Source organism: Pleuronectes platessa, chromosome 12 (assembly GCF_947347685.1).
Source record: "Pleuronectes platessa chromosome 12, fPlePla1.1, whole genome shotgun sequence".
Lineage (NCBI taxonomy): Eukaryota > Metazoa > Chordata > Actinopteri > Pleuronectiformes > Pleuronectidae > Pleuronectes > Pleuronectes platessa.
The window spans coordinates 19,218,037-19,271,369 of record NC_070637.1 but is presented as its reverse complement, the minus strand read 5'-3'; the positions used below and the strand labels follow the sequence as shown (position 1 = coordinate 19,271,369).

At 42.9% G+C, this 53,333-nt stretch overlaps 4 protein-coding genes across 4 annotated transcripts; 1 reads left to right on the top strand and 3 right to left on the bottom strand.

Moving 5' to 3' along the window:
• Nucleotides 1–10,131: 10,131 nt before the first annotated feature.
• pgbd5 (piggyBac transposable element derived 5) lies at nucleotides 10,132–25,494 on the bottom strand. The gene is made up of 7 exons (XM_053437047.1): nucleotides 25,149–25,494; nucleotides 19,978–20,408; nucleotides 17,501–17,635; nucleotides 15,464–15,644; nucleotides 12,970–13,167; nucleotides 11,743–11,848; nucleotides 10,132–11,569 (listed from the first exon to the last, which is right to left on the bottom strand). The coding sequence occupies exons 1-7, from the start codon at nucleotides 25,492–25,494 to the stop codon at nucleotides 11,374–11,376; spliced, it is 1,593 nt and encodes a 530-aa protein (XP_053293022.1). The 3' UTR covers nucleotides 10,132–11,373.
• A 1,618-nt stretch (nucleotides 25,495–27,112) lies between these two features.
• Nucleotides 27,113–36,255, top strand: cog2 (component of oligomeric golgi complex 2). The gene is made up of 18 exons (XM_053436291.1): nucleotides 27,113–27,282; nucleotides 27,633–27,794; nucleotides 28,027–28,092; nucleotides 28,183–28,263; nucleotides 28,412–28,515; nucleotides 28,781–28,889; nucleotides 29,192–29,371; nucleotides 29,610–29,734; nucleotides 29,959–30,085; nucleotides 30,187–30,326; nucleotides 31,437–31,498; nucleotides 31,575–31,726; nucleotides 31,825–32,010; nucleotides 32,420–32,492; nucleotides 32,882–33,024; nucleotides 33,966–34,105; nucleotides 34,277–34,460; nucleotides 34,626–36,255. The coding sequence occupies exons 1-18, from the start codon at nucleotides 27,226–27,228 to the stop codon at nucleotides 34,722–34,724; spliced, it is 2,190 nt and encodes a 729-aa protein (XP_053292266.1). The 5' UTR covers nucleotides 27,113–27,225; the 3' UTR covers nucleotides 34,725–36,255.
• On the bottom strand, nucleotides 35,801–40,369 carry agt (angiotensinogen). Its single transcript, XM_053436292.1, has 7 exons — nucleotides 40,212–40,369; nucleotides 38,611–39,056; nucleotides 38,075–38,441; nucleotides 37,731–37,855; nucleotides 37,480–37,628; nucleotides 36,427–36,583; nucleotides 35,801–36,338 (listed from the first exon to the last, which is right to left on the bottom strand). Exons 2-7 carry the CDS (start codon nucleotides 39,016–39,018, stop codon nucleotides 36,162–36,164), a joined length of 1,383 nt encoding a protein of 460 aa, XP_053292267.1. The 5' UTR covers nucleotides 39,019–39,056; nucleotides 40,212–40,369; the 3' UTR covers nucleotides 35,801–36,161.
• A 5,800-nt stretch (nucleotides 40,370–46,169) lies between these two features.
• Nucleotides 46,170–50,314, bottom strand: ikzf5 (IKAROS family zinc finger 5). The gene is made up of 4 exons (XM_053436397.1): nucleotides 49,807–50,314; nucleotides 49,535–49,696; nucleotides 49,061–49,234; nucleotides 46,170–48,981 (listed from the first exon to the last, which is right to left on the bottom strand). Exons 2-4 carry the CDS (start codon nucleotides 49,665–49,667, stop codon nucleotides 48,017–48,019), a joined length of 1,272 nt encoding a protein of 423 aa, XP_053292372.1. The 5' UTR covers nucleotides 49,668–49,696; nucleotides 49,807–50,314; the 3' UTR covers nucleotides 46,170–48,016.
• Nucleotides 50,315–53,333: the final 3,019 nt, after the last annotated feature.

Genomic DNA, 53,333 nt, shown 5'->3' with positions numbered 1-53,333 from the left:
CTATCTATCTATCTATCTATCCATCCATCCATCCATCCATCCATCCATCCATCCATCCATCCATCCATCCATCCATCCGTCCATCCGTCTGTCTATCTATCCACCCATTTGTGTACATTTCTATCTATCTTTCTATCATCCATCCATGTGTCCACACACCCATTTATCTACCTGTCCACTCATCCTCCCATTCCCACATGTATGTATGTATGTATATGTATCTATCTCTCTATCTATCTATCTGCAGTATAACAGAGTGACTCAGGCAGAGAGAGAACAGTGAGTCACGGCGGAGCAGCGAGCTTCAGGAAACATGACAGTCGAGTGTTAGATCCCCTCTAACGCATGATTCCACCTGACTGGAAAACGACTACACGAGATCTGCAGAGAGTCTCTCCACACTTCAGTGTCGAGAAGAACTCATCGCTGCCGAGGACTAATTAGCATTTTCTCTCCCTGCAGTGTCAGAGGTCGGGCAGCCAGCAGCTCTTATCTGCAGAAGTTCCTTCTTGGAGAATGAAGGCTGTGTGTGTGCTTAAGCCATATTTCATGTCAAAGTGAGTGGCTGACGTTCACCAAACATTTTTTTTTCCTGGGGCACGTGCAACTGTGTCGCAACAGGGCAGCAGGCGCAGTGTGAAAAGAAACCCACAGGCAGAGGTTAATCATTGTAGATCAACTAGCTTCAACTCCTTTATTTGGTAAATACATATATAACCACCCAAAGAAAAAAAATAAAGGCCCATTGATCAAATTAGATTTCACTATTTGCTAAAAAAAGAAAAGCAAAGTGTAGGAACTGTGCAGGTGACACATCGTGACATGACCCTGACCTCAGACTGCAAGAAAACCATAAATATGATTACTACTCACTTATTCCACTGATTACAACATAATGCATACAGTTCTGGTGTGTGTTTGTGTGTGTGTGTGTGTGTGTGTGTGTGTGCGTGTGTGTGCAGCGTTAAGAGCTTGATTGAAAGAGTGTGGGCTGAGAATGTCATAACCTTGCACACATAGGATGGGTGGAGACTGCAGACATTGTGGAGACAGAGGTTATAAACTTGGGAAAGACTCTGGTAATGTTTTACAGTATCATTGTGCAAAAACATACATCTGAGCGTTGTTTACATTGCAGCCTGAATCGAATGCTGTGCTTATGGGTAAAAATATTTATTCACAGCGTTTATATTGCAAACGTCGGATACGCCAGCGTGACTTTAAATAGACTTTAATAGTTTGTGGTGTTCACATCTAGATTTATTCTTCTTTTTTAAATGTTTTTTGCTGAGTGGCTGATTTAAACTGCCTCTTACTCACTTACTCAGCAAACACATGTTTTTCCTGTGTTCATTCCGAGGTAATGTACGAGCTCGATTAAAGCTGCAAGCTGAAACACGTCGCTCTTGCAATACAATAGTTTGTTCTTCATACAACAATTATTTCTGGAGTCTTGACTAATCAGTTTCACTCTGCAGGAACACAACACACGGTTGCTTCATAATACAACAACAACAGAAAATCCACCCCAGAATAAGTGGGACACGAGCAGATGCTCTGACGAGGACATGCATCTCTTGGTTCTATTACAGTTTTTCTCCATTGCTTTGGCTCATTTCACGAAACAGAAATGACATTCTCAAAACAACACGTGCAAACCTCCAAACCACTGGGCACTGGTTCACAACAGATTGGAATATCTCATTCCTTTAATCAAATTGCAATTGTATTAGCACATCCTTGCAATGACAAGTACAATTTCCAACAGCTTGCACAAATTTCAAATGATTTAGCACACCTTTGCAAACGGTTAGGTACAATTGTCTTCAGTTAGCACAATTACCAATTGAATATATATTGCTGGTGAAAACTGACTGTCGCTTCTCAGTCAAGTGGTTGTTCTCTGCAGAACATGTTGGCATAATTTCATTGTTTACATCATCACCTGCACAATAGTTCACTCTACTGTCAAAACCGTACAGGCACATAATACCATGAAAAACATCATGATATATACTGTAATAAGGATATCTTGGATCATTGGCTTAATTTTCAGGTGCAACTAGAACTTTAGTAATCAAGGTTGAGTTTCACACATCTGATCACCAGTCACACAGTAAGTTTACAGTTTTTCTAAATTGCTTTGGCTCATTTCACGAAACAGAAATGACATTCTCAGAGCTCTAAGTGCAATTGGCAAAATAGCCCATATGGTTCAGCACAACTACATAGATCACCTTCAAAAGGTCATATCTCACTATGCCAAATTTTAGTTTTGATGTGCTTATTGTTTGACAGTATATTGTGCTGTACACATTTTCTGTTACTGTAAGCACGATGTATGGCAATTAGTGTAACAATTTCCATGGCAGTATGAGTTCAATAAACATATTTTGTTTATCTCTGTTTTGGGAGAGATATGACCTTTTGTAGGTGTGCTATGGAGTTTTGCTGAACCATCTATGTTATTTTGAAAGATGAGCCACAGCAATCGAGAAGGAAATTTTCATTTTGGGGGCACTGACTATTTATATGAGAAAATGATTTGCTTTTGAAACTTGAATTAACTGTTTTGGGTGAGATATGACCTTTTGAAGGTGATCTATGTAGTTGTGCTGAACCATAAGGGCTATTTTGCCAATTGCACATAGAGCTCTGAGAATGTCATTTCTGTTTCGTGAAATGAGCCAAAGTAATGGAGAAAAACTGTAAACTCAAGCTGCACTTGTCCCTCAACAGTAAAAATTCTTCCCAGCAAAACAAGGAAAACAAGCTGTTAGTTGGTTTCCATAATTCCTTGTGGTGGTTTCAGCTTCAGGAATTTTCAACAAATTTGTGTCCGCAAACAAGAACAACACAATTTATCATATTTCAGTATAAAATGATGCTTGTTTATCGTAGATACAATAAAGTAAGTACATCTACTCAAGTTCAATTTTGAGGTACTTGTATTATCCCTATGCTTCAATTTAAACTACATTACATTAGACTACTACTCCACAATATTTAAGAGGAAACATTTTACTCATCACTGCACTGCATTTATAATACTTTTCTAAACTAACCTTAATACAGAGCATGGTCATTTAATTTTTGATTAATTCTACTTGACCTCAAACTTTGCACTTCCTCATGGAGAAGGGAAAACTATAGTTACTTTGCAAATTCGAATTATTCTAAATATAATCAACCTATTAACCATGGTGGAATATTACTGATTAATCTACTAACAGTATGTAAAGTCCTGTGGCTCCACCTTTACCAGCAACACAAGAAGTTATTACCTTATAATGAGTCAGATTTAGTGATACGACTTCAGATGAATCATGATGAGTCAGCAATTACTCAACAAAACTTTCTGAAGGGCTTGGTGACTCTGTAAACTCAATTTTTACAAATGCTGTTTAGATTAATATGGATCAGGGAAGTAGCTTTAAACGAGATTTAGTGTTGACTTATTCATCTTTGTCCCATATTAAGGGAGATATGACCATGATGTCAAAATCACATAGTAACCCCCAAAAAATGTAAATCCTATCTCCCTTCATTGTGAACAGAGTATTTGAACTGCATGCACATTTAAATATCTGAGTACTTCTCCCACCAGTGCCTGTATAATGGGAAACATTCACATAACTTTACCCTACTGGCTGTTTCTTTTTTATTTAGATTGTTTTATTGTAAAAATACAAAAAACAAGTGGCTTTTCAATACTAAATAAATAGCACTCACTCCAATCATAATATTTCCAAATAATGATTTACATTGTTATTCAGGATTATTGCTAATGATTTCTTCCCTTGTTTGTGACTGTCAGTTTGTCTCTGCCCTGATGAGGCCTCTGACGTGTTTGGCAGGTCCTTGTTTGAGCCCTGAAGACGAGTCGCAGCTCGCCGCTCAGCTCCACTGATCTTTCCTGAAGTCCAGGTTCTCCGCAGGCTGCTCTGCTGTGTGGAAATCATTACAGACGTTACCTCCAGGCGCAGGAGAGCGTCAGGCCTGCTGCACTCACCATCCTGTCCCCCGTCCCCCTGACTCCTGCTTCTCTCTCTCTCACACACAAACACACACTCCTGCTCCACCACACACAGTCAGAGGCAGAGATAATATTTTCACTGTGAGCTTCTTGAACTCTGCAGATGGGAAAACACAACACTTTTTTTCCTCTGTTTGCCAAATGGCCTCTTCCCGGAGTTTGCTGTTTGAATTACCTCCAGTTTTTGGAAGCTGGCCAGTCAGTATGTTACAGAGCATGTTGTCAACAAGTGAAAAAATAATTCAATTACACAGTCTCACTTTGGTGCCTGGACAAACTATCATGCATTTACCCTCAGAGGATGATAGATGAGCTGATGAGGTCAGAGTGACTGGGAGAGTTGTGATGTGCTGCCCTCTACTGGTTTTGTCTCCCGTTACATCCACATTGTAATAGGCTGCTAAACAGAACATTGTGTAGTTACATCAGTTTTATTGATTCACTAATGCCTGTGATGATTTATCAAACTGATCATATCACCAGGCTGCCCTTTCACATCACGTAGTGTCGAACCCATCTGTCTGTCAGGGCGGAAGAAGCCTTACACCTTATAATGTTTCCCCTTATGACATCATATAAGTTACAAACCAGTTCATCAGGTTGCTGATAAAAATTCAAAACAAGTCATTTAAAACGCAAGGGAGGCTTTTGTTGCTGTGGTTTCAGGATCGTTTTGATTACAAGGCATTTACAAGGGTTTATATCTCTGAGCTGTTTACCCAGCATGCATCTGAGCGCAGCCTGATATCCTCTGGTCCTGATTTCAATCCCATTATCATTATTATAGTTTAATATTATATTATATGTTATAGAGTATATCATATTATAAGATATATTATATATTGCAAAGATAAATAATAAATAAGTTTCATTCACACCTCCCCAACTGGTTGTGCTGAGCCAATCCGATTGTGTCCTCCTCTCTAACTTTAAACATGGAGAGTTAAGTGATGATGGCGCCAGTTTGCCAACCGCCATTAAACACCAGAAGAAGAAGATGGCGCCTACTTGTGGAGAGGACTGTGTCACACAGCATCTGGTACATCTGGCCTGTCACTAAGGCTCTGAACATGAACACCTGAGGTCTGGTGCTGCAGGTGAGTCCATCTCAGATCCTCACTTTACTTCCTCATCTCAGATCCTCACTTTACTTCCTCATCTCAGATCCTCAGATTTCTTCCTCATCTTAGATCCTCACTTTACTTCTGTGTCTTAAATCCTCACTTTACTTCCTGGTCTCACATCCTCACTTTACTTCCTGATCTCAGATCCTCACTTTACTTCCTGGTCTCACATCCTCACTTTACTTCCTGATCTCAGATCCTCACTTTACTTCCTCATCTGAGGTCCTCTATGGACTTGTTTGGAGATAATAGCTGATCAGAAGCAGTTTCTAAGTGACGTCTCTTCCGTCTTCCACACGATTCCCCATCATTTGCAACAGAGTAATGAACTTCTCCAAGGGTTTTAATGGCGACACATTTACACGACAACCTTTTACAATTCATGGCCCCACACATTTTAATAAAATTATTTGGACCAGCACACACCAGTAACTTTTACACATTTGACTCAACCCAATTTTAACATCACATGCACATACAGACACACACACTCACACACACACGCACACACACACACACATCATTCTGAGCCTCCTGGGACACTACACAACAATTCAACATTCCGTAACAACCATTACAAACCACAATCATTTGAAGAGAAAAAAGTTCTACTGCTTGGCCATTACAGTGTGATCTGGGTTTCTGCTATTACTGATATTTCTGACACTTTTTCTAGAAAACTTTAACTTCTTTTGTTTTTATTGGCACGACTTTTCTAATATATGACCCAGGTGTTAACTATTTATTTTCCGAGGCCAACATCTAATTCTACTATTATCTTACATTAGTGTGATAGCACCTGTTATGGTTATTTAAGTTATTTAGTGTAAGGTTTATCATTGAAGTATGTAACTATATTGTTCATCAGTTAGTAATGAAGCCCTGAGGTCAGCCATTTTAGTTCTTTATCACATCTAAATATGATCTTAGTTATCTTTAACTATGACAACTGTGTCACTCATAACGACATGAAGCACTGTACAGAGATGACCCATACATTACACCACATGGACATCATCATCAACACGACTTCATCACCACAGAGCCACTGACAGTGATGTTTTTATGTAATATTATTTTGATGAGCATCTAAAGATTTAAGATCATCAATCGCCCGACAAAACTCGATGAAAGATGAAGCGTCCGTATTTCCTTCCCATCTGTGTTTGTTTACTCCCATTTGTATGTCTGACACAAATGAATGGGCATGAATGGAATGCATCTGTCACCACTGCTAATTGTAGGAAAGACAAGGTATTAAAAAAAGTAAGATCCATCAAAGTAACACAACTTTTTGGGGCAATATTGTAATTTGTTTTAAGGCTAAATTTGCATTTTCAGGGCCCTCACACATCCACAGAGTTCAATCCACAGTCAATGTAAATGAAACCAACACCAGTCAAAGGGATTTTTGTTTACCATTATCATTTGTTAGATAGAATAGAATTACCCAGTATGCACAGTTTTATCTGGATCTGTGTTTTTGAGATGTGTTTTAAAAACTCACAGTCGCACTAGAAATGAGTCACTGCAGCAGAGGAACAAGGGCAAAGGCTTCATAAAACATCCTCAGCATCTTAATCTCTATAGAGGCAGGGATTTATTTCTCTAGCCTCTATAATTCACAGCGTGCACGAAAGGAGTTTACCGTCTCAATTTGGTTATGACCTGTTTCTTAATCTCCTCTCTATTTGCATAAACTCTAAAAACACCGAAAATGGACAAAACAAATATCTCGTTCATCAGAGTAAACTGCACAGAGTAATTATAATAATTCTTCTAAATCACCTCAACTTGTCCTGAAACATAACTCTCCTCTAAATGAACTAAAGCCTCAGAGGGAGGAACCTCTGTCCTCCTGTTAGATGATAGACGATCACACGGAGGCCACGAGAAGCCCCTCGGCTTCCTTTCCAACTGCGGTGAGAACAATTTTACCTTATCACCAGAAAAACTTCAAACCCTTTTTTCCTCTCTCACGCCGAACACTCATATATAATTCGTTGCTAAGTAACCGTGGCCTTGCAGATTCCCTGCTGCATAATTTTTTTTTCTCATTTGTGGTCTGAGCGTTAGAAGCACTACAGAAACTCTGTGGATGAAACTCAAACACACACATGTTAGGTCTCCATCTGAAGGTGTGTGTGTGTGTGTTGTTCATGCATGACAGGACAGATTCACACTTAAATCTGTGTGATAACTGTATGTGCATTCAATACGTTATTTAACCTATTGAAGCATCTATGTCCCTGACTGCAACACGCAGCTACACATGCATGTATTAAGGTCTTTAGTGGAGAAATTGGTTTGTCTGATGGATTTCTCCTTGTGAGAAATGTTAATGTCAGTTGTGGTAACCGGTGAAACCAAATGGAAAATTGACTCATGGACAGTCACAAGCATTTGTTGATATTTTAGTGATCTATTAATTATCACTGAGTCTGCACTGAAAGCCTTCTGATGCCACCTCATAATTTCTGGATTTATCTCAGCCAAGGAATTTGTTTTCACCCCCGTTTGTTTATAAAAAAATGGATTACATAAACCCGACAGGACGGATTACCATGAAACTTAGTGGATGGATGTGGGTCAAGGAAGAACCCATCAAATTTTGGTGTGGATCCGAATCAGGGGGCAGATCCTGGATATTTCATTTTTTCACTTTCTTTAACATTGTCAGATTTATTTGAATAGATTTCCTGATTTCTCGGGGCCTGATGGTGGAGGTATGCGCTCTACTGAGTGCTATTCCAATAAATACACGAGCTTCTAAATCGTCTGTGCAGCAGCTTATAAGCACGATGATTAAATGTTCTTATCTGGCGCCCTCTAGTGGCTGTAGTAATTATGACAGGAGCAAAGGGCGGATGTCAGGTTAAAGAGTCCATGATCACGTGAGGTTGGGATGGTTTGATGGATTAGATTAGTTTTTGTTGCTTTTTGTGTCCATGACCATTCCATGACCATTTTTTCTTTCTGTAAACATGTCAACAAATGAACTCACTTTTAAGAAAGTAGGGGTTTAGCTGGAGGAAGCTACCAAAGTTTGATCATAGTAGTTATCATAACCAGGGTGATGAAGGATTGGTACATTACTGCTAGTTCTCTCTGCGTATTTATTATTGAAACCATGACAGCCAATGCTCTCACGTGTCATATCTGAGGGTGTGACCAATAAGTGTACTCCAGGGTGTGTCACTACGCAGTGACATCACTGGTGGGTGCAGCTACAGGTTCTTCTGACCACACCCACAACCAGATGGCAGTAAAACGCTGCTGTTCAACAAGATATTTAGTTAATATCAGTAATAAGATCTGTCAAGTTTATAGGAAAAAAAATGTAAAGAATTTACGTTAAATTCAAAAAAATATAAAATGTATGTTCGTTCCCATCCACTCATGATTATTAGGAGATGGGCGCATCTAGTTAAACAGCTGGTGGCGCTATTGATCTGGTCAGGTGTCACTGCAGGAAACGAAAGATGACTTGATGAAAAGCGCTCCAGATAAACTTCAATGAATGAATACGATGTAGAAAATGTGATGGAAATATGGATTTTATATTTATTTCAAGCTTAACTTAAGGAAAGTTATTGTCTTTGGCTTTTTGTGAATTTTCAGAATTTACATAGTTTCTTTCTATGCACAAAATTAAAAAAATGACTAAATATATTGGTAATTGTGTCTACTTTAATTACCAATATAATTCTACTTCTATGCAAAGTGCAGGGGGCAGAATGTTTCCACAATGGCCACAGGTGTTTTTCAGTTTCACAATATGACCCAGTCAATTTATTACGAGTGCGTGTAGTTAGTCGGCATCAAATAAGTGTATTAAAATCATCGGTTTACAAATACATGACATAACAGGGAATGTCTTTTAAGACTAACAGTGTTACTTCAAGGTGAACAGTGATTAGACACATACACACACACACACAAACACACACACACGCACTAACATACGCACAAGAGCAACAATGACAACAGCAATGCTTTGGATTAGTGAAAAAGTAAAAAAGAAAAATCACAATCTTGAGTCTCAGTGACAGAGTTGGACATACACTCAGTTTTAACAAAATATACACAGACATACTCGACCATATGCTCTAAATCTACAGTGGAGATCTTTTCTGTTTTGGTTATAGTCATTAATGTTCAGTTTTATTTCATCGGTGTCATTTGATATAATCCATCTCATGTGTCTACGTACATATATATTTTCTTGATTCTTCTGAGAGCAGTGTGTACTATCATCGGATTCAAATCAAAGATTCAAAGGATCATCTAAGAGAGACATGTCGCCAACTTTACTAATCTCCTCAAAAGTGCAAGAATGTGACGTGGGACAGTGTGTGAGTCCTGCCGACACATCACTCAATGACACGGCTCTGCCAGCGTAGAGACCGTCGTCTTACTGCAACACGTGTTCACACGTCTGACCAGCCGACGGAGCAAGCGCACATCGATACCTTGATCCAGCGTGAAGAGAACGTGTCGACCGCATGACAAAGCAAATCGGACTCAAATCCTCTTTAAAGCTACAGACAGCAGTGTGGGCTGAGGACAGGGAGTGGGTTGAGTTTCTCTCTCTCACACTTTTATCGGCCTGACAAGAGGGGGGGAAGATAGACATTTATTTATGTGACAAGAAATGTGTCATTGGAACAAAACAACGTTCACGCTAATAATTGTCCAAAAGGCATTCGTGCTTCAATTTCCCAGGAAGATACACTGGTTGAAACTGATTATTCTTCAAAGTCCATAAGTCCTCTGGTATTACATCTTGCAAATGTGCTGATAAAATAACTGCATGTTTTGAATCATTGAATAATTCGCTTTTTTGATGAGACCAGAGGTGAGGAAGCAAATCACTGCACGACAATATTCCCCCAAAGCCTTTTTTCTTAAGTTATGATTTGTTGCTTTAATGGAACAGCTCATAACCCCCCCCCCCCCCCCCCCCCCCCCAGGGATTCAGTTTTTACTCTTTTTTGGAATGTGAATCTTGCCAAGCGACGTTATTTGTCCAAACCCCGGCCCACTGGCCAAGATATGCACTTGTTGCCTAGCAACGCAGGCTCACTGAGCATCCAATCAAGAGATTGTGAACAAAGCCGAAGCACAGTTAGCTTGCATAGCAATAAGTCCTGAAACCGGCAAATACCACAAGTTCATCTGGCAATACAAGTGTCATTGGTACAAAAGTAGGTTTCAGATTAGATTTTTTTTTAATTCTCTCAACATGAGCGATGGGGATTAAGATTTTGATCATTTTATTAATGAACAAAACCGTTCCCCCTCATTTTAGAGAAATTTCCCCCTAAATGAGCTTTTCAGGGGTTTGATAACATCTGAAACAAAATGTCTTTCTATTTCTATCGAAGGAGAATCTGTGACTTGGCGGCACACTGCTGGATGTGGCTTTACATCACCTGACGAGCACGTTATGCAGCAACACAACACATTTGGGTCACAATAGCCGTACAAATACATCCTCAGGCTCAAAGTCGCACACACAAATGGCAGTTCCAACTTGCTGAAGAAATACACAGGGACCAAAAAACAAAACAAAAAACCCACCTGGAGCAGAAATCATTTTTCACATCGAACAAGAGAACATCACAATCCAGACTCTTTATGCATGCAGCGTGTGAACACACCATAGTCCTGGTTTAATAAGCTTTACAGGGCCGCGTGTGTTATATATCAAGTAGCCTTCTGATGTGTTTAAAGAGTCACACAGGAGATTCGGGCTCACGCCAATAACTTCCCTCTTTGATAAGAGTTTAAACTTGATGCTGACATCATTTAAACAGTGAATTCTTCCCGGTGTCACTGTTCCTGCCTCCGTCTGCTTGTGAAACTGCTCCTGCTGATGGATCCTCAGTAAATGTGTGTGTGTTGGAAAGTTGCAGCTGAGGCGGGTGTCCCATGGCTCATAATTCTCTAATGTGTGAGTGTGTCGCTGTTGTGTTAATGATTACTCGCAGTACAACAAAAAACAACTATAGAGGGAGAGAGACACAGGCTTGGCACTGCTTCAGTATTATCACATAGACACAGACGGCGGAGTCTGTACAACCATAATGAAGGGTGTAAATACATGTGTGGGGATTGTGTTGGTGTGTGTCTGAGTGTGTGTGTGTGTGTGTGTGTGTTTTTGCTTTGCGCTCCTTGTTGTCCTCCTCCTCCTCTTCTTCTTCATCCTCTTCACTGTGTGGGGGAGCAGTCATCAAGATCCAGCAGCTCTCTCACCAGTCTCTCTCCAAACTGTGCTCGGCTGTAGCGCTCGACCGGGTAGGCGTCCGACATCTTGTAGAGGATGTAGGCGTTATTGATGGCGATGCTGATGCTCAACCAGAAGACCTGCTGCCAGGTCTTGTTGGGCTTGTGGAAGATAAAGTACCTGTGGGACAACAACAGCCACTTAAACACTTACATGTCTACACCACTAGATCTTATTCATCCAGTGGGCTCTAGTTTAGATCACCTAGAAACTATAGAAATAGAGGGAATGAAATCTAAAATGTCTAAATACAGGCCATTTCTTGAACATTAGTCATCATAAGTTTCACATACTTGCTGTACTTGTCGTCATATTTGCAGATGTAGCTGAGGTGCGCCGCGAAGGCCTCGACAGCCAGAGGACATGGGATCTCCCCACTTTTCCTCTTGATGATCAAACCTGCCGGGAATCAAACAAACTGAGAGTGAGAGAGAGAGAGAGTGCAGAAGAGAGAGAAGCTCCCGCGGAGGGGATTAATGTCCTCCAGACTCTGGACCAGTCCCAATATCTCTTTATACTTACGGTTTCTTACATGCCCGTGCAGTCATCCTGTACCACTGCACTTTACTCAATAACCTTTCTATACAAGCCACATTTTTTATTTTTTTACTCTATTGCCTTTCTTTATTTTGATTCTGCCTGCTGTTGTAAAAACTACATTTCCCCGTTGTGTGGATCAGCAAAGTTTTATCTTATCATTTTCTTTATTTTGCTCTTTGTTCTTCGGCTCCTCCAAGGTTGCATTGTTTAAAGAGCTTTGTTTACAACACACACTTTCAGACGTACATTGGACTTTAAATTGGTGAGAACACAAATGTCTGAGTCAATTGCTTGGGCGTCTTTTATGCCGGACCTCCGACTGAATCACTAGCTGCAAATCAGTTGCACATTTTGATTTGGCTTTTTTATAGGCTTGGAATTGGAGACTTCCTATTCTCTTATTACTCTCCTTTAACTTCAGTGGTACCACTCTATTTCTGCACACATACACACACATGCACAAACACACACCGAGGGGAAAGAAAATCAATAGTGGGTAAAACCAGTTTAACGGATCTGAGGCTTGACTTCCACTCTCCTCAATCAGAGGAGCTCAGGCACAGGCTGCGGTCCTTCAACTTGGTTTAACACCTAACAAAACCGTCTCATCCAGAGTGGATTAGGCTGTGAGCGGGGGGGGATGCTGTTGCCTCCCTTGAATGGGATTATCATGGATTAGAAGCTCTCAATAATGTTTCCCTGAAAGCCTAATGATGAGCTTATTTCACCTGATGGTTATTTGCATCCATTCATGATAGTTTAATAATCTCTAAAAATAATACGACTCACCTGTGATTTATTTCAAATATATTTGTATTTATGCAATAACTCCATATTAAGTGCACCATATCCTGTGAGCACACAAACTGTTAAAACTTTTATAAATTAGACAAAATAAACCTTTAGAGCTTCAAAGGAAACTTTGATTAAAGATATTTTGGTCATACAGCCTCTTGTTTACTCGCTTCTTCTTTGTTTACCTTGTTTAGTTGGGGAGTAGGCGTTGCTGAGGAACCTGAAGTGTCCCTTGTTGTACCAGCTGATCAGCGACATGCCGCCCTTCATCATGACCCGTGATTGGCCGCGCTGCGCGGGCGTGGAGCCGCAGACCAGCATGCTCTGTGGCAAGCCGGTGCAGTCGCTCTTCCTGGTGCTCAGCAGACCACAGCAGAAGATGTCTGGAGGCAGATTCATGTGAAAACAAAAACAGTGAGTAAAATAACTAACCATGAAGATGTGTGATATTTCTGGAACGGTAATGGCCTCCCCCGGCACTTAATACAGAATAAGTAATACAGCTTAGAATGAAATGATCAGCAGATTAATTGATAATTAGATCAACAGAAAAATGTAAGTCTATGTTATATATACAATATCAAATATTTTTTGTTTTGCACCGACAGACAAAACAATGCATTATAAATCAAACTGGGTAATTAAGAAAATTACAGATAATAAAAAATATAACCTGATATCAGTTTCTATCTAGAGCTGAGAGTTTAGTAAGAAGTGGGTTGGACAACTCACTCCCGAGTTTTTCGGGATATTGTTTAATTGCTTGACTAATTTTTTAAGATAATTAAATTGTAAATGCACCATCTCTCCTCTTCTTTTCTTGAAATCTTTGTGATATGTTGTTTCTGTCCCTCTCGCCATTTCAATTCTTCTTTTCTTCCACGGTCGAGCAGAGACCAAACAATCCTGGTGCCGACTGCTGCTGATTTCTTAATGCCCTCAATTTGGAGAATGATTTCAATCAGTGATGTGTGTGTGTGTGTGTGTGTGTGTGTGTGTGTGTGTGTGTGTGTGTGTGTGTGTGTGTCTGTGTGTGTGTGTGCATGTCCACAGTTCGTGCTGAAGAGTCTAGCACCGGGTAATTAAGTCTGTTAATTAACCCAGCATGATAACTTAAAAAGAGAATTGTCAGACAATGTCTTCACAAGCTCAGAGCTGAGTTTGTTCAGCTGAACGTCTCCCGGTAGCTTCACCCAATTAGTACGACTGAATATTGATCACATCTGTGGACTTGTGTTTCTTTCATTGCTTCACCGTCGAGGCTAAAATTGCTCCTTTGTTCGAGTTTAGGCAAAGAGCATTTGCGATAAGGGGAATGTAAAACTCTATGAGATTGTATCATCAGAGGAGTCTTATCTTGTCTCATATAAATCTCTAATATTTTCTGTCTGCCTTCACTGATTCACTCTGTTGTGACAACATTGTCCCACTTCCGCTCCCATGATGAAAGACGGAGGCAGGTCACTGAAGAGAATTCTAATGGGACTCATCCTACCAACTTAATGGGATTTAGCTTTCATAGTAAAAGATGCCTTTGGTATAATGAGCATGAAGATTACGGATGAAATCAAAGATGCATTATCTGCGTAAAATATCACAATTTCCAGCAAAACCATTTCCTTCAGATCTTTTCATATCGCCTTCGGTTAAAGTAACAGAAAATCGGAATAATGTTTTTTTTGTGAGTCGTTAACAGTTCAACTAATTCAGAACTTTTATTTGTCAGAGGTTAAACTGAGTTGTGTTTCACTTAAGCGTCCACTTTACCTATCGATTTATTTCCAAGCTGTGACCAGACTGAACACCCCCCAGTGAATCATCCCTGATTTACTATGCAGGTCAACAGATGTATGCTGCTGCAAAGCATCCTGGGGGCTGGTTTCTCATTGGCTCGGACAGAATATTACACTTGATTCTCCAGTTATGTCAAAACAAGAATAAATAGCTGCTTTTTAGATGTGCACTGAACTCAGGACATTCTCCAGAGGTTTTTCCTGCCAGCGCCCTAGTAAAATGTCTGGTTAATGTCTGAGTGAGCCCATGTGAAGAACATCTGGAAAATGTGGACTGTGCGACAAATACAAAATAGAGGAATCATACACGTACAAGACGCCGCAAATGAAATTCAAGAGTTTTTGATATGGGTTGATGCTGGTGTCATGTGATTTCTGCAGTGGAGTCAAGTCCTGCGTCCTGCTGCTCTACCCGAGCACCACCCCTCGCCTGGATGTTCAGGACATGTACCTGCTGTTGTGTACACTTCTGAGCCTGAGCATCACATGCTATGTTGTTCACATATAAAAGGCAAAGACAGAGAATGCTGGGACCGTCGAGATATGTATTCTTTGAAATGTTGAGCTCTTTAGAAACGTCCCCAGCTGAGGGGAAAACAGTGACTTGTCATTTCACATGTCTCTGAGATGTGGTTACATATGTTCCACTTGGAGTGTAAATACAGACTTTATCCTTCTTCCTGTCGGTTTTTAGTCTGGGGACACCATTATCACGACATGTTAATAAAATTGTTCAGCAAATAATAATTGCAAGAAGAGAGGGAGAGGAGATGACGGGAGGGAAAACAATCTGTTCACCGAGGCTGAAATCGAGGGAGAAGAGAGGGAGGAGATGACAGCTTGTCATGTTTATCAATGCAGCGTCGATACTTTTCAGTTTTCGGACCTTGTTTGCTGAATTCGGTGAAAAGGCTGAGGCTCGTAATGGACGGCCCGGTGAAGATGATGGTGTTCTTGCCGGAGATGTTCTGGCAGAGCTGCTTGGCCACGAGGCTGTGGAGCTGAGGCTTGTTCTTCAAGGTGGCCAGACCGTCTGTGCCCTGGCCGTCCTTCAGATGGACTGAGATCTGGAGAGAGAGAGAGAGAGAGAGAGAGAGAGAGAGAGAGAGAGAGAGAGAGAGAGAGCATGTGTACGTTTAACAGAAACTCAGTATTTATTATAAAAAGTCTATTTATATGGCACAGTTCTGGCCTTGATGACCACTCAAATCACTTTACAGCACAGTTTTGACACGATTACACATCAATTAGCCTCTCATGGTGCAATTCTGGGTTTAGTAAATTGCTCAAGGAAATTTCTGACAGAGTAAACAAATTGTTTATTATGGAGAGGGCGAATCTACAGCTCAAACCAGACTGGGTTTGACTGAACTACTCTGAGATCAGAGATGAGTCATGCTCGCTAAGAGGATTGGTAGAGAATTGGTAATGTGATGGATTGAGATGAATGGGAAAGGTGAGGAATATGTTATGATCAGGTTATATTATTGGATTGAGACTGGTATTAATGGACTATCGTCTGAAACAGGTATGATAACATCTCAGTATGGATTTAGTTTTATATGAATAAATAAAAAGTGCAAAAAAAAAGGGACACAATTCAAAAGAAACATGAGTAAGAGTTTGAACTCCAAAGAAAACCAGAGTGAATTATACAAGCATCCATTTAAACCCACAAATTATCCAGTGTCACTCTTCCACTTCCTGCTGCTGTTCATGAGCTGAACAGCATTAGTCTGATTAGCTGACATCTACGTCAGACGTATGTGTGTGTGTGTGTGTGTGTGTGTGTGTGTGTGTGTGTGTGTGTGTGTGTGTGTGTGTTTGTGCGCACTGGCTAATGGATTCGCATTGATTCACTCCATTGATTTGTTAAATTTCTTAGATTTTGTTTCCAACCTCAACACAATTCATTTAGAGAGAGGAGACCTCAGTGTGGACCCACGTCAGAGGACTGGTTACGACTGAGTGACGGCCAAACAGCCACAGTCTGTGTGATCGTTAAATGGCATAATGGAGAATGGCTTTAAATAACAAAAGCTGTGAGATTTAAGATAAAAAAAATGAGAATGATGAATCGTGAGATTTATCAGTTATTTTCTTTGATATAATAATAATAACTTTATTTGTATAGCAATTATCTAAACAAGGTTGCAGCGTGCTTCACAAAATCCACGGCAAAAAAAAAGAATGAACTAAAATATAAGGTTTTCAATTCAGTTCAATGTCAAGCACCAAACCAATGATTAGAAAAAGAAAGAAGAGGAGATTGAAATTCTCATCATGGCTGCTCCTCTCTCTCTGCTGATCTAATCCTGGACTCCATCCAGGCCGAGGAGGAGACGTCTCTCCTGCAGTGTGAGTGTCACAGTGAGCTCAGAGTTACAGAAGTGGTCGGACTCATCTGACCCTCCAACATGGAAGTGCACTGACCTGCTCTTTATCGTTTCATTCCCCACCTGTTCCCTCAGGAGCCTGTGCACTGCTGGATTGTACATTTATGAGCAAAGGCAGGTGACATGAGGGACGCTGCAGTGTGTGTGTTTTTGTGTGTGTGGGTTTGTGTGTGTGTGTGTGTACTTCTACCCAAACTGAAAAAAACAGCAACAACAATACCTCTGATATATTGAACCGTAACTACCTTTTACACCACAATTATTCTCCCTCTGACAATAGTGAGGTCTCTAAACAACCTGCACACTGTTTCTGGAAAGAAATGTGGATGTTGAATTTTTAATGTGACTATTCATCGCCACGAGCAGGAATCCATTCACCTCCACTGACAGAGCAGGAATCTCAATGACAGGATTCATGTAAATCAGGATCATTACAACTTCAAGGATTCTATGTGTATTCTACAGTGTGCCACAAAGATACGGTGAATCTGAAATTCAATGCATTGTTTCCTCCTCAATATTGCTACCTGACAGATGAATCCGGTGGAGGTGCACTGTCGAACCCAGAGGCTGAACTTCCTCTTCTTCCTCTTCCTCAGCTCTCTCTCCGTGCAGGTGGTGATGAACACGGGATCCTCGTCTATCAAGGGCTCGTGAAGAACCTGGAGACACACAGACAATGTCGACGCCCACGTGAGTTTGTATTCGTGGATTTTTACATAACAGGAGCTGAAAACAAGACATCGATTTTTTTTGTGTGATGGATAGAAGCGAGCCTGTGTGTGAGTAACGTTACAGCTGAAGCCGAGCGAGAATCAAATCGAACATCCTCACAAGTCCTGCATGTGTTGGAGGGAGATACTGTCGAGGAAAAAAAGGGACTGAGCAGAGGAGGTTCAGCTTTGTCTGTAAAACCCTTCAGAAAAATCTCATCTTCCTCTTCAGTCTCATACTGGTTCAGTTGATGCTTTGTCCTTCATGTTTGAATCTACAAACACTAAGTGCTCACACACAAAAATACATCTTAATGAATGCAACAAAATACAATATATTAAATAAGAAATAACGTCTTTATGTATCAAAAAGGACCTTGTAGCGTTTTATTTGACATGGAGGCGATAGAGAGATGCAAATGGAGGGATGTTGTGGGACTGACGGCTCGCTCTAGTTAAGAGCCTGGCAGCCGACCAACAGCCCTCTGCCGCTCTGAGGCCGAGAGCAACAAGTCATTTCACAGTCAAATACGCAGCTATGGATACAAGAGTGAAAAATGAATGAGGCTCTCCAGCCAATGGATGGATGATATCACTCAAACCATAATGGCCTTTTAAGAAAATACATCATCCTCTATTTGCCGCACATTAGCGTAGCGCCATCTGCTGCAGCTCGCTCAGATATTTCCCTCAGGCATTTAACAATTTTTAGATTTCATGCACCAGATTATTCCGATGAATCGATAATTAAATATCCTGAGTTTCGGTTCAGACTGGAAACAGGACATCGACCTCTTTCTTGCAGAGTCGCACATAAAAATGGGCAGATTCTTTTTTCCACCGTCTGCAGAGCAACAATCTCCGTCTGTGCCGCTCTCTCTATCTGAGCCCTCTCTCTGCCCCTGGCACTGAAAACCAACAGATAAAACTAACTGGCCTAGATACACGTGTAATGACACGCACACACACAAACACACACACACACACACACAAAGGCACGCACGCACCAACACATACATGCCTGCCCTCATTGTTTCTTTCACTTTTTCCTCCAAGTGGTTAGAGACACCATTGTTTTAGAAAAACCGCCAATTACACCAGCTTTGACATTTTTACTCTTTTACATATCTGAGTGAGACGTGGATGTGATGAGGATCTGTTTTCCTGAATGCACCGCGACGCAGATGTTAGAGCGCTCGTACTGTACAAAGACCCAAAGCAATTCAGTCGACTCCTTCACAGAAATACATTACATTTTAAGAGCTGGACAGTGGCTCCAGGGGCCCACAGCAATATGGTTATCCACCGCTGGTGCTCTCGTCCGAACCCGGCTCTGAACACTACAGAGATTTGATCGTTGCTGTGATGGCAGAACATTTAGTAGAACGAGAAAATCCCCGAAAGGAAGTGGAAGCAACGTCGTGTCGGCCAATAACAAACTAAACACATCCGTTTTAGCGAGTCACTACTTTTCAAGTCAGGAATAAAATGAATTGAGCTGGACATGAACAATCTGTAGGAAATCACAGCCTATGATTTCTTTTCATAAATTACATTCAACGCCACCTGCTCGTGTTTTTTAGCAGGATTACATAAGAACTACTGGACAGATAACCACGAAACTTAGTGGAAGGATGCAGTAAGGACCAGGGAAGAAGCCATTTGATTCTGGTGCCGATCTGGATCAGGGGCTAGATCCAGGAATTGTTATTCCCTTTCTTTAACACTGTGAAATAGGTCGTTTACAAGAGCTGATTTGATCTGAATCACGTTGTTTAGCGTGATTCCTTTTTAAACCTGCAGAGCTGCTGATCATCTGGAGAAGAAAGTGAATAAACTCCAGCTCACCCAAAAATAGAACAGCAGATCTGGAGCGCACTGCCCTAGTTGCATCAATGCAGATGCAATTCACACAGGGCAACTGAGAACAAGCAGAAGTTAAATCTTCTGGAGGGAAGTCTGTTAAACATTTGTGCTCGCCTAAAGACTTGTTGCATAAACGGTTTCCAAAGCAGGACTCTGGTCGACCTCACAAGCAAATTCCTTCACATTTCTATTTCAAAAGGTAATCTGGGAATCCCTTAGCTACTGTATTAAAAGGGCATGTATATATACATACCTATGAGTAAAACGGTACCCTAAAATCATCTGTATATCACCTTGAAATTCTTGAAATACTATGAAGTTAATGGCAGATAATAAAAACAGTAAATATCCACTGTGCAGTTAAATGTGAATGTAGCATCTAGTTGCTCCAAATCATCATAAGACCCCTGGAGTATTGTACCAACCTGAGTCTGAGAAGGTCTGAACGTGCAGCCGAACGACTGCTGCAGTGAGTCCAGGAAAGGCTGGATCTTGTACAGGCCCTGGTTGCTTCCTTGCGACGGCCGGAAAGCCACGATGTGGAAGTACTTGAGGATCTTCTCGAAGCGCGCCTGGCTCATCTTCAGGGCGATGCTGCGGTTGCTGAAAAAGCCCGAGCTCCAGATGCTGAGCACCGACTCGCAGCGTTGCACGCTGGTGGAGGTGACGAAGCCCAGGAAGGCCTTCATCTCCTGGGTGGTGACGGGACGCCAGCCTTCGTCTGAGCCGAAGCGCTCCTGGAACTTCTTGGCGTACATGTTGGTCTGGGTGACCATGTTCTGGATGCAATTGTCCGGGACGAAGAGCTGGAAAAAGTCCAAGGCTGTGGCGGTGGCCGGCATCTTCTGAGCCGGGCCTGGATGAGGACAGGACAAAAAGGAAAGAAGAGTGAAATGTTGTGACAGAGAAAAATGGACAGACCTACAGATCCATTATGACCTAATCCCTGCTTTTAAACTTTGGCACTGATGCTTCAGTTTGAATGACTTTGCTGAAATAAAGGTTTCTCTTTTGACACTGTTAAACATGATGGATACTGCAGGTTTAAATGGTCACTGCTCACATTCAACCATCATCACTTGTCTCTTTCATGAATCAGCCACGACAGCTTTTGGTGTGAATGTCATCGGGCCCAGGGCAGCAGGCAGGAAGTTTACACAACATGACAGCCATCACACGCTGGTGCTTGTCACAGCGTGATGCTTCCGTGTCTTGTTGCTTCAGTGTTACGCCGGGCGATGAATCAAAATCACGCTCTGATGTAGTCGTGTCAGCAGTGAGTGTAGAATAAAGGGTGTCTGAAGTCAAACTGTCACTGAAGCATCCAGTATCAACGAAATCGAATATCATCCTTCTATCATATTACCATGTCTATTCCCAACAGGGGACCTGCACCCGGTGGGAGCTCCTGCAGGTGTACAGCAGACCCGTAGAGGTTGAGAAGCTACTACTACTATTTAGAAACAAATGAAATTACAGCTTCAGTAAAATGTATATCCCTATGCTAAATATGCTGCAATGCTGGAAATTTTAATAGTTAAAATCCATCAATTAACAGTTTATCAGTTGTCCTTCACATGTCCACAGAGGAGAAAGTGACATTTACCTTCCATTTAAAAGTCCTGTGTCATGCAGCTTTTAGGTAAAAGTAACACAGTCGAGCAGCGACTGGCTCGATGCGTTCGCTCTATTAAATTACACATCTTCTCCGAGGTTGTCAGATCCACGAGAGAGAAATTTGTACGTTTAGCAGAACAACTTCAGGCTCAATTTAACAGCACAATCTCATTATCTCTGCATAACAGCGAAGTCTCTCAGTCTCTATCCATTCGCTGGCTCTGAGTGGATAACCTAAAATAATGCTTCAGCGATTTAATGCCGAGTTAAAGATAATAAGTACAAGTTTAATGAAATGGCAGGCAACATGTGGAGGAGGACAAGAGGAGACGGAGTACGAGCCGGCCCACACGGCTGACGCTCGCTGCCAAGACGGCAGCAGGAGCCGGGCTTGGCTCGAAATCCACTCATTTGCATTCGATTAGACTTAAGAGCTAAATGTAAAATCCAGCCTAGCTTCCTATGAGCGAGCCGCTCCTTGTTAAAAAACCATCAGACATTCAGATGGAACGTCCACCGAAGGACAAGTGACTCACCTCGTCTCATTCCATCTCAGGAATGAAGCCAAGAAAGATATAACCCGAGGAAGGGTTTCCTAATTCTCTTTATGGATATTGGAATTGATTCATCTGCTCTGGAGCAGATACAACCTTCCTCCACAGGTTTCTTCTCATTATACATCTCTGCCAGCTGGAGTTCAGTCCAGCCTGTTTCACTCTGATTAAACTGGATCAAAACATCTACATATTTCTGCTTTTAGTCGACTGATATCAGCTGATTTTTGTCAACGAGGGAAACCTTGAAACATCAATATCACACATAACTCATAACAAAACTCCACTCATGTTGAGCTGCAGATGAATTATCCCTGGTGATTATCGGCAGTTGAAGCGTTTCTATTGTCGCAGGACAAACATGTCTCTGCTCGAGCTGTAATAGCCGTGGATTGAAGAATGAGAGATTATCGTGTGCAGAGGATAAAGACTTTGCCGAGATGAAACATGTTAATCATACTGTATTACTACACTATAAGAGAGTCCATGATCTATGAAATAGCAAAACTACTATTTTTATGCAAGAAATCTGGAAAATAGTGCAAGATGTCTGAACTGACATTATTTTATACATTCAGTATTATATAATTACACCATATTATAGCGATGAGATGTAAATTGTATTTATTTATTCATGTACTGCTTTATTTGTTATTTTTATTAATGTTTCGAGTTTGCAGCGTCACGGATCTTGTGGTCATTAGAACACAATTCCAGTTATATTCAATTATAGTTTACCTTTTAGAGTTTTTGCAGAATTACACAAATACAAACAAGTTGTATCGACTTTATGTATTTTGCTTTGCTTTGTGTATACCTTATTTGGAAAAGAATGAAGAGTCAGACATGCAACCGGTAAATATACAGTACCTCCCAGTACTCGTGCTCAGAAATGAGAAACACAGGGTGGGACAGATAAAGTGACATATGGAGAGCAGTAATCTCAGCAGAGTGAAATAATAAATAGCTCTATAATTCCCCTCGACATCTCGATGAGGTGGTTACATATTATCAGATGTGCATGTATTCTACATAATCCTCGGCTTGGTCCTTTGCCACCGGTCTTTGCACTGCAGGGGAAACAATCTCACGCTGAGTTAAAGATAATCAACCTCATGTCTGTCACAGACTTTCATCTGTAAATCACATTTTTATGCAAGTGCGGTTTTCAAAAACCCTGCACCTGTTTCACAACCGAAGATGAGTCGCTGCTGTAACTATGATAACAAAAAGTTGGAATCTCTAGGTAGCCGTGATGTTTTCTGATGGCAGCTGATGATTTATGTACGGGGGTGCGGGTTCTCAGAGGATCAGAGCTGTCAAACCAACTATGTGTCTGTGTCAGCAGCCGGACACTGAGGACGCAGAGAGACAGAGAAATGGGCCGGGAGACAGACAGGAAGGGGACAAAAAGACAGACACCAGTTCATCTGACTTCGTGGAAACTGGCGAAGCAGCTTTCTGACCCATTCCATTAGAATTGGTGGAGAAGCATATTTGTGCTGATCCTCTGGATGCAGTCACTCCTCAGGCCGTCCACATCAGAGAAGGGTCCTGGCTACTTGTGGACTCGAGTGTGATTATGCTGCATCCATCCAGCCGGGCGACTGTAAATCATCTGATGGCAGGACCACACCCTCGCTGGCTGGGCTTGTGCAAACACACAATATAAACCAGGCCAGACTATACAAAGCAGACAGACACACCTGCTGCCTCCCTCTTGCTAAAGTCAACATCGCAGGACAGAGCAGGATGGGAGAGTTCAGTACATCCTGTAACACGCCTCTCAGCAGAGGACCTCTGGTGTCACCCCGGCTTAGCTCAGCTTGCTTCAGATTATTTTGGATAAGTGAAACAGGCACCGCTCCAAATCTGGGCCTAGTCGCACAAAGCAGGATTAATGAAGTTAGCTGGATAACTAGAGAACAAATCCAAGCAAAGCCCGAGAGGAGGCTCTGCCCTGTAAACTCAAACTTGTGGTTTAAGAAGTGAAGCACAGAGCTGCTGTGGGTTTTGATGGCTGTCATGCTCAGTGCTTTCACCAGCAGGAAGACGCCACCAACCTCAATTTGGACACCATAGATTCAGCAGAAGATGCAAATCAGATTCTCTTTGCATGCAAACAGTGCAGTTTTAATTCTGCCAAGGAGGTTATGTTTTCACCCTCATACCTGTTCGGATTACCATGAAACCTGGTGGAGGGATGCGGTATGTGTCGCTCAGTTTTGGGTGTGGATCTGGGTCAGGGATCCAGGATTTTTTTCCCCCCACTTTCTTGAAAATTGTGAGATGTTGCTGATATTTTTATTTTTTTACAAAATCCGGCATATTAAGGGAACTGATATCTATGAGTCTGTGCAATTTGGTGCAGCTTAATTGAATTTAAGGGAACTGTTCGACCTTAGCGGATGTATAAGTTCTACTGAGTGCTATTCTATCCTGCAGTAGATTCCTGTGACTTGGCCTACACTCAGCTTTGTGTGAGCTCTGTAATGCATGACTGTGTGTTTCCGTGCTGTGTGTGTGAGGACTGAGGCTTGGTCCATATATGCTGGAGCCAAATACTAGTTCTCTTCCAAGGGTGCAACTGTTCATCTCCACCAATCCTCTTTGCATCAGCTGAGGCAAAAGAAGGAGATGGGAGCGGAGAACGTATCCAAACAAAGCCAGACTGAAGGCGCTGCACAATAAACCCAAACCTCAGTCAAACCCTGCTGCAACCTCGCTGATGTTTACTGGATTTATGGACAAAAACTGATCCGAGCACAGCGTGGAACACATTGAATATCACTTAAGCAGCATGAGAACAGTTTGTAAGAGACAGGGAGGTGTGGGAGCATGGTGCTGTTTAACTGTCACGATTCACACACACACGCACACACACACACAACCACACACCCACACGCCCACACGGCTGCAGTGAAAGTGGAAGTCCTGCATCACTCTTCGCTAACAAGCTGGTCCTCATTGCTGCTGACACCCTGAAGCTGCAGGAACACACACAAACAAACACACACAAAATCTACACACACCCTGCAATGTGTTGAACCAGGAGAGACATCATGCTTTCACAAAATGTTATTGTATGTCTACCTGTCCTGAAACACACACAAACAAACAAACACACACACACACACACACACACACACACACACACACACACACACACACACACACACACACACACACACACACACCACAACCACCATCAGCAGATGCAGCAGCTATAAGTCACTGTAGCACTTAACCATGCAGAATCATGCTTCTCTCCCTCACCACAAACACACACATACACACACACAGACACACAAACACACACTACAATAAAACATGACATGCACTGGCATATTCCTGCATGTCTCCATCCAATCACTCCATCCTCCACCGATGACCTTATTCACGCTGTGGTGCATCACGTCTCTCACCGTATGTGTCTTTGTACGGCGGCACCGTGACATCCTGCAGCCCCTCCGTCCAGCCCTCCTCCTCCGCCTGGCTCCGGGACAGAGACCCCGGGGGACCGGCTCCGCTGCTCCCGCCGTGGCCGCTCTCCCTGTCGCCCCGCTTGTGGTGCTGCTGCTGCTGCTGCTCCCCCTCGCCCGTCTCGGCGATGTAGTTGTCGGAGTCTGAGTCTCCGGAGGTGCTGTAGAAGGGGTTGTCGCTGCTGTCATCCCCGGACTCCCCGAACATGTCGTCGGATATCTGCAGGCTCTCGTACCGGGACCGGGCCGCCTCCAGGAGGGACAGCGCCTTCCGGCCGCACTCCGCCATCTCCTCCTGTCTGTGGTGATGCTCTCCCCCCTTCCTCCCTCGGTCTCACCCTTCCACTACGGCGGCGTGCGGAGTGGTCACGATTTTTTTGCAAGAGCAGGGAGGTGTAAGCCTCTAACGTAGCGGGTGCACCCTGCCCCTGTCTCTGGTGTGTGGATCAGGATCCCCCCGGCGCTGCACTCCAGGGACTCGGATGCGGAGCCCGGCGTTTCAGGGGCGTGTGGATCCGGGGAGAGCTGTCCGCTTCAAGGGTACTGAAATCTGCCCACAGCGCTGCGCACTGGGCAGGACCGTCACGGCACAAATCAGCATCCGGGTTGAAAATACAAGAGGTTTGTGCGCACAGAGAGAAAAGCGAGCATTGGCGGCTGCTGCATCAGCTGACACCACAGCCCCGCGCCGCCGTCCAACCACAGATCCCCGAGCAACCTGCACCCACCGGGATGCTGCACATGAGGATGAGGGAGGATGAGATGGTACTTCAATAAAAATGTCTGACACAGAAATGTATAATATGGGACAGTGTTTCATAATTCCACAAGCTCCATTTTGCAGCCCTTGTATTAACAATCACAGAATCTCCCTCAGGTAAAACTGCTCTAGTCATTGTTATTTCTCCAGATTTCAATCATCTTGTCTCAATCCCCTTTTTAACTAAACTCAGAAGTATGACATAGTCATTCTCCCCTCAACACAACTTAACGTTAAGATAGAAAAGTGACAGTGATAGTAAATTACATTACATGTCATTTAGCTTATGCTTTTATCCAATGTGACTTTATTAGTCTTGCACCATTGTGCACTATTTATGAATAGGTCTTATTCTATTATCTGTATAGTTTATATTTGCTGTGATTATATTAGATTTTTATGCTTGTAATTGTCTATATTTATACACTTGTATATACATATTGACTAGAGAGAGAAGCCTTTCACAATTTCAATCCTTCTTCAATTGCTGATGCAGAGTTGAATTAAAAAAATAAACATTTACTATAGCACATGCAGCTTTAACTGCAATTATCTGCTGAAATGTTCACTTCAAATCTTCAAATCTTACCGAGGATTTGAAAATGAAGCCATAAGACGACAAAGCAGGAGAGGAAGTGAAAAGATATCAAACACCTCCGGCTTTACATGTCTGAGATGTACTTTGCAAGTGACTGCGGTCAAGAGGAGCTGTGTAAATGAAAACATGATCAGGGTGACTAAGAACACTTTCATATAAAGGGAGCAGAGAGGCTAAACAAATATATGGGGGAAGGTTTATATGACACAGTGGTGGTGTCCACTCCGTGTTGATGTTAAAAAAAAAGGATTGACGACGATTGAAGACATCAGAAGTAAAAGTCAACATCCGGAGTCGGCAAAGCAACATCTGGAAGGTGTGCAACGGTGTGTTTGGAGAAACAACAACGAAACAATACAAATTGAATCAGAGAGAGGTAATCAGAAAGTGTAAAAAGTATAAATATTATATATATTAAACATATTTATTCTCAGGGAGAACTTGACCTTTCTTTCTTCCATATTAAAGACTGAATCGGGCAACATACACCGACCTCTAGAGGGCGCAGCAGCGTTCTCTCCCCTGTTCCAGTCCAGTGACTCTTCTTCGTTGGTGCTCTTGCCATGTTTGCGGAAGCTCGGTTGACAGCAGCTAACTGGGGGCTTGTCGTCTTCTTCTCTTTCTCTGTGGTTGTGTGTCTGTGTGTGTGTTTCTGATCCAAAATGAATCTACCGAAGGCCCCCGACTCACTGTGCTTCGACAAAGATGTTTTTATGAAGGTGAGAATCTGTCGACGCTTCGTTTTGTTGACTCACTGACCGGAGCTGCTGCTGTTACACCAGCTAGCATGAAGCTAAGCTGAACTGGTGGTGGTTGGTCTCTTAAAGGTTTATCCATGTAATACACGTTTAATCCTTAATGTCAGACATGGCTGTTGCTATTAATGTTGAGCGACAACCTCACTGTGTATGAATTATAGTTAAAATGTAAAATGTCCTTCTTGGTTTGTTTGTTCTGTCACTTTGAGGCTGTGTCTTTATTAACTGGTACAGTGCATGTCTGTCCATGTCCACAGTGGTTGTTATTGTAACGTCCTGGTCTGTTGTCTCCGTGTCTCCTGTGTTTGCAGGATGACTTTGACGTGGACCAGTTTGTGGCGGAGTGTCGGAAGCAGGTCCAGCTGGAGGAGATGAGGGAGGACCTGGAGCTTTACTACAAGCTGCTGAAAACAGCCATGGTGGAGCTCATCAACAAGGACTACGCTGACTTTGTCAACCTCTCCACCAACCTGGTCAGTTGTCGTTAGTGTCGCCTTGTATGGACCAGTGTGGCTGTAGTTTGTGAGCTTTATGCAACAATAATCAACAGGAGACAGAAATCCGTGTGAGATAGATGGTCTTATTTCGTCTAAAAAGCCAGCCTTTATTGTTAACTATCAATGAATAATGCAAGATACATTATTTTTTAAAGTTAGTGTGAGTTCAGACTGTTTCTAACCTCAGATGTCTGCTCCCTTGTCTCAGGTGGGGATGGACAAAGCCCTCAATCAGCTCTCTGTACCGTTGGGACAGTTGCGAGAAGAGATCATGGTATGTCTTCTGATAAACTATAAGTTCAATAATTCCATTGATTCCTGCCGCTGAGGCTTTATGCACGTTCCTGGATTTGGTCTGTTGCAGAGTCTGCGCTCCTGCGTGAGTGAAGTGATCATAGCTATCGACAACCAGCTGTCCAAACAGGAGGATCTGCAGAAGAAAAAGGTTTGGGTCATCACCTCCCTCTCTGACTTTATTATTTTGTCAACTTTTGGATATATGTTTTTTCAACAAGCTTATTCAACATTTCAGTGAATAATTGTTGCTAGCTTGTGGTAAAATTTCACTTTCTTTCATTACTACACTCCATCAGGTCTATGTATTGAGGCTTATTCAGGTGGTGCGTTCGGTGGAGAAGATTGAGAAGATCCTCCACTCGCAGAACTCCAAGGAATCCACCACTCTGGAAATCAGCAGGTGGGGAACTGAAATGTTATCAAACCCACTGGCTTCACTCAATAAATGAACCACCACTCCACACATGGAATTAGCAAGAAAACATCCTAGCTCTAAATTTGCATATCTATCTTTTGTTGGAGCTGTGGTGTGGAAGATATTATTTATGTTTTGTAATCTTGTGGAATGTTCGTATAGAATATGTCAAAACCAGCAGAGATCTAATGTTTGAGCTTGTTGTGATAACCATTTGTGTGTGACTTCATGTTCGTCTGTCTGTGTTCAGTCCTTTGTTAGCAGGTCAGATCCTGGAGAGGATAGCTACAGAATTCAACCAGCTACAATTCCATGCTGTACAGAGCAAAGGCATGCCCCTGCTGGACAAAGTCAGACCTGTAAGTGTTAGTGGGTCAATCGGTCGTACGGTTGATGAATCAATTCTCAGTTAGTCAAACCGTTTTTCTGTCTGGCTGCTCTTCTTTTAATCCACCAGCCCAGTAATTGTTTGGCAGAGATGACCAGCTTCTGTGCAATCATTGAAAACAACATCAGTGCACTGACTGAACAGAATTAATCTCCAATGTATTTGATACTGGCACACTGATTCACGATTCACTTGCTTTCACTAGAATACACTAGACTACTTGTGATGCTCACTTTTTAACAGTGTAAGTGACAGAGTGTACTTCTCTGTCAGCGTATTGCAGGGATCACCTCCATGCTGCAGCAGTCCCTCGAGGGCCTGCTGATCCAGGGTCTTCAGACATCCAATTTGGACATAGTGCGTCACTGCCTGAGGACGTATGCCACCATAGACAAGACCCGAGATGCTGAGGCACTGGTGGGACAGGTGCTCGTCAAACCATACATGGACCAGGTACACAGTCCACACATGCTGGAGCATTTCAAATACTTTTTTGCTTCTAATGTGATCTCTTTAAGTTAATGGATCATGTATCTTAAAACTAAATGAATGTGGCCTCTTTAGTTCGTAATTGATATAGCAAGAGATTGTGCTATGTAAATACTGAGCTAGTTAAATTGAATGTCAGAAAAACTTTAATAAATTGTATTGTTCATCACCTGAAGATCTCATCTCTCTCCTCTTCTTTAAGGTGATAGTAGAAGAGGTGGTGAAGTCTAGTCCGAATGGCCTCCAGTTGATGTACACCAGACTAGTGGAGTTTGTTCCTCATCACTGTAGACTGCTGAGAGAGGTGACTGGAGGAGGCAGATCCAGGTACTCATGTTTTCATGGAGGCAAATTCATTGAAATTGTTTGGAGCCACTGAAGTCCAAAAAGATGATATATTTTTTATCTTGTGCCTAAAAGTTATTATCCAGTGGGAACAAGATAATTAAGTTGCGCACGCAGAGTTAATATCTGCGTAATATCAACACTCCGCTTTCAGTGTTGAAATGAGTTTTATGTTTTTAATGTGCAGATGTTTTCTTCCTCCTCAGTGACAAAGCCGACACAGTGCCAGGATATGATTTCATGGTGAACTCGGTTTGGCCGGAGATAATCAAAGGGGTCGAGGAGAGGTTGTCCTACCTCTTCAACCCTGGAAACCCTGACATATTCTATGAGGTACAGCCACAGTGACACAGTGGGTGTGTGTATGCATTCAAGTTGTGTAGTTTCACCTCTGTGTTTTGTGTGTTTACTATGGACTCTGTCTTCTTTTGCAGCGCTACAGTGCGAGCATGGAGTTTGTGCGGCGGTTTGAGCGTCAGTGCAGCTCTCAGGCCAGTGTGAAGAGACTGAGAGTTCATCCCTCCTACACCAGTTTCCACAGCAAATGGAACCTTCCTGTCTACTTTCAGCTGCGGTACACATCTCCTCAATACAATCTGTTCTCATTAACCTATGTCTTGGCCAGTTACTTGTGTCGTTGCTGGACAACCGGTGGAAACTCCAGGAAGTTACTGTGGCCGGCAGAGAAACAGTTCCACACATAACTTCCTGTTATAGCGCGATGAATCATTTTTACAGCAGGTTCATTTTTGAGCAGTAGAAGAGATGATTGGTGGATTGTGTTGCCTTTGGATGAACCAGACCAGCTGTTTTCCTGTATTTTAAATTTCTATGCTGAAAGAAACTCACCATTGCTGGTCACCTGTATTTATTTTTAGAAGTGAGAGTGGTATCGGTCTTTTTATCTCTGCAGGAAAACAAATAAGCTAATTTCTCAAAATGTCAGACTGTTCCTTCAAGATATTTAGCTTTAGAATGAGACCTTTACTTAGATACACAAAACCCTTAGATTACAGCATTTTTACTTTCAAGCAGTGAAGAATAGGTGTTCAATCTGTTACCGTTAGAACCCTCATTCTAAATGAATATGGTCAGACGTGGGTTAGGATGCAGTTTCTGCACAGTGAGCATTTTGAAGAATTGACTAGAGTAGCTTGATGACTTAAGAGACATGCTTTGATTAAATTTCACCCTGTCAGCAGTTTTTTAGCTGAAAGAGACAAATTGGCAAATGTTTAACAAAGACCATTTTCATCGGATTCTGGAACATTATCATTAGAAGCAAAGCTACATTAAGGATGTGTATCTCCAACTTAGTAAACATTTCCCGCAATCGTGACACTGGAACTTTGACTTAATGGGCATTGATCTTTGTGAACAAAGTATAAACAGTTGTCGAATGTTTTTTCAGCCTCCTCCCTCTCTCACAAACACACTGTACACTGTAAAGTACTCGATACACAGATTGATCATTGCACCTCAAGACAAAGATTTCGACCGCTGTGTCCTCATTTCACAACAGAAGCCTGGACAGTTTAGCTTCTCTGCAAAGTCCATAATTTCAAAGAAACGGTTTTGTTTCACGTCATGAGCATGTGGACATCTGAGGTTATGAAAGAATTAAACTGACAACACATTGATTATTTTGTGCTTCCCCTCTCTGTGTGTGTCTTTGTTTTTACAGGTACAAGGAGATAGCAGGGAGTCTGGAGATCGCCATCAGTGATGGACTCGTGGCAGCACCAGGTAGGACATTATTTTCTGCCATGAACACCAGTGTGGACCGAACTCACAGTAATTGTGTGTCTCTGTCCATGTCCAGCTGGCAGTGCTTACCACCTGCAGGTGTCTGAGGTGCTGGGGTCCTGTCTAACCAGATGTTGGTCTGACAAGGTCTACCTGTCACTACTGGCCCATCGCTTCTGGAAGCTCACGCTGCAGCTCTACTCTCGATACGCCAAGTTTCTCCATGAGGTGATCATAATTGAGCAGCAGGGCGAGTGTCAACAAAGCAGTATGTAAACAATCCATTTTGTTGCACTTTGTCCTGACCTGTGTGTGTGTCTGGACAGGTCTTGACGAAGATTCCAGCCCCTGAGGTGACTAAAGAACCAACCAGGCCTCTGCCCAGCTCAGCGTCCTCCACCTCCAGCCGAACCTCGATGGAAGATGGCGGCAGTGAGAGTGGGAATCCTGCATCTCTATCCACCAAACAGCTGGTCTACATTGCTGCTGACATCCAAAAGCTTCAGGAGCAGGTGCGCACACACACCCGGGCTCCAGAGTGCAACAAAACATTCTCCTTGTTTGCACCGCTGCGCCTCACGCCACAGAATCATTCACACGTACAGCTGAGGGCCACAAGGACCTTTGAGACTAAATCCAACTTGATCTCAGTCTCTTACCCTTGACTTTCTATATTAATGCATATTTCCCTATGCAAAATCCATCTGGCGTGTCTGTTTCTGTGATCGTGTCGCTCCGTCATCTCATCTCCTCTGCAGAGTTTACACTCACACACACAGGTCTGGGGTACTGGTGCAATCAATGTACACTTTTATACCAGTGACAGACAATTCTTTATTGTTTTATTTAATGCTTTAAATACATTCTCCAGTTTCAACTTGATTGTTTCTAAACTGATTGAGGTGCTTCGTCTTCTCTTAGATCCCAGAGTTGTCAGAAGTGGTCCGACAGCGTTTAGAAGCAATTGGATTCAAAAACTTTGTGGTTGTGGAAGGTAAGCTGCCGACTCAAGTGCCTATAAAAATCTGTTTTAGAGCCTGACTGATAATATCTGCTGATATGAGCCTTTATATTTGCTGATAATATCGGCATAACCCCCCCCGAACATCCATATTGTTCGGGCTCAAATCGTTTTAGTTTTTTAATTTTAGCGTTGCCGTTTTTGCTAGAATTTTTTCAGATTATTTTTCTGTAAATTTTCCTGAATTATATGTCAGTACAAACGCTGCTGTGGATTTAATCTGATATGATATATGCTATGGAGAAACACATCCAATGTAAATATAAATGTAATTGTCCATATTACAATACTCCTCCAGCTCATGTGTATCTCAGTCTGTCAGCGTACTTCCTTGCATTTACCGGTTCTCTCCTATTTGACAGATGCTCTGGCGGACTCCAAGGTTTCCCTGTCAAGCAGCGCTCCCACTCTGAACGCCAGGATGACCCAGCATCTGACTGAGCGCTCCTGCCGCTTCCTAAAGAGCGCGTCTGAGGTTCCACGACTCTACCGCAGGACCAATAAGGTCAGCGAAGACGCAAACACGCACACGCATGTTTCTCCTCTTTTCTCCCGTCATAAAACATCCCTCGGAGCAATGGGGCAAATATTTGTCTGATCAGAACCAAACCTGGAGGGCTGATGAACTTTGAATTGTGTTGTGACATTTGAAAAGCAGTGACTGGTAAGATTATGAGGGAACCTGGAGGCATAATGCTTGTTGATACATGAATGACCTTCAAACAAATGCCACTGGAATAATTTACTGTTGTCAGCTCTAAGCTGGAGCCTGTTAAAGAACTAAATGCACCTTGAGTCTATCACCACCTGCGTATGAAAGGTGCTTTATAAATACAGTTGCCTTTGAAATGGCACAAACTCACTATCCTCACTCATAGTATGCTGGTCTGCCCCCCAGTGGCCAGATGTTTTTGTAGCTGAGAACTTGTTGTGATACATTACTGTAGATTTATTGTAACTGTAAATAACTATTCATCAAGGATAACAACATCATATTAAATTCTGCCTCAATGTTCTCCAAGTCCTCAGTCATTTCTGAGCCTCTACCTATGCTAAGTCTGATTCTAAATTCACGTTTCACACTTGGATTAAAAAGTAAATATAAGTTCATTTATAACTCGTTTCTTGAAAATACAAAAACATTCTGCCAACTAATAAACTTACATCGTATTAGGCTGAAACACTGTGTCACTGATTCAAAGCTGTGTGGAACCTCTGAGACGTTCTGTGTGGTCACATACACAACCTCAACCGCTCCTGTGAAGTAGATCTTAAAGTGACTGACAACTGCAGAGCTGTATGTTAAGAAAATGTAGCCTACAACATAGTTTTGTTATTCTTGATACAAGATGCAATTTTCAACTAACACACGTCCTTGAAATATATTGAATTCTTTGCATAGATATTTTTAAAAATGTGAAAACATTTGACTTCCTCCCTGTGCAGGATGTGCCGGTGCGTGCGTCAGCTTACATGGACAACGCCTTGCGTCCGTTACATCAGTTGCTGATGGACTCGACCGGGCTGGTCACTCCCTCTACTGCACAAGAATGGCTGCGAGTTGCACTTTGTGAGTGCACACAGAGGTAACTTCAAACACTCAAACAAACCACGAGGCAGATTCTATACAGACAAATTAAAAAATACTGAGCAAAGTGGGGATGTAAATATTTACAGCATGTGATCATCATTAAAGTGTAGCTCAGCTCATCCAGATGGGGAACCCTCTCTCACTAATGACACTTTCCACGGTCCAGGTACTATGAGACCATCTCAGAGGTGCTGAGCTCAGTGAGAAAGATGGAGGAGAGTTTGAAGAGACTTAAGCAAGCGAGAAAGGGCGCGACTGCAGCTGCGGCGGCGGGAGCCAACGGTGGACCGACAGACGACACCAAGATCCGTCTTCAGCTGGCGCTGGACGTGGAATACCTGGGAGAGCAGGTGAGGGCTGTTTGACAAGTACACAACTGCATTTCATCATCAGTGCTGACACGTACTCCAATATGAAACTTCTGAAGATATAAACTGTGAGTTGGTTGTGTTTGAAACTTCCTTGTCATCTGAAACGCTGTGGCTTACGTTAATTTGTTCTGTCGTTTGTCTCAGATCCAGAAGATGGGTCTTCAGCCGAGCGACATCTCCATGTTTACCCCCCTGATGGACCTTGTGAAGGAGGCGCGAGAGCTTGCTGAACAGAACCAGTAACACTTTGATTCCACAGTAACTGGAACCCGGGAACCTGCTGCACTTATCCCTGCGTTTTTGTGAAGACACTTGTCCCTGTCCAGACCAAAGTCCCAGGCTGGTTAAAGATGGCCAAACCACGAAGAATGTAGGAGGATCTGAGAAAAACATCTTTATTTAAAGCAGAATTCAGAGCATTTTACTTCAGCATGAGTTCAGCTGTAAATGACTGTGTGAAACTGCTGCTGTCTGGAACATCGTGGCTTCTGCTGCAGGTTTGTGAGAACGAAGGACGTCACAGTGTTGAGTCCATGACAGAGATTCCCAAATAGACTGATGTTGGTGGAGGAAGATGAGGAGGGGTGAAGAAGGAGGGGTGAAGATGCACTACTCGACAGAGATGACTATTTCTGATTTGGTCAGAAAGCTCTAAAGAGATAATCACATACTATCGGTCTAAATTCTGCTACTTGGTGAAGGATTAATCTCCAATAAAGAAGTGTTTTAGTTGTATGGAGGTTGTATAATATGATACGTTTAACATAATGAACTCTGGGGGGAGAAGGAGAGAACTTTGGATTCAGTGATGAATCTCTGTCTTTTAATACAAAGGTTGTAAGTGAACTACAAGTGGTTGTGTATCACTCATTCCAAAGCCCTGATGGTTACGATTCTGTAAACGTCAACAAATGTTATTACCAAGGAGGTTCAATTTGTTTGTTTGTCAGTGCATGAAGCAAGAAGTACTGATTGAATTTCCATGAATCCTGGGATAAGGATGTAGTTTAGGCCAATATTACATTTTAGTGCTGATCTGGATCAGGGAGCCGATCCAGGAATTATTTTCAATATGAGGTGGCTCTACATCAAAGAGCAGATCCAGGAATATGATCCTCAGCTGATTTCACTGAAACCGTTGCTACAGATTCATAAACCATAAACACATCTGACCTGAATTTAAAGCATGTTGTTATGATTCAGGTTTAATGACCTGTTGCATTACTCTCTGACCTGCTTGCATGTGATGGATGTTGACATAAGACTCATTTAAAACAGTTCAGTTTCAAACCCTGATTAAAAAACAGTGACAGATCAACTCAAATGGGAAACAAATGTTTTATTTCAGCAAATCATAAACCATAACAAAACAAAAATAAACTCTTTAGTTACAATATACAATGTATGAGTCATGAGAATCGTGGTTCCTCTACCTACTCTATACTTAAAAACACTGAACAGAACTCAGCTGTAAGATTTAAAGGAAAAACTAATTAACAGGCAGCTTGAAAACAACTCGGCTGGAAGGAACACGTTTTCATAAATACTGAGACAGTGAGAGGATCAGGTGGTGAAAGAGAAGTACAACCCTGCTGAACATGAGCAGGAACAAGGGGATGACCTGTGTGGTAAAGCAGATCTTAAGGAAATGTGTCTGGTTTCCAGTACCACGCGTACACTTTAAAGTGTGGGATTTGTGATCTTGCCCAGCATGAGGATGGCGTTAGAGTCTCCCTCTATGACAGAAAAGAAGAACGGCCGGTTGATGGTGAGTTTCAAAGGGATGCCCGCTTCTTCTATCTTGTCCTGAGGTTCTGCTCCTTCCTCCGACATCTCAAAGAGAACCTTGTTCACCACCTGAGGAGAGAGAGACGTGTTAGTGATGCACACGTACACCCAGTGATTTTTATTATTACATAACAGGCTAAACACTCGTGTAGTTCACCTTATCGACCGTGAAGGGTTTGGTGTCGCTGAGTTTACTGAACTCGGCCTGGGAGCCCAAGAGTTGGGCCTCGACTTCTGGATCCATGTTGGCCAGCAGGTCGTGCAGGTCATTGTCAGACGACAGGGAGAACTTTGGCAGCGACAGCTCCAACAGACTGTTTGCATGAGAGGGGGAGGAAAAATGATTTTTAGAGAGAGTTTAGACTGCACAGACAAATACATCAAGATTGGACATGTACCTGACCTCTCCTCTCCTAAATACTCCTTTTTAACTCTACTTGGATATGATAACCCAGTATTGACTGAATGAGACACTAACAGTACCTAAGGTCCAGGGGCGTTTTTTCTACAGTCAGGGAAAAACAGATAAGCTGCTGTTTTTTAAGAAGGAAAATGGAAAAAAGAACGAAGGTACTTAAGTACATCTTTTCATTTATCTGAATTAATTTCTGGATGATAAGCTTTAGCCTACACCTTTTCTATTTATACATTTGTTTTATATGTTTTTTTCTCCTTTGTTCATCATTTGTAAACTTATTGCTTTGTTTTTGTAACAAATCCGCTGTGAATTTTTTTCTTTTGTGAACAGAAAATAAACTAAATTCAAACTATCTCCTGTACCTATATAAACAAATATCTGTACATTCACCCCCTCTACAGATTTGCAATGTTTTCATTGTATAATTTTTTTTAAGTAATCAATAACGAGGAATTGGTCCATTGAACCAATCAGAGCAGCCAGGTAACATTAGACTCCGCCTCCTGCAGCAGCAACACTAGGGATGAAACTAGTGATGAAAAAACTGATTCAGCCAATGATGTAGTAGACCACCGAATTCGGGAATAAGCCTAACTCGGCAAGTTCTTTTTCATTTCATACTTGAAGTATATGTAAAAGGAAGTACTTACTTATAATGTTTGAGTACTTCCTTCATTACGGGTTAATAATGTAACATGAGGTTTCACAATTAAACAAAAAATCCTTCAGATTTCTAGTCAAAAGTTGAACATGGTCTAGATATTAAGTGTTTTTAAAACGGGCATCACTCACCCCTCCTGGAGACTCTCATGCCAGTCGGACATGACGTTCTTGAGCAGCTGGGACTCGATGTCGTGGAGCTTGGTCCCTTCGTGAGGCAGGACCAGCAGCATGTAGGAGCGTTTGCTCAGACACAACTTCACAACAGTGCACCGCCGCATCTTCATTGTCACACAACAAAAATTAGAGATGAGGGAAACCACAAAAATTCCAGCTCCTTGTCACGTCACATTCAACAGCTGCAGATGTTATCTAGGTTTTACCTCATCATTCAGGTAGCGGAACTGCCCCGTGTGGGTCATCAGCGGAGCCATCACTGTTGTCGTTTCATCCACCTGAAACTCCTGCAAGGTGGTCCTCTCCGGCTGGAAGGCTGTCCTCCAGCTGCCTGAACCCACACAACCAAAGAACACAGTCAGCTGGTGCAGGGGGGTGCAGGGGGAGACACTGATAGAGTTGCAGTCTTGTTATCTGGGGCGATTCACAAAATAATCAGTAAAAACTCTATATATTCTGAATTATGGGGGTTTCATATCATCTCCCCCGGGAATAACATGTCTTATCTTTGAATCCATCTACTCAAAATCAACTCAGCAGAGACACAGACCTTGAAAGTTGAAGGAGGTAACGAACAGAAGGTCGCTGCTGGAGTTCAGCTCTTTAAAGACGCTCTTCACCTTCCCGTCCGACGTCTTCTCCACAAACTCGTTCACCAGTAGCTTGTCCTCCTGAGGTTTGGAGAAGTCCAGGCTGCGGATGAACGACGTGTCCGAGAAGTCCTGCGTTCCCTGAACAAAGTCCCCGGACAGCTGGACGTCCCGACGAGTGAAGGCCCAGACCTGCCTAGTGATTTCATCCTTGGGTCCGTCGTCCACCAGAGAGATGATGCTCTGCAGGGTCTTGAGAACCTTGTGTCCGTCCACCAAGGACACGCAGTCTATTCGGTCGGTGGCGCTGCTCAGGCCCAGGAGATCCTGCAAAGATAGAAGAGGAGTGAGAAAGGTTGGCTTCTTTTCAGTTAAAGCTGAAGACCTGATGGTCATATCAGCCATCAGTCATTACTTCACTCTAAAAAGGAAAACGTCAGAAGGGTCTGCTTTTCCTCAAACCCTCTGGCACACCGTCTGTAGTGATAGAAATTACCTGGAACGTTTTTGCTGTCTTCTTGGAAGCTCCCAGGTTGAAAGTGACGAGCGATCCGTAGGTGTTGAGGGGAGAGAGCAGGGTGTTGGTGCTTTGCTCTTTGCTGCTGAGAGCCTTGTACATCCTCAGGCCCAGAGTGTTAAGCATCACTGCCAGAACCCCCGTCCTCTCCGTGACGTTCTGCCTCTGTGCCTCCAGCTCCGACTGGTCCCTGCTGTCTGGTGTCAGGACCTCAGTATCCAGGGGAGACACGGGAACGGTCTCCAGAGGCTTGGACGGCTTGGCCTGCAGGGTCTCGCAGACGACGTTGTCGGCCGCAAACAGTTGGAAGGGGTGAATGTAGACGCGGTTGGCCTGAGTCGCTGTCAGGCTGCAGCAAAGCAGGAGGAGAAGAGGGGATCTCTGCATTTTAGCTTCTGTTGGTCGTCACCTTGAAACGATTCCTTCTGCGGAGGGAGACGGATGTTTTTAGTTTAAGATACAAACGTGAACTGCCTCTTGTTGGTGGGTATGGACTGGTCTGTGACCACAATGATGTCAAAAATCTGGCTCAAAGTGGTTTCCCGTCTGTGTTAGGATTGGCTGGGAGGAACACTGGGCATAGAGCCGGCTGTCAGTGATCGATGGATCGCTTTTTGTGTGGCGGCTCTCCTGCTGGTCGGTGAATGAGAGCAGGCAACAGAGGTCGCATAGATAATGAAGACCCGTCTGTGTGTGTGTGTGTGTGTGTGTGTGTGTGTGTGTGTGTGTGTGTGTGTGTGTGTGTGTGTGTGTGTGTGTGTGTGTGAGCACAAGTTTGTGTTTACTGAGACAACAAAGATGGAAGCTTCAGCCGCCCGAAAAATGAAGGCAAAATGTGCTCAAGTACAGATTTATACTCTCAAATCGTCAAAGACTAAACTGCAGATCGGAAAATATATCAAACAGTATTTATGTTTTAACAAATATCTCGGGTTAACAGAGAAATATAAGTTGTAAACAAATCTAAGGAATAAAAAATTAAATACAAACAAGTTTATTGACAAGTTCATTAAGAAAAGTAAACAAAGCTGGTCATCTAAGCTGAAATGACAACTTTCTCTTCCTTAGGAAAACTCTGTTAGTTTCAGACTAAATGGAAGTTGTGTATTTGTTCTTATGCAAAAATAGGACTTTATCCTCTGAGTTGAACCTGTGGAAATGTGGACTGATGGACTGGAGGTTAGCCAACACTCGACTTCTCCTCTGTGTGGACGTGCACCGCAGGACATGGCCTTGGTTTCTGATCAATAACACTGGTGCACTCAAACGTTCTCATACGCAACCGGTGTCCCAACCGACTCCACACAGGTCAAAGTATCTGATTCCTGATGTTTCTTGTCAGTCTCCGGATTTTTGGGACAAAACTTTTGACATAATCAGCTTCACAATTACCTTTGCGTAGCAACTCTACAGAAAGTAAAGTAAAAATACTTCAAACAAAAACATAACTTAGCTAAAGAGACAGTTTTAGACACAATCTTTGGCTTTTGAATCAAAAAGTTTCCTCCCATCTCCGTCAAGTCTACCTTCACTGTGCTGCACAATCAAAAGTCAATCACTGAGCTGCCGTTGGCTCTTACCGTGTGTGTGTCTGCTGCTGCTGAGTGAGGTCCTGACTCCCCTGCTCCCTCACTTTAACCCAGCCAGCCTCCCACGGTGCCCCCCCCTCTGGTTACTGATTAACCAAAGCAGCATTGAGTCAGGGGCTCTGACTCATGGCCCGCTTTGTACTGAAGAGCTGCTGCTATAGGTCTGATTGGAGAGCGAGAGAGAGAGAGAGACAGAGAGAGAGAGAGAGAGAGAGAGAGAGAGAGAGAGAGAGAGAGAGAGAGAGAGAGACCACCCAATGTCCCTCTGACTGTTGACTTTAGAAGGATGATGCAAGCACACCCTGGAGGGGGGTGAAAAAAGGGGAGCACGGCCTCCACAAAGGAGGAGGAGGAGCAGAGGCTCAGCCAGGCTTGTTTGTGTTTGCAGGCTGTTCAGTGACTCACTGAAATGACAGCACATTGTGCAGATGTTTGTTTGTGTTATTGATTACTGACGCACGTTCTTTGTCAACTTGCTTAATGGGGTCAAACGACCGCTGAGGGGAAAAGGAAAAGTCCCAAACCTGAGTCACTTCAACCTGTATCGGAAAATCTATAGAGAAGAAGAGAGAAGTGCCATCATTCCAGCCGGATGTGGGCCGGAGGACAGTGTCGGCCTATTCAGGGCTTTTTTTGCTATGTGTGTTGCCTCACAGCAAGAAGGTTGCCAGTTGAAATCCCGGGGTTCAGCCGGGTTTCTTTCTGCGTAGTGTTTGCCTGTTCTTCCCGTGTCTGTGTGGGTTCACTGTGGTTACCCCGGCTTCCTACCACTGTGCAAACACATGTTGATTGGAGTGGAGTTAACTGTACACTCTAAATTGAGTGTTGGTGTGAATATGAGTGTGAATGGTTGTTTGACTTTGTGCGTTGGTTCCTGTGATTACATTACATTAAGCCTCAGCTGCCCCTGTGAGCCTCACAGAATAAGCTGTGTAGATAATGGATTTACTATTTAGAATAATGTTCATTAAATCTTGTAGACTCGTATTTGGCTGACTCATACTTTATCTTTGAGTGAGAATAACTAAAGTATCAGAGAAATGTATTTGTATCCTGATTTCATCTTTCTTTCATGCTATCAATCTTTAAAAATGATTAAACTTAGAGGCGTAATAAACCCAACGTGTCCTGGGAAAAGTTCAAACAACTTCCAGATTGAACTCTATTTGCTGAATCTTGACATCCGTGAACTTATCGGTTAAATCCTACACGCACACCTGAATCAACAGGGCACATTTTCTCATGAGCAAGGGAAACGTCATGTGAAGAGTTTTACAGCTTTGATTTGATCTTTTATTCACGTTGTTTATTAATGATATCTGAGAACAGGGACGTCTTTATGTGACGCTAACAGTAAGAGGGATTGTTGTAAAACCTTGTCTGCTACCTATGTACAGATATGAAATATGAAAAAAATACTACAAAGAGATTGAACATTGCTATAGAGAGTACATTGAGACAGAAAACAACCACAACGAGACAGAAAACTACAACTAAGAGATATAAAACTACTAGTAAAAGACAAAAAACTACAACTAAGGGACAGAAACTACTACTAATAGACAGAAAACTACTACTACGAGACAGAAAACTACAACTAAGAAACAGAAAACTACAACTAAGAGTCAGAAAACTACCACTAAGAGACAGTAAACTACTACTAAGAGATATAAAACTACCAGTAAGGGACAGAAAACTACTACTAAGAGATATAAAACTACTACTTAGAGACAGAAAACTACAACTAAGAAACAGAAAACTACAACTAAGAGTCAGAAAACTACCACTAAGAGACAGTAAACTACTACTAAGAGATATAAAACTACCACTAAGGGACAGAAAACTACTACTAAGAGATATAAAACTACTACTTAGAGACAGAAAACTACCACTAAGGGACAGAAAACTACTACTTAGAGACAGAAAACTACAACTAGGAGACAGAAAACTACAACTAAGAGTAAAAAAACTGCCACCAAGAGACAGAAAACTACCACATCATTAAAATAATTGATATGATTAATCTTGTACTCATACATGATAACAGGACAGATATAAGATACTCTTTGTGTGAGGTCTTAATTTACATTTGACCGTGCATCATTATTATTATAGTATAAACACATGTAAAACTGCAGACATGTTTGATGTTAATACTGTGTTATTATGTCTGGACACATCAGTTATGTATAATGAATCTTAATAAAGAAGTCACACAATGAGTGCAGCAGATTTCAGTTCCACATGTAAGATCATCTCAAGAAATTCTGAACATCCTGCAGCTGGAGGTGAAGGATCTTTGCACAACTATCTTTATGATGCTTCAGCATGTGTGTGTTTCTCATGAACGATTACAGAGCAATTCATTTATTTCACATTGGGTGACGTCCGACCCCCCCCCCACAGTTTGTGAGCGGGCTGCAGGGTATATAACTGTGTCAGCACCTGAAGCAGGTTAGGAAACTAAACGCATTCACCATGTGGACTCTGCTGGTTCTCTGCACCGTGGTCACCGTACATGGAGCGCCAGGTACCGTGCACCAGCTTCTTACCCTTGTGCTTGTCTCTTTGGTTTTGGACGATGATTTTCTCATGTCCTCTCACAACAGGTTTTTGCATTTGTGTTTTGTACACTGACAGGATCAGTGGCTGTTGTTACCTGTGCTGCAGCTGACATTTTTTTTTGTATGTTTACTTGTATTCCATCAGGTGCTGGTCGCTACTACTATACTACACCTCAATATAGAACTTCAGCTTCATATGGTACAAAACTATTTATTAAATCAATAGAGTTATGTGGCTATTGTTGTTGAGTGTTAACTGTCTTATATACGTCCACAATGCATTTCGCTGCCAGTTTTGATGAAAGCAGAGTTATTTACTCTGCATGTTGAAGCTTAAAAGTTAATGTGTCCTCTTGTGTCTCCGAGATCGCTCGTGCCGGTACAACTGTGGCTGGGACTTCGGATACTGCTCCTGCACAAGCTCCTGTCGGTACTATGGCACCTGCTGCTATGATTACCATTGTAAGTGCCAAGTCCAACTAATCCACTGGGTTAACTGGTTTGCAGCCGTCGCTTTCTGAATTGCTCAAATCCCAGTGTGATGCTGTGCCGAGAGTGGCACACGATAGAAGTTAAGAAAGTTATTGTGCAGTTCTTCTTCTTCATTCATTTGTACTGTTCTTCTCAAACAGACCAATGCTCATCAACAACTGCCGGGCCAGCCACAGGTAGGATCCATCGTGTGCACACATGAGGTAAATGTTGCTACATGCATTTCATTGCAATGACAGTTGCACCGTCTTATCCACTTTTAGCGGAACCCTGTGGAAGGCAACTGATTGGCTCTGGGACGTTCTCCAGCCCGAACCATCCCAACTACTACCCCGATGGGTCCAACTGCGTCTGGCAGATCAAAACCACACACGACCAACGAATTCTCCTGTCATTCACCTTCCTGCAGTGAGTGAAGAACAACTTGTGTGAATTGTGAAAAAACTCAAACAAAACAGATTTTTTTAGTTTTGCTTCGGTTGATCATGTTTCTCTCCACAGATTGGACAGCTGCTGCTCATGTGACTACATTGAAATCTACGATGGGCCATCTGTGTATTCCCGATATCTGGGGAAAGTGTGCAACAGCACTCTGAACTCGTTCTACTCCACGTCCAACTACATGACCGTGGCCTTCAGAAGTGATAGCTCCGTGGTTGGTCGAGGGTTCAAAGCTGACTTCATAAGCTCTCTTCCAACAAGTGCAGGTAAAACTGTGGCACGTTTAATAGCCGGTGTAGGAAGTTATAGTCTGGATCTTATTTTATGTCTCGTAAACGAGTGGTGTGGGCTGACGTCCTGTGTGAAGTCGTGTGAAGTCTGCTGTGGCTTGTGAACTGTCACAGGGGATGTGTCAGTTTGGGTGGAAGACGATGCTTTATACCGGGGCATTTACTAAGCTGTTGTTGGTTGATTGCTGGGTAATGTAGTATCTAGCAAAGGGCTGATAACTGGTATATTTTGGCCTCTACTTCTTAAAATTTGACAATTTTCCCCTTTTAAATTGTCTCTTTGGATTATTTCACTTTTATGGAGGCGCATAATAGTTTCTGCAGTGCACCTCAGTCCTTGAATCTGTGAAATGATGTATCCATTTCTTCTTCTGTTGGCTGCCATCACCATCATGATCACTTTCCTTGATCAGATAATCCATCCTGGCTGTTAAAATGTTTCCTTCTTCAGGTCGAGTGGAATGTTCCGCAAGCAGCATGAACATTGTGCTGCAGAGGTCTTACCTGAATTCTCTCGGCTTCTATGGCCACAATCTGACCCTGGAAGACGGACGATGCCGACCCCAGGTTTCCAGCTACGAGGTGTCCTTCCGTTACCCCATCGACGCTTGTGGAAACACTCGAGAGGTAGACGATTCATCCCCCTCTGGAAAACACGAGTAATAAACTGTGATAATTCTCCCACAAATGATATTTACTATTCTACCCTGAACAGTTCAAGGACGGCACAGCTACCTACAACAACTTCGTCACTTCCTTCACCTCCGAGACGGGAGAGATCACTCGCCAGTCCTTCTTGAAGCTGAAGGTGGCCTGCAGAATGGACAAGGAGTCCGTGTCCCAGATTATGTACCTTGTGGAGCAGAATCAGAACAGTACCCTTATAGGCTCAGGCAGTTTCAACACCAGCATGAAATTCTACACGTCCTCTGGCTTCTACAGCGAGGTGCGTTTGGGTAGTGAAGCAGTGACTGTTCGTACAGAAGATTCCAGTTGCCTCCACAAGCTGCTGATATTTTACTTTCACATTGGCAGGTGTATGAATTTCCATATGAGGTGACGCTCAACCAATACATGTACGTCCAAGTGAGCCAGACAGTGTACGACAGCAGCCTGGTCCTCTTTCTTGACACCTGTGTGGCCTCGCCATCGCCCAATGACTTCCAGACCAGAGCTTACTACCTGGTCCGTAACGGGTAAGAGTTCTACAAGTATAATCAGGCTGCTCCGACTCATGTGGACAGAGACATTGAATCTCACATAAACTCAGCAACATCAATTCTAAAGTGGATCTTATCACTGGTCTGTCTGTCCACTCCCATGAACCCAACCCCTGATTCCCAGTCTATTACATCATTTTTGTTGTAAATACATTATATAGATTTTGGCACAACCATCCAGTGACCCCCAGAAATGATCTTAGGACCCCTGGTTGAGAATCACTGGTTGAACCTGAGGTTTTCTCACCCACTGGTCATCTCCCAACCAGATACTCAGCTTTTACTGAACTATCAAAATCAGAAGTATCTTCCTCTTATGCTACTTATGCATCGATTCATCAGTATTAAAGATCATCAGCTTCATGTCCCTGATTCACTTTCAGGTGTCCTATGGACAACACCTACCGGGTTTATTACAGCGGCACCCAGCCCTACGCCCGTTTCGCATTTCAGGCCTTCCAGTTCCTGCGCGGCTCAGACTCAGTGTACCTCCAGTGCAAGGTCCTGGTATGCCAGGCCCAGGACTACAACTCCCGCTGCCGCCGTGGCTGCATGGCGCGTACGGCCAGAGACCTGGGGTCAGAACATCACAGCCAAACTATGGTCCTGGGTCCCATCAAACTCCAAGGTCTGTAGCCATTTTTACTTCGTTTTCATATCAACGATGGATCAATTAAAAAATCATATTAGCTGAGCTTAAAGAAAACTCATTGTGATCTCATGTTTCACGATTTCTCTTCACAGACCCTGGGAGAAACCAAGAGGGGACTCAAAAGCAGGAGAAGGTTTAACCGCTCCAGCCTGTTCATTGTGACAGTCATATATATTTTCTTTCTCTATCACAGTACCTGATTAAAAGCATCATCAAAAGACAACCTGTGTTTTTATACTTTCTTATGTCATACTCTAAAACACATATATAACAGCTTATAACAACAATAATTAAATCAATAATGTCACGTGTTTATTTTCTCTTCTTGAGCACAAAGAGGGAGGAGAAAAAAGAAACCAAAAGACAAAGAGCAGCTCAGTTAGAAAACACTTTACTTATAAATTAGTTTATCTATCTCACATTAAAATGATTTGCCAGGAGGCTTCAACATTCACCTAAGAACCTACGACACACAGAGAGCCTTAGGCAGTCAGTACTGGATGCTCTTATTACTGGTTAGCATGGTGACAGAGAGGGGGGGGGGGGTCCTACAAACAGTAACTATGATCTCCACGCATGTTGCTAAGCAACAGACAACAGTACCCATGACAAAGAACAATCTTGCTAAAGAAGCAGTCGTACTGCAACATGGTTTTGCTTTTTTGACACTGAACATCAATCCAACCACTCAATACAATACTCAGTAAATATTCAGAAAAGCACTGGGATCCATATGATAAATCTGATCTGATCCAAATCTCACAAAGGCTAAAACGTGGTATTCCCAGTGCTACGTGGCAATTCTGAAAAAAGTGATCACATGAGACACGAGACTTGGTGATTCTGTCCTAAACATGGAGATACTGGGTATTAAAGTGACTTCATACAATATCAAAAGACCAGAATGTAACATGATGTGATTCAAAGTGTGTGGAGGAACTTCAAAACAACACAACGTCAGTAAAATGTAGTTGAACAACTTTGCTGGCTGACCAGAATCACTGGTACAAAGTTTGGCCAGGTGTTAACGTGGGTGTCACCTGTGTTGAACAGCTGGCACAGATGCTTTTAAAGTTTCTTAGCAGCATTTATTGAGCAGAATTTTAGCGGAAAGAAAGAAAAATAGTCACGGCCATAGAGAGCGACGGCCAGACTTATTTTTTCTAAGGTTCTGGGCCTATCAGTTACAGTAAGAAGAGGTATGTGTAATAATAATCTTAAAAGTAACAGTCCTATTTATCTTGGACACAAAAGAAAGGTGACTTTGTCAGGCACTGCAAAGAAATAGTAGTAATGCACCAAGCACTGAAATAACTTCAACAAGGCTTAAGTTAGTAACTCAAGTCCGACAGTTTGGCTCCTGTGTGAGAAGCATTGGAGAAATATGTATCTATAAGTCCGGGAGGGTTGAGAATTTATTTGAGTGGTCCAGTCAGATTTCCCCTTTGTTTGTAAATCTGAGAGTGAACCTCCCACTTCACTCTCTTGACAGGCACAGGTGAGCTACAGTCATGTTTCCTCTGGGAGGTGATGTCAGGGTTTCAGTCGACAAAAAGATTCCACCTTGCAACTAATAAAAAAACAATAGCCCTTTGCATTGGTGGTGTCCCTTGAAAGGGATGATTTGTGTTTGGACAGTCCTGATTCTAATAAGGTATATACAATATAACAGTGGATAAGATTCCTGAATAATTTCCATCTAGCAGTCCCTGGTTTTCAATCAAAAAGTCAAATAATCTTTAAATCGGTTATTTATCTGCTATCGTATCGCATCATTGTGAGTGAATACTTTTCACTTTAAAGACAAATTTGAAAAGTTAGGCAATCAGTTAAGCTCAACATAGCGTTATTTTAGTGGTTTTTCCAGTTTCCTATGAATATGACTCTCTCCACCACCACAAATAAATTCTCAACCTTTACGAAAACACTGATCATCCATTAATAATACACTTGAATGGGCACCTTTAATTATACAAAAAGGAACCATCAGAATTTTGCCATTTCCTATATAAGTACAACGGTCAAAGGCTAGGCTACATCAGGGCCAAGTAAAAGACCAATAAATAAAGTTACTGTGGAATTAATAAAAACAAAGCTGTCCGTTGAAAGTTCGCTCAGATGTTTCCTCGTCCATCCATTACTTGTGCTGCCCGCGGGCAAAGTGGCAGGCGAAGTCATACTTGCTCTTGCACTTGTAGCCGCAGATGTTGCACTGAAATGGGTTCTCGTAGCCATGGCAGCCCATGTGGATTGTGTAGAGGATGTTGTCGGGGAAGTAGATGTCACAGTGCTGACAGTGATGCAGCGTGTGGTGGTCCTGGAGTGGGGCGGACAGGCCTGGGGCTGGCGTACTGGGTTGGCTGTTGGAGACACTAGGCGTACTGGTGCGACCACTGTGCTCGCTGCAGAGTCCTCCTCCAGGGCTGCAGTGGCTGTGCGGGGGAGCCCGGGGCTCTGGGGTGATTGGGGATAAGGAGGAGGCGCGAGCCACGCTGGCTGTGACATCTCCAGGAGCTGTGGAAGTGTGGGGCGGCTGGAGGAGGAATGGCTTCTCATCGACGATAGATTCTGCTCCTGGAGACATAGGAGGTTGAGTCAGGGCCTGGGACTCTGCTGGGAGGCTGGCCAACTGGCCTGCAAGTGTGGACAGCTGGTTCAGGGGGTTATCCATAATCATATCATGGGGAATATGATTTTGATTAGTGGCGAGCCCGTCCTCGACTGCCCCGCTCTGATTACCATAGGTCTCCTGACGTAAGTGGGGCAGCTCGTGAGAGAAGTCATTCACATTATCCGCCTTGTGCACCACCATAGAAGGGGGGCTGAAGTTGATGAGCAGCCGGCGACCATAACCCAAAGAGCTGGCCTTCTTCTGTAAAACACTCAGCATCTTCTTGTGGGAGAGGGAGCGAGCGCCTTTCATTGGGAGGAGTTTGTGGCGTCTGCGGCGGTGGTGCGACAAGTTGCTACGGTCACTGCAGCGGAAGGAGCACAGCTCACACTTGTACGGCTTCTCGCCCGTGTGCGACCGCATGTGGGCCTCCAGGTGGCGCTCGTAGGCTGAGGCGAATGGGCAGAGGTGACAGCGGTGCGGCTTCTCTCCTGTTAAATTGAGGAAAACAGGCTAAATAACAAAATATTTGTCAGCAGCGTCCTGCGAAATAGGACAACGAACACTCACCCGTGTGAATTCGGATGTGCTCGATGAGTCGTGCTGTGCCTCTGGTGGCGTAGTTGCAGTAGCGGCACTTGAGTTTGCCATCGTAGGTCCTCTCGAAGCCATCCACGAGGATCCCTGAACTGTCCTCCAGGGACATGTCCACTGTGGGGTGATCCAGGCCATTCTGACTGCAGTCTGTGAACGTCAACATCAGCAGAGCTTAGAATTCATACAAGAGAACAATACATGACCTACAATACAAACTCAGGTTATACTTTATAACTATATACTATCCCCCCCACCCCTCAGTGAATGTCAGCTGTGATCCTCAAATGATAAGTGTATAGATGGGTTACACCAGTGGTTGATGATAACAGGAAACAGTTAAGCTTGTCCCAAGTGAACAGAAACAATCAGTATAAAACTGCAGCAAAGCCAGAAGCCTACATTTACACATCAGGGCCACAAGCAGAGGTTAAGCATGACCCCCGGTACCTGCTGGCAGCTCGTCCGCCTCCTTGACGCCGCTGACGGAGCCGGATATCATGTTGACATGCTGGGTCTGCTGGCTCAGATACTCCTGGAAGTCCTTCACAAAGTCCAGCGTGTCCGGCTTTTCCTCACCCATCGAGAGAGAGAGAGAGAGAGGGCCCGACACTGAGACGACACGTCAACAGGAAACACCATTAACAAACACAGACACAGAGAGAGAGAAGTAAAATAAACAACATGGAGCTAAATGGTGATCAGAGCTGCACACACGTTACCTGTTCGCCGTCTGGATGTTAAACACTTGCGCTCACTTCCAACACGGTGACAGGTCAGTGCTGGAAACCAGTGTCCAAAGAACAGGAGCACAGTGCGGTCCGGTGGGAGCTCGGTCCCCGCTACACACAGCTCCTCGTCCCTGTCATGTTGGAACCGAAGCTACGTACGCTGCGTTAGCCGAGCGGCTAAAGTTAGCTTATCTCAGAGAAATCATCTTTATCGACAGGAAGCTCGTTATCTGCTCCACGCCTTCATGTTAATGTGTCACGTTCGGGTCTGATATAAAAACAAAAACCATCGAGAGAACTGCTGGTCTTAAAAAATGTCTCTGACGTCGACACGTTAGCTGCGAGTGTAACGGAAACACAACCTGAGAAATCAAAACAATAAACCAGTGGGAGGGGTGAAAGTGCAACACGTGTGCACCGCTGAAAAGCGTCCCGACAGCAGCGAAGAGCAGAAGAAAAGTTCCTACCACTGAAGCTGTTTACAGAAAATCCTGAAAAGTCCCACAAGCTTCCACCTTGTGTGAAATCACAAAATCTACAGTGAAGCAACTGAGAAGAGCAACGTGATCGGACTCTGCACTTGTTTGTCTGTCAATCTGATGACCTACAAGGCCTGAAAGCGCTGCATTGGGTACTGTATAATATCAATGCTGTGTAATTACACATCAGAGGGGTTCGTACACATTTTTAAAATTATAATGTATAAATCAAATATCTCTAAACAAACTTTATCAAACCAGGTACAGGAGAAGGAGAAGTTTTCCCTATTTGTTTTTGGCTTTCTGACAAGACATGCAACAGTTTCTTTTCTCTTGTTTAGTTTTAAATTGAATATGAAGACAACAGATATAGTATCAGTTTAGATGATGATGATGATGATTCCCTACCAATGAGTTAGTGAACCTGAGAAGAACCGTTTCCACTGATTAAACTGTGAATTTGCTCAAAACACAGTCATCCTGGTTTGAAATAGGGAATTTTTCTTATGTCATTTTCTATGCCTGAATACTGAACATATCAGCTTAATATAGTACAGGTCTAGAGGGTTTTAGAATAAAAATACATTAGATTTGGGGAAGCTACTGTTTAACATTAATGTATTAAAGGCCTATAGTTGGACATCAGATTGGGGAGGTCACTTACTTAAGATGCAATTTTTCATAATAAATCAAATGCCTTCAAACAAACTTTATCCAACCAGCTTCCTAAAAGTTGCCTTTGATCGACAGACGAAGATTTTACGTGTCATGAAAGTGATTAAACAGTTTTTCATTTACTTTCTGATAAAACAACAGTTATTTCTTTCTTAGTTTCATATTTAATATTAAGAAATAAACCAGTGTATCATTAGAGATTTTGGCAAAGCCCCTATAACGAATTTCTACATTGATGATCTTTCATTTAAACATTTAACTCTTATGCAGGAGGAACTTGTTTTAGAAATCTTGCACGTACGTCGTACGTAATAAAGCTATTAAATTGTTTTGTAATTATCTAAAATTGTATCAGCTTTTGAAAAACAACGCACTTAGAGACAGTAACTTTTTGTTTTTCTACAGATGTGTGAATATATAACACCCCTCTCTCGCCACCAGCTAATGAAGTTAACTGATAGCGTGTCCATTCAGTCGTCGCTGACATGACACACTTTCTGGATGTACAGCTTCCAATTAGGAACAAGTGGCAAATGAGCCACAACAATTGCATTACTTTCCAAAGCTATTGACTCATTCATGTTTTATCATGATCAATAATTCACCAGTCGGGGCTTGGTGAAGATCGCGTTGCCCCATTTGTGTCAAAGATGTAGGAAAGGCACTGAGGAGAAGATGATAAACGACCAAGTTGAGGGCGGCTGCCGGATCCTTTTACCACATTACAACTGCCACTGTCAGAGCTGCGGTATTACAGCAGTAATGTAAACCAGCTGGCAGGGAGCTCCTCACTTTGTAACACAAGTCGATCGTTTGGTGTTTACACTTTATCTCCCTGTCCATACTCTATTCTCGAACACGTATAACTTGTGTGTCCCTCATTTTAACATATTATCACATATTTCAACTCCCCCCCCCCCCCCCCCTTCCACAGGTCCTTCTTGTTCACCTGCTGCTGCATCTTGTCCACATGCGAGCACAGTTCCACATCCAGACACTGGATGGCGCACATGTCTCAGTGGTGGAACAGGTAGTGCCCATGATTCTACCACACACTGGTTTGAGACACATGTTCTCCACACATGACACAAGAGACAAAGCTAAGACATGTGGACGAGTAGCGTTCAAGAGGACGAGGTCCCCAGGACGAGGTTTGACTCCCCACAAGGTTTGACTCCTCACCATCACTCAGGTTGTGACTCTCCCCGTTCACACAATGTTCAGTCAGATAGTTGAGCCCTGTGTTTGTCAGCTGCCTGTCCCAGAGGACACAGGGGGGGGGGGGGGGGGGGGGGGGGGGGTGCATGACAGTCGACCTCACCGGTTGAACCATGACCGCCGGAGCAGCCAATTACATCAGCTCCTAACAGCCTGTCCACACTAATGTTATTTTATTGCAATTTAATTATTCTCAGGTTTCCACGGGGCCGGGTCCCGTTGAATAATTCACACACAGCCACAATGATTTGTCGGCAGGAAAAAGACAAAGTGCACACTTCTCTGCGCTCTCATTTGTTTCAGTGCTATTGTTTTTAACTCCCATCATATAAATCATAGAAACAATAATCTTATGTTGTGTTTCAAACTAAGCATGTCCCGCAGTTAGAATCAATGCTGCATTCGGTTTAAAAGGGTAGATTTATTACGCCTAAAAATACTTAAGGCGAATAATTGGTCATACTTAATTTTGCATTAATGACATGTCCACGGCGCAATATATTAAGCTGTTCTGTTAAAGGGCATTGGGCATGTATTAATGAGTGGGAGAGCAGGTAATACTCAGATAGGGATTAGTGAGGCTGGCATTTACACCTTATAATGCTGTGGTCACATTAGTCAATCAATCAAGACTTGTATAGAAAGGACTTTATATAGTAAACCTTCCTTTTCCGCCGTGGTTACGTTTACATCTAACGATAACACACTCTTCCAAAAATGTTGTCAATTAAAAAAAGGAAAATTGAATAAATCATATATTTAACATTTTGTAAAGATCAGACTTGAACTCAAAATCTTCCACCTCAGGACTAATCAGATTCAGATGAGCGAGTTTGAAGACACACAGTGGCACATGCATAATGGGCTCTGGGACAACACCTGTCTTTGAGAAGGTTGCAGTGTTATCCACTTGCTCTGATTCACATTTAAAAGGCCTGAATACAAAAAGGTTCCCTCCTCCTCTTAACTGCTTGATTTACAGGCTATTTGTGGTTTAATGCCACACAGGACAATTAATTTTCTCCTCCTTTACCGAAGGAAATGGGAATTTAATTTAGAGAAGGTCTTAAGCAGTTTTTTAAGACTGGGTGTCATTTGTTGGGCTTGTGTAAGAGCTGCATTAGAGATTACCCTCCTGGAAAAGCT

Excerpts from the sequence above, each read along its gene's own strand:
- pgbd5 (XM_053437047.1), bottom strand. The coding sequence starts at position 25,494 with ATGGCGGAGTGCGGCCGGAAGGCGCTGTCCCTCCTGGAGGCGGCCCGG. Across the intron at positions 15,645-17,500 it reads CCACCGGATTCATCTGTCAG|ATCTCAGTCCATCTGAAGGA; the intron begins GTAGCAATATTG and ends CTCTCTCTCCAG. Across the intron at positions 13,168-15,463 it reads CACCGAATTCAGCAAACAAG|ACATCTTCTGCTGTGGTCTG; the intron begins GTCCGAAAACTG and ends ATCTGCCTCCAG.
- cog2 (XM_053436291.1), top strand. The coding sequence starts at position 27,226 with ATGAATCTACCGAAGGCCCCCGACTCACTGTGCTTCGACAAAGATGTT. Across the intron at positions 28,516-28,780 it reads ACCACTCTGGAAATCAGCAG|TCCTTTGTTAGCAGGTCAGA; the intron begins GTGGGGAACTGA and ends GTCTGTGTTCAG. Across the intron at positions 29,735-29,958 it reads ACTGGAGGAGGCAGATCCAG|TGACAAAGCCGACACAGTGC; the intron begins GTACTCATGTTT and ends CTTCCTCCTCAG.
- agt (XM_053436292.1), bottom strand. The coding sequence starts at position 39,018 with ATGCAGAGATCCCCTCTTCTCCTCCTGCTTTGCTGCAGCCTGACAGCG. Across the intron at positions 38,442-38,610 it reads AGACAGCAAAAACGTTCCAG|GATCTCCTGGGCCTGAGCAG; the intron begins GTAATTTCTATC and ends CTATCTTTGCAG. Across the intron at positions 37,629-37,730 it reads TCCGCTACCTGAATGATGAG|ATGCGGCGGTGCACTGTTGT; the intron begins GTAAAACCTAGA and ends GTGACAATGAAG.
- ikzf5 (XM_053436397.1), bottom strand. The coding sequence starts at position 49,667 with ATGGGTGAGGAAAAGCCGGACACGCTGGACTTTGTGAAGGACTTCCAG. Across the intron at positions 49,235-49,534 it reads GGCGGACGAGCTGCCAGCAG|ACTGCAGTCAGAATGGCCTG; the intron begins GTACCGGGGGTC and ends TGACGTTCACAG. Across the intron at positions 48,982-49,060 it reads GCACATCCGAATTCACACGG|GAGAGAAGCCGCACCGCTGT; the intron begins GTGAGTGTTCGT and ends TCAATTTAACAG.